Here is a 72089-nt window from a genome sequence, read left to right as displayed (position 1 = left end):
GTTGATTGAGATGAGCTTCTTTCTTGTGCCGAATCCACTACCTGACCTTATCACGAGCGTGATTATAGAACATGGGTGGGACACGTTCTGCCAGTGCCCATCCATCATTGTGCCTCAGGTGGTGCAGGACTTCTATCACGGGCGTCTTCATGGAAACATGAATGCGGTGATCTTTAAAGGAGAAACAGTATCCTTCAGTGTAAGGGACATCAACAAAATTTATCAAATGAAAGACAACCCTGATGCACCAGGGAATAAAATTATTGATGATCCCATGGAGCAACATATGGAAGACGTGCTAAGGATATTAACGCAACCGAGCACGAAGTGGTCGGTTTCTCTCAAAGGCATCCACACTCTGGAGGCCAAGACCTTGCTTCCAGAGGGAAGGCTCTGGGTTTACCTAGTCAAGAAGCGGCTGATCCCAACAATGCATGACAGAACTGTATCAAGGGATCGGGTCATGGCCGCATACTGCGTTGCTCGCGGCATTCCTATTGACGTAGGGCAGTTGATCGCAAGGCAGATCAGAGCATTGGTGGGGGATATCCAGGGGCAGTACTTCTTCCCGTGGATCGTTTCAAGTCTATACCTTCCTATAGGCGTAGGCATTGATGAGGAGCCCATGCTAGAAGTCCACGGCCTCATCAACATAAAAATCTTGAGGCTGCTCCTCAAAGACTCACCATATTGCCCCGAGATGCCAGCAAAAAGGCCCGCGATCGATTTGAATGCGCCGTAAGAACCAAGACCAAAATGATGACGAAGAGAAAACAAGGGAAAAGAGAAGGTCCTGGAGTCACCAACGCAAGATCCAGTACCTATGGACCCTCTTCCCTTAGTCATTGGCCCTTCAAGCCCTCCGAGTCCATCAACGTAACCCTTTTCCCCTCTTCACGAGCATTTTACCAATCTCCTCCTTGTCCCAACGTCCTCACCTATTTACTTAGCAGCCTAACCTTCACCATCAGCATCATCACCGCAACCAACCATTCCACCACCATAAATTGATGACCCACATGGTTTGGGTGAAGGTACCTCTGCCCAACCCCAAAATGATGTTGGCGAGACATCGAAGGCACAACCCTCTATCACCTCTATGGCTGCTGAGTTAGCAAAAATGAGAACCCTCTTCTCCTAACAACAAAAATTCTTCTCTCAATAACAACACTTCTTCAACCAGCGATTTGAGGTAGTAATGGAGCGCATCGATAATATTCAACCCAGTGTTGCGACATCAAGAGAGGCACTGATCAACATGCAACGCAACATTTATAAAGTCCATATGCACCAGAGAATGATTGCGGAGCGTAATCAAGAGTACTTCAACTTTCTCATCGCATATCTTCACAGTCCAATGGTGCCCCTACATCTCCGGCAGCACTTAAATTTTGAAGATTGCTTCCTGCACCACCTAAAAATCTGCCAGATTCCCCTGCTCCTCAACCTTAATATTTACACTTTCTTCCAATACGATTTTTTTATGCAGCCATTCTTAATTTGTATTCAATTCATTTATTCTTTATAAGTTAATCAAATTCTTTGACTCCTGTACAGGCAACAGAAATTTTTGTAATGCGTTCAATTATACTTATTTGTACACTTTGTTAATATTCAATACAATTAGAGTACATGATTCACTCTACTTTTTGCCTATGCCTTTTTCTTTATCTTCCTTTGTCAATTTTTGTGATGTTCTCAATCTTTTACTTTTGTGTTCTTCATTGTGTTGCTATGATGTAATATATGTTTATCCTTAGAAACATTTCCCATACTTAGTAAGTTATGACTAACACTTAGTTAATTCTTAGTTTAGTAGTACTTTACCTTTTATCTTTCAAAGTTCTGTTCAAACCTTCTTTTTGAAATTTTCTTCTAAGTATTTTTCTAATCTCTCCAAACAACGCAATGAGCACCTTGCTCATCTTTAAATTTGGGGTTGGGGAAGGTTTGAGCAGATGAGATCAAGAATATGCAGTATTTAAGAAAATGCGTTCACATTCATAAAAAAAAAAAAATTCATACAAAGCTCCAATGTCAGCGCAAGGGAACTCCTTAAAAATATTCCCAACCATAAGAGTTTAGTTGTGAAAGGAGTCTGCTCGTAGTTGGATGTTCATATGACACCTGTAGAAGCAAGCCAAAACGAAGGTGGGTTTCCAAGAACAACGCAATATGAAATAAAAAAAAATAGAAAAAAATAAATGCAAGAGACAACTCCTCTGAAATTCATGAGTTAAAGTTGAAATTGGCACACAACCGTAGTTGGATGTTCGCATGACACCTGTGGGGATAAGCCAAAACGAAGAGTGCAACCATGATCACCAGTCTCTAAGTGAATAAATTGCATAAAGTTGTGACCACCGCATATAGATACATTGATTTGTTTTGACAAGAAGAGAAAAACATTCTATTTTGAAAAATTAAAAAAATATTTTTTAGCAGAAATTTTTTATATAGAAGAATAAAATAGAGCTTTGTTAAGAATTAGCAAGGATAGAAGGAAATTACGATGTCAAGTAATGTGCCTAAGTGTAACATTCGGAGCAACCAATCGAACGCAAAAATATAGGATAGGAATTAAGCATGATTGCCTAAGTGGAAGATATGCTTGAAGACAAGCATATATCTAAATTTGGGGGTGTTATAACTTGTAGAAATACAAGTTATTTATGCCGCCTTATCTAGATATTGCGGCCAAAAGTTATTAAATATGCACCGATTGTATGAAGATTAGCTTAGAATTACAATAATTATAAATGATTGCAATTACACCCACTAACGCCATAAAGATGGAAGACAAGCCGAGTTTTACTCTGTTTTGCAGGAAACCAAGTCACCGCTTGCGTTTAAGGCTCATGAGAAACTGATCAACGCATCTCTGTCACATTGCGCCCGTCAATCAACAATGAAGAGACGATCACCATAATGACGGCGTAATGCGACAGTCAATCCAGAGCTAACTTTCAACCGCATACGGTAATAAAAACAACACCGCATGCAAATCCACGATCGAAAGATGCAGCTGAGCAAGGCAAAAGTGGAGGATTGAGACACGTGTACAACTAACGGTTGTGCAGAATTGATGGTCTGATTGCATAACAGAAGGAATACTATCCCTCCATCTTCGGAATTACCATAACCATCAGTGGGGACCACAAGGCCGGAGTCAAAGACCTGCACCTATAAATACCCTATAGATTTCAGAGAAAACTTATGCTACTTGATACAGGGCGAATTGCTGCTAAAGTGTTGAGAGAAAAGGCTGAGCTGAGTGTTTAATTGAAGATATCCAAGAAGAAGACGAGATAAGTCCGAGAGATGAATCTCAGATCTATTCTGCCAAATACCTGACCAGAAACTCTGTGTAAAAATCTCTGCTACCGGTGGAGCAAGCCTGAGAGGGAAGCTCTTCTTACCATCAGATCCATCCTATCTGGCAAGCAGATCTTCATCGAATCAGTGCCAAGACATTGGCACTTGTTTGTATCTGTTCTATCTCTTTCATCATTGTATTTCACTTTCTTTTATCTTTTCATTCACACACCATGTATCAAACGCTTAGTAGGTATATTAAATGTTTCGATGGCTTTCATATACCATTCTCTGTCTATTTCCGTTCCTCCATTAATAATTTTCTCCATGATGTCTTCTTAATCCCCTGATAGTTAATATGAATCAAACAAGTACTTAATATGTGTTAAAGGTATAAAATGCGTTTAGCTAAGGCATGCTAGACGACATCTTCACCTGTGAGAGCAGAAGTGAAGATGCCATTCTGATCTATCGAGAGAAGGTTAGAAGAATGCGTTAACTAAAGCGAGTAGTACTTCCAGACATGGAAACAACCTTGCGTTCATTACATTATTCTCTATTTCAACACAGACATATGGGAGCGTGGCCGATCATAAAAGGTGTATGCCAAGAGAAGAGCGGAACAGTATTTCTAGCTTCAACGCAATTGAGAACTTGCGTTGTTTATATTATTTATCTTTCTCTTTCTATTCTATTCATAAGACTTGTCGCTGCATTCCACGTCTTTGCATAACTTTCATAGCCAACCTTGACCCTAGCATCTTATAACATGAAGCCTGTATCTTGTATCATCTAGCTTAGGTTTATTGTATTTTATTTTATTATCGCATCTTTACTGCTTTACTTTATTTTATCGCAATTTATATACCTGTACAAACATATTTTTAAAGATTGAAAACCTGGTCGCATATATCATGAACATATCACAATAACCTAAAACAGTTCCTGAGTTCGACCTCGGATCACACCGAGAAACTTGCGGTGGAATTACACTTGGTTCCATCATAAGGAAACTTGTGACAATGCATGGCATACTACGTGAACTTCCATAATTAACGCATATCTAGCAGTAGTATCGCATCATTTCGAGCATAGAACATTATCAATCATACCTATCAGCGATGAACCAACAGAATGAATGAATTCCATCATGTGTAATGAGTTCTCAGCTCTCATATGAGTCAAGTCCTCAAAAAGGTAAGCATGTGGAGTTGGCAATTTGGCCACTCTCACCCATACTAGTCAAAGGACCGCCCTCAAAGGCAAGAGTTCCCAAAACACTTAGGAACTTGAGCTCGGAAAAGGAAGAGATAAGAGGGCCCTATGGAAAATGTGGTCAGAAATCCATAATAGAGTTCGACCACAAGAAGGCTGACGCCTGCCCAGTGCCGGAAGGTCAAGGAAGTTGGTGACCTGATAACAGGGGAGCCGGCGACGTGAGCAAAACTCAGATTGGCGAAGAATATGGTCCATGGGTTCCCTTTATTGGATAAAAAATCCTTCAATTCTCCAATAAAAAGAGAATAGAAGAAATCTTACTTTCATACAATATCTTAATGGAATGTCTGTAGGTGGCTTTTTAAGTCCGCCATCAAATCCCAGGGCTCAACCCTGGACAGGCGGTGGAAACGGCTGGAAGACTTTGGTGGTCCCTACCTAAGAAGCCCACCCTCCTTACTAAGCTGGAGTACGATGATGGAAGTCAGAGTTCACGTATTGCTTGACGTAAAATAGATAGTGGATTTGTTTCTGTCTTTTGTTGAATCTTTTTCATGGCTCGATAGATAATTCTCCTTTCAGGGCCTACCCGAAAGAGAATCCAGTGTTTCTTGGTCGTGAATATCTGAATAGGACGAACCGCCCCATGGTTTGCTTTAAGGTCATGTCACCTATGGTCGTTTAGGTGAGATGTAAGTCTCTAGTATCAACGGTGTTATATAATGAGTCTAGTCATCTCGTGGTCCGGTCTTCTATAAACTCTTTGTATAGGACACCTGCGCTCACACGTCTCTACATAAATAGTCAGGATCTACCATCTGTAGTAGTTTACAACACTTGTAAACCTCTACAAGCGGATCGTATCTGTAGTGCACCAGGATCAGGTATCCCACCTTAATCCTTATACTACCGACCTATTTAGGTTATCACTTAAGTCATGATCCATTTGTATATCACATATACATGCTTAAGTTTACATAAAATAACCATGAAGCTTTGTTTATTGGATTTAAGTAAATGCCAGAATGAAATAACAATTATTTTATTCATAAAACAATGTGTATCATTACAAACAATAAGACTCCGGGAGAATTAGGACACCATTCCTAACAATCTCCCACTTTTTTTAATGCCTCGGAAGACTAATGTACATACAATATAAAATATGTATAATATACAATAAACTAAGGCATACCCCAGTATCATCTCCCACTTGTCCTAGACAAGGTGCTACATGTCTTGCAGACCCGGACTCTCTAGGTGACCCTCGAACACTTTAACCGTGAGAGTCTTTGTAAAGGGATCAATAACGTTGTGCTCTGACACGATCTACGTGACTATCACATCATCGCGATGCATAATATCCCTGATCATATGGTATTTCCGCTCTATGTTCTTACCCCGACGATGACTCCGAGGCTCCTTCGAATTTGCCACAACTCATTTGCTATCACAATATAGAGTGATGGGCAAATCCATATTTGGAACAAAATTTGAAAGGAATTTCCTCAGCCAAGCAGCCTTCTTAGCTGCTTCACTAGCAGCTATGTATTTGGCTTCCATAGTGGAGTTCGCGATGCACCCTTGCTTCATGCTTCTCCAGACTACAGCCCTTTCATTCAGAGTGAAAACTGACCAGATGTTGATTTGCGAGAATCTCTATCGGTCTAAAAGTCAGAGTCCGTGTATCCTCTAAGGATTAGATCCTTATCTCTATACACGAGCATGTAATCCCTTGTTCTCCGAAGATACTTGAGGATCATCTTGACTGTCGTCCAGTGATAAAATCCTGGATTGGACTGATACCAACTGACAAATCCTACTGCATAGCAAATGTCGGGTCTGGGACACAACATGGCATACATTAAGCTTCCTACAGCTGAAGCATAGGGAATCCGCCTCATTTCTAAACCTCTTGAGGTGTCTTGGGACATTGATCCTTAAACAAAACGATTCCATGCCTGAAGGGTAATAAACCGCTCTTGGAATCTTGCATCATGTACCTGATCAACATTTGATCGATGTACGATGCCTGAGACAGGGCTAACTGTTTGTTCTTACGATCCCGAATGATCTGGATCCCTAGAACATACCGTGCTTTACCCAAATCTTTCATTTGGAACTGTGCAGCTAGCCATTCCTTAATGTAAGTCAGATACCCTACATCATTCCCAATGAGTAGGATATCATCCACATATAGTACCGGAAAAGTGATGATCTTATTGTATACACAAGGCTCATCAACGTTCTAATTAAAGCCAAACGATTTGACCGTAGTGTCAAATTTGATGTTCCACGATCGAGATGCCTTTTTCAACCCATAAATGGACCTATTAAGCTTGCAAACTCTTTGCTCTTGATCTGGAACTATGAACCCCTCTGGTTGAGTTATATAGATGGCCTCCTCAAGATTACCATTAAGAAAGGCAGTCTTGATGTCAATTTTTCATATTTCATAATCATAAAATGTGGCTGTGGATAGGAGAATCTGGATAGACTTGAGCATGACAATAGGTGAGAAAGTTTCCTCATAGTCAACTCCCTTAATCTGGGTATAACTCTTTGCCACGAGTCTAGCCTTAAAGTTTTGCACCTTTCCATCTACACCTCTCTTTCGCTTATAGATCCACTTACACCCAATAGATCTTACCCCATCAGGTGGATCAACAAGCTCCCAGACATTATTGAAGTACATAGACTCTATTTCCTTGTTCATGGCTTTAACCCATTCATCTTTGTCAACATCGTCCATTGCTTTCTTAAAAGACAACAGATCCTCGACCCCATCATTCATAATGACATTTTGAGCTTCAGTCAAACCCATGTAGCGTTTCGGTGGGTTTATAACCCTCCCACTATGTTGAGGCAGTCTTAACTCTTGAGCTGGTTGACTAGACTTCCGACCTCAATCACTTTTGTTGATCTGTCAGCCTGTTCAACAACTCTTGTTGAACCCTCAACAATCTCAATCTCACTAGAGATCTCATGCAAATTGAGCTTACTTTGTGGCTTATGATCCCTCATGTGGTCTTCTTCTAAGAATATAGCATTTGTAGAAACAAACACTTTGTTTTCACTCGGATCATAGAAGTATCCACTCCTCGTTTCCTTGGGGTAGTCTATGAAGAGGCAAACCTTTGAACACGGTTCCAACTTCTTTTGGGTTAGTCACTAGCACATGTGTCGGACAGCCCCAAATCCTAAAGTGGCGTAAACTATCTTTATAGCCTTTCCATAACTCAAAAGGTGTTTCAGAAACACTTTTCGAGGGAATGTTGTTCAGGATATAACATGCAGTCTCTACTACAAAACCCCAAAACGAGTTTGGAAGATGAACATAATTCATCATAGGCCGAACCATGTCCAACAAGGTTTTGTTTCTCCTTTCTGATACACCATTCTGTTGAGGTGTACCAAGGGCCGAGAGTTGGGACGCAATCCCATGTTCTATCATATAGTTCTGGAATTGGTGGTCCATATACTCTCCACCACGATCAGATCGTAGTGTTTTTATCTTCATACCTAATAAGTTTTCAACTTTAGCCTTATACTCCTTAAACTTGTCAAGGGCTTCAGACTTACGTTGCATTAGGTAGAGATACCTGAACCTTGAATAATCATCTATGAAAGAGATGAAATATTCATACCCACCCCGAGCTCTAACATTCATCGGACCACAGAGGTCTGAATGTATAAGCTCTAAGGCTTCCTTGGCTCTGTAACCTTTTCCAGTAAAAGGTCGTTTGGTCATCTTGCCTTCGAGGCATGATTCACATACTGGCAAGGAGTTTTCTTCTAAACTCTTTAGAAGTCCACTTTTCACCAACTTCTCAATCCTATTAAGATTGATGTGACCTAACCTTAGATGCCAAAATGGGCATTTTCTTTAGGAGAAATCTTTGGTCTTTTAGTTGTTGTTGCCGTAATGAACATTTCAGTGTTAAACAAGGCTTTTATGACTAACGACCTTAGTAAATATAAGTTACTTTCCATTGAACCATAACCAATCTCTGTTCCATTCTTGAAAATAAACACTTTATTCTCAGAAAGGAGACGGTATATGATGACATGCAGAAATGCATTTTTACTTAGAATTATGAAGGTTGTTGGCAGAATATGCGACAATCATGTTAGGAATTCACGAGAAAAAGAGTTTCCATCGATTAGTATGATGAATCTTAGCTAATCTGTTACTTTGCGTTAATTATGCGTTCAATGTTATATTTTTGTAGCAAATGCAGGAAATGAATGTAAACGCAGAAATCGGACCACCGCATAAACGACCGCATATGAAAAAATACTCCAGCGCAAAGTTGAACACGTCGATCAATGCATGAATGTTGCGGTAATCATCCGTATGCATCCATCGCATGGGAGTTGCGCTCGTCAAACGATTGCAGTCATCATGTGGAGTTGTATTATTAAGTGAATGCGACCATTGAATGATTGCAGCTACGCGACAATGCAAACTAATGGGATCAACGTAAGGTAGGTGGAATGAACGCATCAACGCATCTACCTAGAGAAAATCCAAAAGATGATGTTGACGTTTCACTTACCACACCGTTAATGGCAGTGGTTCAGAAAGGACTAACGTGCCGAATGTCAGATTCAGAGCAGTCCAATTAATGTTATCGACGACTCAAGCTCTATAAATAGAAGCCGATGAGCAGAAATTCAAGTTATCCAAGGTTTTCGCCTGAGGTTCGCCTAGGGTGGATCCTTGTGGTCTAGACAAAATGTGTGAGAAGACGCTGAGAGTTCTTCACCTCCTTCACCCATTTCGAGTGACGACTGGAGCCTTCGATCGGAGCTAGATCTCGAGAGAGTCAGCTTCTCTGCCCATCTATGGAACCACCGGCAGCCTTGACACACATTCGTTGGGAGCAAATCTTTGCTTCCAGCTGGTCATTTCTTTTTCCTTTCTTTTCTCATATTGTATTGTATGAAATTTTGGAATTAAAGAATTAATACAATCTGTTTTCAATGCATTTCTCTGTTCCTTCGACTCCATCTCCATCTTCTTTACTTAGCATCTTTACTTTCATTGCAACACTTAGTGAGACTGCTTGGATATTGCATACTTAGTCATGTGGATTAAGGATATGATGCATGTAGCAACCTACCGAGAGGTGTGCGTTGTGTGAGTATGTGAGTAACCTTATTTGCTTAGTATGAAGTTGCGGCAACGCCTGTCTATAGGTTAACACATTGCTTATCTATGAGTAAAGTCAACAACAACCAACTGCCTGAGAGGGTAAGTGGTTGGTCGCATTAAACAATGTATGCATTGTTCACTAGAGATAGGAATAATCTTGCGTCAACCAAGTTCATGCAGTTACCTTGTCCTATGAGCGCATCATTCATCTTTTAGGCATACTTGGGAGAGTAGTCTAAAACCCAAATCTAAGACTCGAAAGAGTGGATTGGAACACATAGACAAGAATGGGGAACTTAGAGATAAGCTCTGTTTGTTAGCCTGCATCGCATGTATCCTAGGAATAGGAATGATATTATGTGGTCGCATATTTGTGTGGATGTCATTTTGTCATCGCATAAATAGGAATAGAGGCTTACGTGAAGACCCTGTAGACTTAGCGCATATATCGCATGCGTTCTAGCATTAGAAGCCGTAGCATTTGCATCGAGAGGTGGTTTACTATTGTATGTGGGTTGCATGATCGCATGGCTTGCGTTGACTAAGGTTGCCCTTGCGATCACTCTTAAGTATTGCAATAAAAACATCTCCACATTTTATCTATTTTTCCCATTCATTTATTTTATGTCAAGAGTTGTCGAGTCTCTACCTCTCATGCATATTCTCATTGCGTTGTCTGTTAGATAGAAGTAGGAGTAGGGTTACCTTAGCAACCTCCCTTCCATTCTTTTATTTAAACCGCCGCATGCACATTACCGTATACATATAGCTACAAGTCCTGTGTTCGACCTCGGATTACCCAAGAAACTTGCGTTGGAATTATACTTGGTTTCAGTGCAAGAAAACTTGTAGCAGGACACATGGTCATCGCATACATTCATTAACGTAATATCATTCCAATGCATGACCATCGACACATGACTATCAATGCATATCTTAGGAACATGCATCGCATACCGCGTCCATGGGATTTTGGTTGTGGAGTAAAATTGACTTCCAATTTCCTGCCATCAGTATACCCTTGTTCAATGAAACAAGAAACCGAGATTAAGTTTCTCTTAATATGAGGAACTACAAAAACATTATCTAGCAACAAATAATGTTTCTTGTCAACAAATAACTTCAGCGTGCCTACAACAACAGCTGAAAGAACCTCACCAGTACCGACTCGTAGAGTCATCTCTCCTTGTGGCAACGTTTGCCAGGAACTGAATCCTTGGTAAGAGAAACTGACATGATTGATAGCACCCAAATCAAGGATCCAGGTAGAATCATCATTCTCTACCAAACACGTTTCTAAAACCAATAAATCAGATTTACTGTCTTGTCTTTTCTTTTTTAGAGTAGTGGGATCAGCGTTAGAACAACTGACGCTACTGGTTTCGTCATCCATCCCTTTATGCTCGACAAGTAAGAATTGACATTCAAACAAATCTAGCAACGAGTCCAAGCTCTTGCATGCAATGATTATGTTCTCAACCCTTTTGCCCAAAACATCAGGTATGTTAGCCAAATGTGAAGTCAGGCCAACGAATTAGCCTTCATCCACACCTTATATGCATTAACACTTTGTGGTGCATCAAGGGTCAGGACTTGAAGACACTCCTCAACCATGACAAATATGAGGTCGTTTGCCACGAAATATGTTTCACACGATTCTTTTTTATGTATGTAGTTGGTCATATTAAAAGCACAAAACGGAAATACTAATGAGTTGTTGAAAAGAAAAACACATTGACCTACATTAGGTTTTTAAGCAAATACCCGTTGTAAAACAAACAACATCCAATAAGGTTTTAGCAAAACTAATATGAACTCCGTCTGATATCTGGTTTTGCAATGATGCTTCAAAGGTTTAGAATAAAAGCCACCGAAGGGAGGTCAATTATCCTTCCTCTGAATTGAGAAGTTCTCAACCAATCATTAATACCAAAACAACTCTTGCTCCTATAACGACTAGCCATCATTGATTTGGCCAAGAGATCATTAACTTACTTAACAATCTCCCGTAAGTGTGACCCATAATTTTAGGCCCTAGAGATCCGCCCCAAAAAGCCAATTTGAAGGGAAAAAATCCGATTGGGGCAAAACCTAAAGCGACCGTATCCATTTCTGGAGTTCACCTTGATCTTGACCAACTGCACAAAACCCATCCAAATGGGGACGTTCCAGGGTGCCACGAGGGAGTACAGAATGATCTCACGGTGTGAACCAATGACAGAGACCATAGGACGTGTTGACACACACTATTCACCCGTTTACTATAAACACTCTCTTCGTCCACCTTGATATTGACTCATTCAAACACCATTCGAAGGGGATGCTCCCAGGGCACCACGAGGCCAAGCATGAATCTCACGGTATGAACATACAGGGAGAAACGTGAATGGAATCATAGACATATCAAATACATCTCTTCGTCCCACTGAGTATTTTATAACCTAGGGTTTAGCTTACTTTGAAAAAAAAACACGACTAAGGATTTTAACTAAGTGATTTTTAGGTTTGCCTAAGAGTAACTTTTACCTTGGATAGTTAAACAATTTTTTATCACCATCCATTAAACTCTTTAACGGATTCTTTGACCAAATTGTCGCATGCTTGTTGAAAATCTATCTAATTCACCTTTTCAGGTAGGTTCCTAAGTAGGGGTGTTACATTTCCGTCAACTTAAGAACCCCAGCCTAGCCAGAACCCGCCTTAGACAAAAGGTCCTTTATAGATAGATTTAAAACAAATTTAATCTTTTAAGCCAACAATTTAATCTTATTAAACCGATTTTAAAAGATTAATCTAGGTTACTAAACGTTTTAGAACCATTTGAACTTAGATCTATCTCAAGCCAATTTTAAAACCCTTTTAAAAAAAAAAAAAAAACTTGAGTTCACTCTAAGTCCGCATGCAACTCTTTCTTATTGATTTTAGTTCTAATTTCCTTTATAACACTTATAAATGGAAACAACCAAAATCACAATGCTAAGCTAACACATGCAAGACATTCATAACGATTATAAACAGCCTAAGTGTCATACTCAATGCATTGTTCATTCATTGCTACTTCTTTTATATAACATTTATACAAAAAAGCAATGAAACCAAGCATAGAATGCTTCCATTCGCCCTTAGACTATAACACTTATAATAAAAGGATGATGCATGATAATGCTCACTGCATGCAAAATATAATTCTTATATTTTCTGATGCATGCACATGCTTTCAAGTAATTTCTTCATGCTAGATTATAATATTTATAATACATGATGCATGAATAATTACACAACCTAAGGTGGGTTTTTAAACTATATGTCAAACACTTTGCCATATAAGTACCATACATCACATGTATAATAAACAAATATTGATTAACCGAGTAAAATTGCCTTAAATCCACAAAGTTAAAGCTAACTATTACAAAAATAAGGAGTCTTCGATTCAAACAGGCGAATCAGGTCTTGAATGGTTCAGGCGAAGCAACGCGTCTCCAACAATCGTGTACCAAACTCCCTGCGATCATCTACATGATAAAACAAACACTTTGCTTTATCGCTTAACAACGCTCCTAGAGCTACACGATCGTGTACCTTTTACTAAGCGATGAAGCCCGAGGTATGTGATCGCCTAGCGCGCTCCGCACAATGCACACCTTACGCAATCGTCTAAACGATTACGATGTGACAAAGCACCATCGTCTACACGATCGCTTAGCGAGTGCCTCCGTATCGTATACCGCACGATCGTGTAGGTAATAACAAGCGATGAGGCTTGCTAGCTGTACGATCGTCTAGCACACGCCTTTTACTAAATGATGAGCATCACATGCTCCCATTACGATCATCTACCTCCAGCACCTACATGATCGGGCAACCAATGCTACGTGATAGAGTAAACGATTTACCCCATCGCTTAGCATTAGCTAAATGATCGTTTAGTAAATACTATACGATCGTATAGAAAAATCTACACGACCGCTTAGATAAATCCCAACGATCGTTTACCTTAGGCTACACAATACGACCAACTCTTGGTCTTCTTCCTCATTGAGAACCGCATCTCCATGCTTTGAAACTTCATCACGAACGACTCGACTAACTCAAACTCTTTGAATTACATACTTGATTGCAAGTTAATTATGCCCAAAAAACATAGGGGCCCTTACAAATTGACACTTTGTAATTGAATAAAGCTTTAAACAAAAGCAATTAAACCCGAAAACATTCATCAACGCAATCCACAAATGCACTTAACAATTAAATACAAATGTAGAAAACCCACCGAGACTGTAAAATAAGTTCAAAACAGACTTGTAATTTGGAATATCAGAACAACCTAACTCCGATACCAATTGAAGGAAATGAAACACGAGGATTTCCATAAGCAGCGAAAAGATCATTCCAAATTACAATCATATATAAACTCAATTATAGTCATAAACAGAAACACACCGTTATGCATTAATTACAGAAATTACAGCATGATACTACAAATGATCAAGGAGAAACGCTATGCACATTTGTAGACTCATTGTCAAGCTCCTTGATCACGAACGCTTGAACATAGTAACACAGCAACCTCGAATGCTCGTCCAACACGACTACTACACAGCACGAACACCATGCACTCAAACTCAGTGATCGCCTCGGTCACGAACACCCCGAACAACATAAACGGCCTCCACAGAACCTCGATAGTGTCAAGTTGATATGCCACCACCAAGAAGGCTACCTTGGTATTCTCGGTGTGAGAATCCAGAGTGTGGACTCTGTGTGGACTTGGTTTGAGGTAGAAGACGGAGTAAACAACAATTGTGTAATCAATTGAGCAAGTGGGAGATGGAAGAACCTATCGTATCGGTCGATGGCCAATCATTTATGAAAATCTAAGCGATCGTCTAGCAAAAGCTATGCAATCGTTTAGCTCATCGTTTAGCTAAGTGTCTGTCGCCTACAAACACTCCACGGTCGTTTACCTTATCCAAGCTATCGCTTAGTAAATCCCATTTACTTGACAACTTCTGTGAGATTATTTCTGAGATTGGAAATCTCAAATTCACAAAAAACAACATTCAACATTTTCCTTTTCTTACTAAAAATAGAAAAACATTTTTCCTTTTATCTCACGGTTAACATGAAACCACCAATAACCTCTCACTCAATTGGTTATTAGAGAAAAAGAGTTAATCATCCAATAATTAATATTATTATAAATATAAATGATAACTAACTTACCATATTATATTTATAACCTATAGTTTTAATATTTCATCTCATGAAACATATAAACCATAACTCTTTTTCTATTCCATGGTACTTAATGTAAATCTTATTTACATTAATCCTCCATTAGATGTATCTCATACATCATACCGATCATATCATATATAATCAAATTATCTGTCATCAATTTGAAAATTTCAAATCAACACCAAGAACTGATCCTCAATTGAATCCATTAAGCTATCAAGGGGACCTTATGGACCTAGCTCGAAGCTCCAACGGTACGTGAATAACTGACTAAACTCTTTAGTCACGAGATCCACCATCTGTTAACTGCCAAACACTCCATTAAAGACCAACAGCTAAACTCTCCTTACTATAGATATATTATGTGTCCATCTTAACCAATCAACAGTGCGACAACCCTTCACATATTGCTCGTAAGTACAGCTCGATCAATAACCATTATGCCCCTGTAGTTACATCTAGCTCCTTAAGTACCACTAATCCCTATAATGAACATAAGTCATAGTTCTACTATGACTGAGTCCTCTCTTCCAAAGAGAAGTTGTGGCACTACGTTCAAGCCTCAAAATTAGCCCTTAAGGGAGTAATCTCTCTACTTACACCTGCTTCGGGGAAGGAGTGAATTCCATCTTGTGTAATGAGTTCCCAGCTCCCAGATCAGACAAGTCCCCAAAAAGGTAGGCATGTTGAGTTGGCAATCTGGCCACTCTCACCTATACTAATCAAAGGACTGCCCTCAAAGATAGGAGTTCCCAAAACACTCAGGATTAAGGTCGTATCACCTATGGTCGTTTAGGTGAGATGTAAGTCTCTAGTATCAACTGTAAACCCCCGAACTCTAAGTTTCTTATAAAAGCATGTTTAACCAAAGGAATGTTATATTAATTATTTGATAAGTGGAGATCCATGGTTACTTACAGGGGTTATAAAGGAACGGAAGGAAAAAAAATTAATTAAAGGAGCTCACTAATTGGAATTGGCCGGAAGCACTAAGTATGGGATGAGGTGGCAGTTTGACCATTGAACATGGGAGGCTGCATGAAGAATAAAAGGAAGCGAAACTTCAGAAGCTCGGTTTTGGCAAATGACATGAGCAAATTAAGTGATATCGATGTCATTTGAAAGCTGGGAGAATCTAGTTTTTGAGGTTGTTTTTGCCAGAGAAAAATATCAGAAGGAGAAGCACAAAAAAGTGAAGAATTTGCAGAAGGGGTAGATTCTAGAATTAATTAGGGCCTGGGGCGAAGATTTAAAGCTCTAGGCCAAAATAAAAGGAATTTTTGGCTAATATTTTAAGGTTCTAAAGTTAACTCAATTCTAAAAAAGTTTGTAGAAGGAAGTTTCTTAAACAAATTTCAGGATTTTGAGTTATGAATTTTTTAATTTGAAACAGGAAATTAGTGCGTAAACAAGCAGCTGCTTAGGAAGATTAAGCAGGTAGCTCACCATAGTGCGCGAGAGCGAGAGTGAGATAAGGAAGAGGTAGATCTCGCTAGGGATGAAAATCTCACTGGTCTTGCATTAAATCTCACTGGAAAGTGCCAAATCTCGCTGGAAAGTCACAAATCTCGCTGGGAAGTCACAAAATCTCGTTAGAAAGTGATAGATCTTTGCTAGAAATGGTAAATCTCGCTCATGAGGATGATCTCGCTCATGAGGGTGATCTCGCTTATGATGATCATCTTACTAGTAATGCTGATTTTGTTGATGAAAGTTTCATTAGTAAGTGAACTATCTGAGGCATTTTGCTGAGAATTCTAAGGAATCTAATCGGAAATTATGTCCTTTCAGGCCAAGAAGAGCTAGGAGAGGCATATAAACTGTTAAGAGCCCCGACAAGCTGTGAGTGACTAAAATGAACTTAATACTTTCAATACTTATGCATAAAGGACCATGTAAGTTACAGTGATGTTGATGATGAATTTATACTTCCTCAAGCAACAAATGTTTAATGAATAGCATAACGTATCTTCTCCAGCTTGTATATGTTTTAACACATGCCAAGGTATGTTGTGAATTCATTATAAAAGTTAAGTTCCTATGTTGAAGCATGCGTTCTAGAGGAAGGCTATGATAGAATGAGTCTTTGTGTAAATGGCATGCAATGAAACTTAATTTGATGCTAGGAAATAACCCGATATTGAAGGACACGAAGAAGGTATCTGGGTAATAGTACCTATGGTGTTGACAGTACTTAGAAAACTCCACGTGCACGTAGGTAGTTCTGAATGAGAGGCCGAAGTATCGGTCTCCTAGGCCATATACCAGCAAAGGGAGGTCGAAGTATGGGTCTCTTAGCCGGTAATAGACGTTGGGAGCTGGAGTGATTTATGCTCGTTCTCAACTAAGGAATAATGATGTTTAATGATGTTTAAGAGTAGTTATCAATGTTTATGTTTAGAGGAAGTTGCTTGAGATTCTCATCGATATATTTACATGTTTATAGTGATATAATGCATGGTGTAATATAATTCTATAGTCACTCACTGGGCTACTAACTCACAGATTTTCTATGTTTTCCTTTTCCAGGTAGCGGTCAGATTCCTCAAGGTTGATCCTGCTGCTGCTTGCCACTGAAAGGCCTGGCTTGTTAAGAAGAACTTAGGTTGATGGTCTATCTATGTACACATGTTTTGAGAGGGACTAGGTCTTTGTTAGTGATGTTTGGGCCCAACTGTAAATATTTTACTTGTAGATGTTGTGTCATGACTGTTTGCATGTGATTATATAAACTTATATAGAACCTTATGGAGGCATACTGTATGCGTACATTAATAATGTTTAACAGATTGGTGTTTAGTTTAGAAGGCTTAGGTGGTAAGTGCTGGCAGTAGGGCTAGTAACTGCTACCGTCACATCTCTTTCCAGATTAAGAGGGTAATCTGGGAAGGGGTGTGACATCAACGACATTATATATAGAGTCTAGTCATCTCGTGGTCCGGTCTTATACAAACTCTTTGTATAGGACACCCCTGCTCGCACGTCTCCACATGAATGGTTAGGATCTACCATCTGTAGTAATTTACAACACTTACAAATCTCTACAAAGCGGGTCGTATCTGTAGTGTCAACAGGATCAGGTATCCCACTTTAATCCTTATACTATAGACCTATTTAGGTTATCACTTAAGTCATGATCCATTTGTATATCACATATACATGTTTAATTTTACATAAGATAACCATTGAGCTTTGTTTATTGGATTTGAGTAAATGCCAGAATGAAATAACAATTTTTTTTTCATAAAACAATGTGTATCATTACAAACAATGAGACTCTAGGAGAATTAGGACACCAATCCCAATAGATCATACCTTAAGTAATAACCTAAATGGTCTGTAGTATAAGGATAAAAGAGGGATACCTTATCCTGGTGACACTATGGATACAACCCGCTTTATAGATGTTACAAGTATTATAAAGTACTACAAATGATCTGATCCTGACCATTCATGTGGAGACATGCGAGCGGGGGTATCCTATACAAAGAATTTGTATAAGATCGGACCACGAAATGATTAGTCTCTTTATATAACGTCGTTCATAATTGAGACTTACATTTCACTAGGATGACCATAGATGACATGACCTTAATCTTAAATGAGTTGGGAACTCCTACTCATGAAGGCGGTCCGTTGATTTGTATGGGTGAGAGTGGCCAGATTGCCAACTCAACATGCCTACCTTTTTAGGGACTTGTCTAATATGGGAGCTGGGAACTCATTACAGAAGATGGAATTCACTCCTTCCTCGAAGTAGGGGTAAGTAGAGAGATTGCTCCATTAAGGGCTGATTTCGGGGCTTGAACATAGTGGCCACAACTTCTCTTTGGAAGAGAGGATTCAGTCATAGTAGGATTATGACTTATGTTCATTAGAGGGATCAGTGGTACTTAAGAAGTTAGATGTAACTACAGGGGCATAACGGTAAATTGGCCCAGCTGTACTTACGAGTGATTTGTGAAGAGTCATCGCACTGTTGATTGGTTATATCTAATGGACACAGAAATATATCTGTAGTGCGAAGAGTGCAACTATCGGTCTTTAGTGGAGTGACCATGATGGTGAATCTCGTAATTAAAGAGTTTAGTCAGTTATTCACGTACCATTAGAGCTTCAAGCTACAGGTCCATAAGGTCCCCTTGATAGCTCAATGGAGTCAAGTTGAGAATCAAATTTTGGGTTAGTTTGAAGTGTTCAAATTAACAAGAGGAAATTTGATTATATATGATATAATTAAATTGATTCAATTATATGTGATATAATTGATATGATGTATTTGATACATTATTAATTGGAGGAGTTAATATAAATATGATTTTATCTTAAATACCATAAAATAGAAAAAGAACCATGGTTTATATGTTTCATATGATGAAATATTAAACTATAGGTTATAAATATAATATGATAAGTTGGTTATTGTATTTATTTATAATATATTAATTATATGATAATTAATTATTCTTTTTCTTTAATAACTGACTTGATTGGGAGGTTATGCACGATTATGGTAATCGTGAGATAAAAAAAAAAGAAAATGATTTTCCAAAATCAGAGTTGATTATTCATTGAATCGGTCTCATAAAAAGAAAGACTATCGAATAATAGAGTTTTACTAAAAGATAGCATCTCACAGACTAAACAATTGAGTACCGAGTTTACTATACGATAGTTACTCGTTACTACACGATCGAGTAGCAAGTCTATACGATAGGCTTCTTCTTCTACACGATCGAGTATCGAGTCTAAACGATAGACTTCCTTCCTCTGTCTCATACTCGATCATCTACTCAATCGTTTACCTCCTTCATTCCTCTATCTAAAGTCACACAAAGTCCACAACTTCTGGATTATCACACCGGGAATACCAAGGTAACTCTTGTGGTGGTGTTCTTGTTTCGTTCGAGGTTCGAGGATTGAATTGCACTCGATAGTAATCGAGGATTCTTCAGTTCGTGCTCTTGGTTGTTCTGATCGTTGTGCTCGAGCTCGTGCTGTTGAACGAGTTGCTAAACGATCGAGGGATACTTGAAGAAAGAGTTCTTCAAAGGTTTGCATACTCTATCCCTTGTTCAATTAAAAAAGCATGCTTGTAATTTATTGTTTATGCATAATCTGTTCTTTTATACTGTAATTGTTTGTGTTCTTTCTCAATGAAATTTGGAACGATCCGCTTCCGCTCACTGGTTCTCTATTTACAGTTCTTTTAGGGGTAAGTAGATAAATTGCTCTCTTAAGGGCTAGTTTCGGTGTTTGAACAATGTGGCATCACACCCTCTCTTGGCTCGAGAGGGGTTTAGTCATAGTTGGACTATGATTTATTGTTCATTAAAGGGATCAGTGGTACTTATGAAGTTAGATGTAACTACAAGGGCAAAACGGTAATTTTGGCCTAGCTGTACATACGAGCAATTTGTGAAGGGTCATCACGCTATTGACTGGTTATATCCAATGGACACATAAATACATCTGTAGTGCAAAGAGTGCAGCTGTCGGTCTTTAGTGGAGTGTCCGACAATTAATGGATGTCGAATAAATTAATTAAAGAGTTTAATTAATTATTCAAGTATCATTGGAGCTTCAATCTACAGGTCCATGAGGTCCCATTTGTAGCTCAACAGGGATTAAATGAGAATCAATTTTGGATTAATTTGAATTGTTCAAATTAATTGAGGAAATTAATTATATGTGATATAATCAATTTAATTTAACTATATATGATATAATTGCTATAACATATACGATACATTATAATATAAAGTTTATTTGAGAGGAAATAAATATTTGAATATAATTCAAATATTAATTATGTGAATTGGATTCATATAATTAAACTTAATATAAATGGAATTTATATTAAATATTATTGTTAAGAGAATTAAAACTATAAGTTATATTGTATGTGATATAATATTAAACCATAGATTATGTGTTATATATGATATAACATATAGTTATATATAATATATATGTATATATATATATATTAAATTTAAATTTATTTAATTTTTAATTTTGAAATTAAAGGAGAAAATTAACTTCTGTCACCTATTCTCTCTCAACCCATGTACTATATGGGTGGTTACATCATTTTTTAGATCTCTTCTTCTTTGTTTGATAGAGAAATAGACAATGAAGTGTATTGAACAATTCATAGTTTCCAAAATTTTCTTCTCCTCTCTAATTTAATTTTTCCCGCCCCAAAATCACAGAGCTCAGAAAATTCATGGATTCTCATCCTATAGAATATAGAGGAAATCAAGTGATGTTGACCATTTAGGGTTTTGAGTTCTTGCAATTCTAGAGAAAAGGAATTACGTAAAGATGGTTGATCTTCAAGGGTTAGTATTCTCTTTTCTCTTATTTTTCAGCATGCTTTAATTTTTATATAATGCACAAAATTTTATTTGATCCTGTAAAATTGAATGATATGTAATTTTGGCATTTGAGTCCGATCCCCATTTCTGCTCAAGAACTTTCATCGATTCTTTCAATTCTCACATACTTTTAATGAATTATAAAACATATGTTATTTTACAAAATGGATGAGATTTCATACAAAACTCACATCACGTTTTTTTGTGGTTAAAATTTGTATGTTTTGATAATGTTACTCCACAAATTTTTTTTGCATTATTCAAACTTAATTTTGTGTAAATCTTGATATAACTAAAATGAGTGATTTTCTTGTTAAAATGTGGAAGTTACAACTTTTTAAATAAATTCAAGGTCCAGTTTGATTGAAACTATAAGTTCATAGTAAAAATTGATACAACACATGACACGTTGGGAGGCTAAAAATTTAATTGTTTTTCATTAAATATCGTTGGTTTGAAGATTCTAAATTTTCAGTCAATATGTCAACATCCACATGTTTATGAATTTAACACCAACAAGAGAAGTGAATCAATATTTTCATTATATATATTAGAAAAATCAACAAAACATTATTAAAAAAAATTGATGCACGTATTTGGAAGAGAGCCTTAGAGGCAAAAGAGTTAATTGTCTCCTAAATGGTGCGAATGCTTGGAGGGAAGAATTTATATCTCAGATAATTCATTCCTTAAGATGTCAAAGGATGTATTTGAAATACATTTTAGAGTGTTTAATTTAAACAATAAATCTTTTTGGAAGAATTTGGAATGTTTGACAACTACTCAAAACAATTTTTCAAGTGTATTTTAATAAGTTTTTATAAAAACATGTTTAATTAAAAATGAAATTTTTGAAAAACACTTTTTTCTTAGATAATCCAAACAGACCCAAAGACATTCTTAACACTCCTTTAGGAAACAACGGATCTAAAGATGAAAACATTTAAAACCTCGACAAGAAGGGAATTTTTCCGTCAAGAGTGCTTGCCATTAAAATAAATAAGGATGAATCACAATGATGTCATAAGCCAAAAAAGATACCACAGACAAAAACAATGATAACTGGGAGAGATAAGAGAGAGATAGAAAACACATAAATTTGTTAACTCAGTTTGGTGTAATCACTCCTACGTCTGAGAGGCTCTATGCCTAGATGAAAAGAAATTCACAAGTATGTAATTTAGTTCTACAGCAAACACTTCAACTAAAATTACATAAAATTAGTTTACACATAACTGAATTACCAGTGAGCAAGTTAGGCACCTCTTAACGGCAATACACTCATTAATGAGTCTACAAAATTAGGTTCCCCTAAAACTATTGTTGCTGCAATGATCTCACCTTCTCTTCACCTTCAGATGAATAACCACTCACCTGATGTCTTTAACAATTCTACAAACAATTGCTTTTTCAGAACCTACTTTTGAAAACGTCTACTCAATTTCAGGAATGTAATTCACGTACAATCCCACGTTTCTTCACCAAAACTTTTTGAACAAGAAAGCTCTAATCAATGGCTATAGACGACTAACCTAAAACGCCTCGAAAAGTCAAATAAATATATTTCCCATTCATAAAATCAATAGACCATAACTAACATCAACAAAGAAATAAAAAATCTTCCCAGATCACCATCTGGGAAAGAAAATATCTTATTAAAATTAGAGGTAAAGAATCAAACTCCCCACTTAATTTGGGAATGTAAAGATGTAAAAGAAGCTTGGTTAAATTTATTTTAAACTAGTTTAATCTATTTAATATATAGGATGCACATGCCCTATTGGAGCTGGATAACTACCAACCTTAATTTGGAGGAGATCGGTAAAACTATAATTCTAATGTGGAATGTGTGGTCATTTAGGAACAAAATTGCTGCAAAGTTTATTATTCCATCAGCAAATCAACTTCTTAAACAGCTGGAGCTTAGTATGAAAAGCTTGTATGATGCTAAAGAGTTGCATTCCAAATTCTTGGAAGATGACCATTGATGCACCTTGGTGGATCAGTTGAGTCATCCGTGACTTTGATGGATCATCGAGCTTCTTTTGATACGTAGCAAACTCAATTGCAAATTACCCATGAAGGTGCTTGAGTTAGATGTATTCATTCAAATTTTAAGGAGGGATGTTTTCATGTTATTGTTGAGTTAGATGCCTTGGAAGAGTTATCAATATTCTCACTAGTTTTTCGACGATGGCTGACGTGAGTTTTTGTCATTGTTCTAAGTCTGAAAGTATAGCATCCCATTGGGTAGCTCTTGAAGCTTGTACGAATTCTTTTGTATCAAATAAGGGGACTTCTTCCTCTATGGAATATCGTCTTTTTTTTTTTTATTTTTACCTCTGATTTTTCTCTCTTGTTTTATTCCCTTCTTAAGGAGGGTGTGCTTGTATTCGTGTTGTGTGATTAATGAATTGCTCTTTTTAAAATTTGGAAAAATTCAAGATCAAAATATCACTAATATGACCTTCATATCAAGAAATGAATTAAACTTATTTGAAGAAAAAATGTTAATATATATAAAATGAATTTTTATATTTAAATTTTGTCAACAAATCGAATGTTACTATTAATTTAAAAATCTCAACAATTCCATCAACATCGAAACTTAAAATAGAAAGGAAAGTAGTAGAAACAATGGCTCATAATAGTCTAAACCAAATATTTTGTAAAGGAAAGAAAGGAAGGATCTGTTGACAATGCCACCCTAAAAGGTGTGATGTGCAATTGCAAAAGACAGTGCAACCAATTTTTAAGGCACAGCATCCCAATTAGTTGACATTTATGACCAATTCATTTCTCCCTTAGCCCCCAACTTTCCAGTCTGTCACCTCATCTCTCCTCTTCTTAAATATTTACTTTATTTCCACTCATTATTTTCCTTTCTTTTTATTATTTATTATTTTTTTTCTTTTTACAAATTTATAATACTACACTAATATTATCCTTGTGTTTTCATACTATTTCAATTCATTACATATTATTAATAATCAATACTATGTAAGTAGTATGATGTTATTACAATGATATTGGCTATACTTTTCTTATTATCAAGATGTTGACTAGCATGTTTTACATATCGTTCTCCGTTACATAATGCATGATGTTTAAACTTTTATAGAATTTGTTTGAAAACTTTTTCCTTATTTATCAAAATATGCGTTTATTTGTAGTCTAAATATTTTCCTTTATGGGAGGAGAATATTTGAAAGTTTTCCTAAAGAAAATAACATATATATTGAAAGGTTGTTATTTTGTTTTGATAAGATGTGCTAACATGTTTGATAGATGAATTGCTAGAAACCGTGTGTTTTTCTAACCGAGGGTGTTGCAAGTATTCAATTAGATTGAGTTGTTGTATTTATGAGTCATAGACGACTCTTGTGAGTTTTAAAGAGGACTCTAAAACATTTGTATCGAGAGTTTTTTCTTCTTAGTTTGTATGAATCACACTTAGGAGAAGTTTAAGTAAGTCTAATTGTGGTAGTCATCATACAAGACAAGGAAATATTGCTACATGAGAGAGTCCCAATAGAAGGTATTTAACAGATAAATACTGTAGCCATTATAATTGCATAACTTTTTACTAGTGACGTTTCTTTCCTCTAGGCATACCGCATCCCAAATGGAGATGATTTTACACCGAACTGGATTATAATTTTTTGTCTCTCTATCTTTGGTTATTATTTATTTTGCACGATTGTTATTCATCTTGTTACAAAATTGTGTGTGACTTGTACCATTCTGTGTTAGATTCACTTATTTTCAATGATAACATGTGAGGGTGGAGATTTAAATTTTCTAATAATTTAATCGATGATATATACATTGATTAGCAACTATACTCGAGTTGTGAATTAATAATCAATATTCAATATATTAAATTAGTTGTTGCTTTGTAACTATCCATAAAGTACTCGATAGACCCATAAATTTGGTTGGTGTGAGATTTATTGTATATATCCTCTACCATTGCCAGCGTTGTTAATAAATACACATAACACAATTATATAATTTCTTCCCCTATTTAAATATACCCCTTACACTCTCTTTCCTCTCCTCCACTACCATACTATAACCTAAGAACCAACCAAAACTTGCCCCTTTTTATATTTCAACCAAAAGGATGACAAATTTTATTTTTATTGAGTTCACTTTTTTTTCTTTTTGAATTATAATTATCATCATTATTATTGTTTTTCTTTTTTGAATGAGTCAATCAGAATGAGTGATGTTTCTTTACTTGGTGAGGAGGGGCAATATGGTATGGATATATATATATATATATATATATATATATTGGCTTTTATGGCGCTGTTTATAAACCGTGGGAGTTGGCAGAGATATAAATGAATACACACATTCATATTGCCAGCCAAAATTATGCTCTTTGGCGAATCCCAACTGTTATTAGATTCTGCCATCCTCAGTTTTTGTCTCGTCGTGACTTTCTGTCGTCATGTTAATTGAGTTATATTTATGTTGGCCATTTAATTTTTTTTTAATACAATAAAGGTAGAGGATTTGATTCACGGACCTCATGATCACTAACACAGTTCGAATGTTAGTTGAATTATGTTCACTTTGACATATTAACTACCTAATTGTGTTGCCAATGCAATTTATTATCTATATATGGAAAAAAAATATTAGTATATTTTGCAAAAAAATTATACTTTTGGTTATAAATTTTAGTTTAGGTTGCATTTGAGTATATGAGTTTTCAAATTCAATTTACAATAAAATGTAATTTTGATATTTACTACATCTTTAAACTAACGATTTTGTATCTAATGGAATTTTGAAATTTATAAATGTTCATTTAATACTAAATTTTTATGTTTAATGAGACATTGACTTCTATTTATTTTTAAATTCACATACTGTGTGACACATAACATAGTGTTCATTTTTTTAAATTCACATATTGTGTATCGCGCATAACATAGAGTTCATTTTTTAAATTCACATGTTATGTGACACATAACATAGAGTTCATTTTTTTTAAAAAAAAAATCACATATTGTGTGACACATAATTGAAAGACATGTATACAATTTTTTTTAGTTTAATTTTATAGGTGTTTGGGACACTAAGTTGTTAATTATAGTTAGCGGTTATAGTAGTATGAAGGTTATAAGAAATAGTAACTGCGGTAACAAATAACAAATGGTTCTTTTCTTCTACCAACTTTAGTATAGTTCAATTGATCAAGATATTGATAGATACAACATTCCTCAAACTATATTCTCTTGGCTTTACTTTTGGTTGTCTCACATCATTGAAGATACTTATCTTATTTATAAACTCATGATCATATTCCTTTATTTAACCAATATATAATTTTGTGGATAAATATGTCAATTCAAACATAACTTAGTGTATAAAACATTCATTACTATTTTAAAAATTAATGATTCAATCTCCCACTTTAACGTCGTTAAATTAAACTGTTGCTATTGCTAAGAGGTCGGTGATTCACATTCTCGTTCACATCATGTTCAACTAAAAAAATCAATTTTTTTTAAGATAAATGTTACATAAATGGTCCCAAAAATAAACTATCAAAATCGAAGAAAAATATAACATAAAAGCAACGACATTTTCTGTATACATATTGGAAAAGAACAATATACATTAAACGATTTATATGACGATTAATCTATGACCATCTTGGCAGCCGAAACTTATTTTTTTCCCTAATAATTGACTTTTTATGGAAAATCAAACCAATAGAGAATAATGGGATTTTTTCTTTTTCTTTTTCTTTTTTTTTTCTGTTTTTTTTATTAAGTAGTCTTCTTCTTAACTAATTCTCCATTTTCTTTTTCAGGAGAAACTCGGCCATCAGTTCCGGCGAGAATGCCATATTTCCCCTTTCTGGTCAAATTAGTACACTCAAACCCTAGGGTTCCGCCGAGTACCTTCTGAATGTAATTTGCCACCTCAATCGCCGATTTCCCGCTGCTGCAAGTCATTTCCGCCGGCAATTGATTCAGAAACGTGATCTCGTAAGTCGGTCTCGGATTCATAAATACAAAATACGGATCCAGCAATTTGTGTCCATTAACTGTCGTCCCGTAAAACACACTCTGTTTCGTGTTAATGGCGACGGGGACGATTCTGTCAGTTAGCTCGGCGAACAGAGCACTGAATCGCAACAGAAATGGTTCTCTGCAAGTGGTCCCTTCGGGGCAAATCACGAGGTCGCCATCTTCAAGAAGGCGTTTAATGTGGGCCGCATCTTTCTCTCTCTCTCTTGACAGAGCGACGGCCTTGATCGGAGAAATTATCTCTGTAAATTTGCTTATACTGTAAGTAACGCAGCTGATTTTTCTGCCTAAGGCGACGGCGATGATTACTGGATCTAGGACGGTGCGGTGGTTGCAGACGAAGAGGACGCCGCTCTGGCCTTTCTTTGGGGCCGGTGGCGGAGTGCCTTTAACGATGAGCTTGATTCCAAGGAATTTGTAGTTGTACCAAGCGATTCTTTCCGGTAAGGGGATGTTGGTGTAGACTCTGAAAATTGAAAGAATCACGCCGATCGGCAGCCATAAGAAGGTCAATAGCGCCGCCAGTGGCGTCGGCCGTTGCACGAATCGGCCGTCGTGGAAAATAATTGGGCTTAAAAGTTCGTTTCTCGGTAGTGGCTCACACTTGGATCTTGGTACCATATAACCTTCCTGAAAAATCAATTTATAACCCATTAAACCCCCCCCCCCCCCCGAAAATTATTTCTTAAAAGAAAAAAAATATATATAAAAAATGTGAAATTATTTATAGAAATAGTAAAAAAAAAAACACTCATAGGCATTGATGGATAGGATTTTATCCGTCTTTATTTAAAATAATTAAATTTAAATAGTTTTTCTTACTTTTTTTATTTTTTAAAATTAAGAAAAAATACATAGAATCTTTTAATTTTAAATTTATACCAAGATTAACTTTTTTTTTAGTGATGATTATTAAAATGGGGTTAGACAGACTTTTTTTTTGTAAGAAGGAGGGCCAACGTCGTACTCCTATGTGTTATTTTTTTTTTTTTAAAAAAAATCACCATTACCTTGTGAAGGGTATTTATTTTTAAATAAAAAGATTCTTTTTAATCTAAATTCGAGTATTAAATAGCATGATAACTAATATTCATTCGTGATGCATGAAATTGAGGTTATATTTTGTGTGCGGAAGATGTGGGTGTGACATGAAGATCTTGTGGCATATGAGATTCGTATGATGAGTTGCCATCATAATGTGAAAATAATTTCTTTTCTTATTTTTATTTTTATTCTAAATCTTACGTAAACGTTTTTTCTTTTATGAAAAATTTATATGAAGTTACTAATGCTTAACCTCTAATCGATATTAATATAGAAATTTTATAATATACGATACACGTAGGTTAAATAAAATAAATGTATAGGGTAATAAAATAAAACAATATTAATTGAAGGCACGTGCTAGGGAAAGGGAAATGGAAAATGAAGAGAGAGGAAGGAAAAAGAAAAAAAGGAAAAAAAAACAGCTGGAGGATTTTAAATATGCTGAAATGAAATTTATTAAGGTTTGGTTGGAATTGAGCCACATAATATGTAACTAGACCCACTAGATGCTAATAAAACTGATTTAATGATCATTAAATTAAAGTTAAGTTCATTAATTAAATCCAGTTTCAAAAGAAAAAAAAAGTATCAATTCAATCCTCTCAACTTTTAAATTTGCAAAGTCAAAAAAAAAAAAAATTAACTTTTAATTGTTTGGCAACCATTTTATTTTTAATTCTTTGTTTTTAAAAATTAAATCTATAAACACTACTTTCACCTCCAATTTTCTTCGTTCGTTATTTATTTTTTTATTCATAGTTTGAAAAACCAAGTCAAATTTTGAAAACTAAAAAATAATCTTTAAAAACTTGTTTTTGTTTTTTAGAATCTGTCTAAGACTTCAAGCATTGTATTTAAATAAAGATGCAAATTACGGTAGAGAAAATAAGTTTAATTTTCAAAAACCAAAAACAAAAAGTAAAGTAGTTATACCTAAAAATTTCAAATTTGTATAAAATAAATTGGTGGTTCAAATCCTCTTGTCCTATTGTATTAAAAAATATAAAATAAAATAAATCTCTTATAAATTAGTTCAATATACTATTTTGTTATAAGTTTTTGTTGGTACTTGACTTTTCTAAACATGATTCATTTATGTTTTTGAAGGCAAATGGAATGAACTAATAACTAATAAGCATATGAATTAGAACTCAGAAAAGCATCTACTACTCACCAATGCACAGTCAAGTATATTACTAATTAATCTTGCTAATATCAATACTTATTTACACACCTTGACACTACGCTTTTAGTTATAGATCTGTTTCTATTGCATAAACACCTTAAGAATGAAATAATTTTTTTAAAAAAGAGTGAAATTTATAGTTAAATTGCAACCATTTTTTAAAAACGCCACAGTAAAAAGAGAAAAAGAACTGTAGAAATCTAAAGAAAAGAATTAATTGGTCACATGACATCATATGATTTGACCACTCCAAAAAAACAGACAAACTTAGATACAACTTAACGATAATTAAGATCTCCATAACTCTTATTTACTATAAAAGGTATTACTTGTTAAAGAAATACTATTGTACATAGCTTCTATGCTAATATGTTTTAGAAGGAAAAAAAAGAGCTTAGTTTATAACAAAATCTTCTCATTTGTTATCATCTGATTTATTAATTTATTTTGTGAACTCTACTTAATTCATTACTAGAATTTTCTCTCTAGTTCAACGAAGCAAGTGTCATATTGATTATTTTATAAATTTAGATTATCACCCCAACAAAATGGATTTAGCAAAAATTAAAATAATAATATAAAATATAGAGAAATTGGGAGTAGATCACCTTGCAAATTGACATGAAATCATGATCAGTTTCTCTATCACCGAGTCCCAAATCAGGCAAATCAGCCCCAACTTCTTTAATAAGGGCCGTCTTCTTCAGATCGCGAACAAGAACGCCAGGTTTCTTAACAAAACCAGTAGCCCTACCGGATTTCGTCACTCCAAGCTCCGTTCCGATCACCTTATCGGCGCCCAAAAACGTCTTCACAAACGGCTCCACCATAATCCTCGGATTCGCCGTCACAATAATCTTCTTCCCAAACGAATTAAACACCTTCCAAGTTTGTGGATGAACATCCTCAGAGTAAAATTTAGGCAAAACAGAGCGAGCCACCATTTCGATATCCGCAACTTTCAATCCGGCAAATGCAACGAAAATGAACGTCTGAATGGCGAGAGATTCAGAAAAGAACAAGTAAATTAAGTAAACTAAGGGGGAGGAAGCCAGAAGGAGGAGTCCTCGGAAAATGCTTCCGGCTTCGACGGCGACGAGCATGAAGTAAGGGAAAGCGTTGTGGGAAATTAGAAGAGTTCCGTCTAAATCGGCGGCGACGGTCTGGTTGGAGCGGCCGTGGGTGGTGCATTTTGAGATGGGAGGGAATTGACGGTAAGCTCCCATGGGGAATTTTCTTGGGAGAAAGGGGAAAAACAGAGAGATGGAGAGAAAAAAAAAGGGGGTGTGAGTTGAGAAGAGAAAAGGGGAGAAGATGGGGTTTATAAAGGGAAGGTAGGCAAATGCTATAATGACAAAAATAATGCATGGAAAAGGATCCATGTGGTGGAGAGAGATTTGCACCTGAATTGGGAAATTTTACACATACTCTTTTTGTCTGTTTTTGGTTAAAAATCCATGTATAAATTCCCAAGTATTATCTATGATTTAATTCCTAAACTCTTACTATATTATATTTAATACATCTCTAGCTGCATCTATCTTTATGCAACTCATTAAGAGATGTTTGACTTAGATTTTATTTGGAATTGCTGTAGCTTTTAAAATAATCGTAACTATAGATAGAAGTAAAAGAGTGTTTGGTAAATTTTAATTTTAAATTAGAAAAAATTAGTTAAGATGTTTGATAAATTAATATTATATTAGTGAAATTTATTTATATAATTAATTGAAATATATATATATATATATATATATATAATTTGAATGGCAACTCTTTTTATTTGATTAAAAAAATTATGAAATAATTTTGTTAAAAAAATAATTGTTATAAAAATTTGAACCGATGAAAATTTGAAATAAATGTGAGAAAATTAATTAATGAAATGAAATTTTGAGATGGTTCTTTTAATAATGGATAAGTTTGGTCTTCAATGTTTCAAAATATATTTTTTATAGTTGAATGTGTTTAAAAGGGTACATAAGTAATTTTTATTATTATTTTAAATGTCGAGTTAAAAATAATAATTTAGAATTTCACATTTTCTCTTTCATCCATTTTCCTTCTTAAATTATTATCTTTATTTAAAATGTCATATCAACATTTAAAAACTACATAAAAATCTTTAAAATTTAATAGCCCAAAAACAAATTGTGCTAAAAAAGTCAAGGAAAAAAAAAGGGGAAATTTCTCTAAAGATTATAAAGTAAAGTTTAATATAGACTTAAAATGATGATAGAAATAGAATTATAATTACATAGTAAAGTTAGAGAGAGTAGTAAAGTATTAAATGGGTTTGGTTAATATTTGTTTTTATTATTATTTATGTTAAGAAATAAATAAAAAGAAGAAAAGTTGAGGTCTTTCGCAAGGGGGGAGGTGGGGAGTGTTGGATTTGAGTGGTTGAAGGTGGATAACATTGAATTAGCCAACTTTTTTAGTTTATAGGCGCCGCCGCCCCGTCACTGCCGCATTTAACCACCTTCGCCTGCACTGCCCTCATCCCACAATTTTCTCAACACTTTCTAGTACTAATTTAGTATATAAAATTTTTCATATTCGTTGTTTGTCATAATAATATCATTTAATGATTAAATATGATTTATAAAATAAATTAATAAATTATTTAATAATGTGTCAAATAATAAACGGAAGAAGTTGGCACTATGGTAGTACTAGATTTACTTTTTTTCTTTATTTCCTCAAACACTTGTAACATTTTTCTTTCATACAAACTTTAAATAGTAAATATCTAGGTTTGGAATTAATGCATATACGTGTGATCTTCACAAGTTTATTAAGGATATGTTTGGATTATTGACTAGAAAAAACAACATTTTTCCAAAAGACATTTTCATTTTAAAACTTTTGATAAATATGACTTAAAATAAAAACACTAATGTATTTGGTTACACTTTATCGTGAAAGTATTTTTATATACAAGTTTGTTTGATTTGCTATATACAATTTTTTCTATCAATGTCAAATTATTGCAAAACCGACTATTAAATACTATGAATTGATAATTTAAAAATACTTTCATTAATCAAGTTTTTTTCTTTTTCTTTTTTTAGCATAGGATCAATCTAATTTGACACTAGAGTTAGTCCTTAGGAGTTGTTTGTTTGGAGATAATCAATGCAATTGGTGGTGGTCTCGGAGGTGGTCGTTGGAGTTTGAGGTAGAGGATTAGTGCGGGTATTTATATAATTTGATGTATTATACAAATTAAAAAAAGATTATCCATTAAACACTCAAAAATTATTTTTCTAAAAGTTGATTTCACACTACAAGAAAAATGAGTTCTCTCAACGCCTAAATAGAGCGTCGGGAGTTAGGTCGTCGGGAGAGACCGTCTCTCCCGACGACGTAAAGGCCCCTCGGGAGTTCCCGGGGCTTGATCAAGTGTTTCTCTCAAACCAACTTATTTCATTAGTTTATAATAATTATTATTTTTTCAAAAACTATTTTGAGTGATGGTCAAATACTCCAATTATTTCAACTCAACTTATCTTTAAAATTAAATACCTAAAATGTTAAATCAAACACATTGTAAATTTTTAAACTTATAGATCAAATAAACACAATCGATGGAATTTAGTCTTTATTACTAGGTTGTTTTTTTTTTCCATGAGTTCTTAAAAAAATGTACTCGTGTCTAATGAGTTTAAACAATATGTATAAATGATCTTTCAAGTTCTAATAAAATTGTAATCAAACCCCATAACGAAGAGTTGACTAGACTTTAAATGGGATCAAGGTTGGTAAGCTTATTTAGATGGGAAAAAATTTGATGTTGGATTCAAAAATAAAAATAATTTTTTTTTTTAGGTTCATCGTTCCCTCCTCTCAATCAAGTGATCGAGGGAGAGGGAAATCGACATTTTTTTTTCTTTGAGAAAATAAAACGACTTTTCTATACCTAAAACAAAAGTTACATCATATTATTATTTATTTTCAATTAAACGTGCCACATTAGCCATATTAAGTCTACTCATTTATACAATAAATATATAAAATGGGTTATGAGGAATAAATCTTTATGTCTCCATTTTACCCTTCCATCTTTTACCATTCATATTTCGTTCATTACAACTATTCAAGTCAAAGTAGCACATCCTTTTGTGTATGAGTGTGATATAAACCATAGATGTGAAATATCACGATTTTATGTTAGAGATATATATAATAAAAGGTAAAAACGGACAATTGCATCTTCTATCTCGTTACAACTATGCAGGTCGAAGTGGTGTGCTATAGATTGAAGTACCTATCAGACACAAAATAAAAGTTTAGAGACCAATTAGAAATTTTAAAAGCTCATTGAACTCTTAAAAAAAAAAATCGAAAGTTCATGGACTAAATTTATATTAACCAACACATTGGAGAAAATTAATATCTCTTGTGGAAATGTACACACCACATGATTAACATTTTTTTGTACGAACGACTAATTTTTTAAAATTAAAATACCGTTTTAGTTTGTACTTTTAAATGTCTAATTTTAATTCTTGTACTTTCGATAAAAATCTTAAATTTAGTTTTTCAATTTTTATTTATTAAATTTGATTAAATAATAATAATAACTTTCATACAAGAAAAGATACCCTGTGAATATATTTTCACAAATTGTAAAGAAATGCTAATAAAGAAGAAATATTTTTTAAAAAATCAACAACAAACCTAACTGCATTGACTAATTTTAAGATGTATTGATATTCATAGTACATGTATTAAAAGCCAATATTTTCACAAGACCAAAAATGAAACAAAATTTAAAGTAAAAAAACCAAAATTGTATTTTAATTTTTTTTTTTTTTACCTAAACAAAAAATAAACTTGAATACCCAATTTGGAATATAATATTATCTACTAAATTACTAAAAACCTAAGCATAATTAAACTGGTTAATACATTATATATGATTAATAAAGAATAGAGAGAAATGGTGTTGAAAAGAAGAACCAATGGCATGATATATATATTCATAGTTTCTCAACAACCATCTTTATTAGGTTTCTTTTGTCTCTCCACCTGAAATTTTTCTTACTGTTTTTTAACCTTTTTGTGGTGTATCCTTCTCATTTGCCCTTTACACTCCATTCTCATGTCAACAACAGCCAACCAAATTATCTCTCTATCTCTCTTTCTCTCTACATAAAACAAGAAAAAGAAAAAGGACCAATATTTAGGCTGCTTTGTGTACACTCAATTTATTTGCCCAAAGTCAAACTTAACTATATATATATATATATACACAAAAAAAGTTGCTTGTGATATTTAGCCACCAAAGACAACAATTAATTAGGGGTGGTAACCCTATTAAGAAGGGTTTTTGGTTGGAATTAAATGCATTTTTCATCCTACCCAATTCTCTGATTTGATAAGAAAATGATTTTGGGTGTGTTTGGAATACATTTCCAAATGTTTAATTTAAAAAATAAGTCATTTTTAGAAAAAATTAAAATGTTTGATAGCCTCTTAAAATAGTTTTTAAGTGTATTTTATCTTAAATATTTAAATAAAAATGTATTTATTGAAAAGTCAATCCAAACGGAGCATTTGTTTCACACATAAATGATTATGTATAGTTATTATTTGTTTGGTTTATAGTTAAACCATATATTAATAACTATGTTGAAAATGTAACCTTTCAAAATTAAAATTTAAAATAAATTTATATTGTAAATTATTTACTATTTTACTTAGTAATTACCTTATTATTAATAATAATAATAATAATCTCATTTTAGTCGTGGAAAGTTTTTATTTTATGGTTATGAACTTTTCAAAAGATCTAGAATTTGAATTTTCAGGTTTGTTTTGTTTTATGATTAGTTCGTGAAATTAAAAAATACAACTACTTTTGTTTACATTTTTTTTTAACAAATAGATAAAATGCGTGGTTTTAAGTAGAAAATTTTACAGTAGTGTGATCAACCATAATAACTTTGACAATATACATATTCTGCAACTAAAGATTAGGTGACAAAATAATGAAACTATTATTGTATGTAGGCATGAGTGCATACCATGTGTTGGTAGAGATATCTACGAGACGGCTTTCCATTTCATTTCTCATCTCCGTAAAATTTTAACATATATGAATTAATATTGAAAAGTTTTAATTAAATGGTTAAATTTTTTACTAATATTTTTAATATAATTAACTTCACAAAGACAATTTGAATTTAAAGATAAATTACTCAAATTTTTTCTAATAGAAGAAAACAATTACCTATCAAGTTATATATGTGTGCGCGCACACAATTCAAATATAATCATTATCTTAGCTATTAAACAATAAAACATGAATTTTAAATATAATATTTATATAACACTAATAATATAACAACAATGATTATAATAAATTAGTCCCGTTTCCATTTCACTTGTAGAGAATTTTTTTCCTACTTCCTTTCCATTCTCTACCACTTTTGACATTTTTTTTTAATAGAAATAACTCTTTTAAAAGAGATGTGTATTAACAAAATTGGAAGTTAGAATCCAAAATCAATTTAATTGATTTGAGGTTTATTAGACCTTAAAATTTTCTCTGTTTCTTGAGTATTTAGGTTTTATTAGAAGTCACACAGCTTGTCAAACCAAAACTCTTTCTTAGAAGCATATGGAAATAGCCAATAGGTCAATTAAATAAAAGCAGTAAAAAAAGTGGGATTAATTAAATAAAAAAAAATGTTGGATTTAAATGTGAAACTGTGGATTTTATTGTTGAGAGTAGGAGGAGCCTTCTCTCAATTCTTCTACATTTATTCATACAACTACCTGCAACAACTGTCTTTTTATTTTTAATAATATAATTTAATTTACTTATTATCGCCATCAATCAAAGATTCAAAGATGGAAATAATATTTTTTTATAATGGGATTTTTAAATCAGAGAAGGGTTGTTTCGGGGTCATATATCTTGTATATTGTTTTGAGAAGAGATTAGATAATTAAAAGAAAAAAAATGATGCTTTGAGATTTAAGTTGAATTTTTCCAAACATAGTCTTTGGTGGATAATATTTAGTAATTTTAATATAGGTATTGAAAGGATGGATTGTAGTTCGTTGCCAGATCTAAAGGTTATTCGTTATGCCATGGAAACTACTGTTTTGAAAGCAAATTCGGTATGAATCGTTGTTGTCGGTTATTCCCTAAGATTAACACAACTCCCCCTACAGACATGCACTCGTCGGACGAGAGAATTGGAATTAGAAGAGAGAAAAGAGTTTGATCATAATCAAAATTAAGAAAGCAAATGAAGAGCATGTGTAATTTTCAAATCTAGACCACTGGTTTTTTTTAAGAGACTGAAGAAGATGAAGGAAGAACGTTGGAAAAAATAAATAAATTCCAAATCTGGAAATAATGACTCAATTAAAACCCACAAATTTTTTTAATTTTAAAACGGTTTAAAGGTTTAAAAAGGAAATAAAACAAAAAGAAATAAAATATGGAAAATTCTTATTAAAAAAATCCCAAATATATTTACACTTTATAGCAAAAAGTTCCAAAAGTGCACTTTTGGAACTTTTTGCTATAATGTATAAATATTTTTAAAATATTTTTTATATTTAAAAAGGTCCCATAAAATATTTCTTTTTTTTTTTTTCGAACAAGTTTGGTTGCCCGAGCCCGCCCGAGCGAACAGCAGCAGCGCGCACGTGTGGAAAAATGCCCTCTACTACCCCTCTACCCACATTTGCAAGTCATTAGAGGTGCTCTTCTCAGGTGACCACTCTCATCCATATAAAGATTTTATTTATCCTGTGGTATTGTAGCTTATAATTGTATTGTACAAACAATTTATTTATCTAATAAAGTAAGAGGTATTTATTTGATATTTAGTTACATTAACCCACAAAAGCTAATAAACTAAGATCCAAGGTCATCTTCTGTAAGTTAAACATGTATGTGAAGACATACAGGTGGATTATGTTTAAGTGATAACCTAAATGGTCTGTAGTAGATAGATAAGGTTGGATACCTTATCCCCGTGACATACGAATACGACCCACTTTGTAGTTGTTACAATTGTTGTAAAGTATTGTTGTAAAGTGCTACAAATAATATAATCCTGATTATTCATGTGGAGACATATGAGTGGGGGTATTATATACAAAGAGTTTATATAAAACTAGACCATGAAATGAATAGTTTATAACACCGTTACTAAAAGAGACTTACATTTCACCAAGATGACCATAGGTGATTTGACCTCAATCTTTAGTGAGTTGTGAACTCCTACCTATGAAGGTGGTTCTTTGATCTACATGGGTGAGAGTGACCAGTTTTGCTGACTCAATATGCCTATCATTTTGGAGATTCGTTTGATTGAGGAGTTGGAAATACAGCTACTCAAGAAAGATTTCACTCTTTCTCTATTGTTAGGGCAAGTAGATAAATTGCTTTCTTAAAGGCTGATTCCGGGACTTGAATAATGTGGCGCCATACCCTCTTCTGACCTGAGAGGGGTTCGGTTATAGTTGGACTATGACTAATTATTCATTAGATGGATTAGTGACACTTATGAAGTTAGATATAACTATAGGGACAAAACGGTAATTTTGGCCCAACTGTATTTACGAGCAATTTATGGAGGGAATACACTGTTGATTGGTTATATTCAATGGATACAAAAATATATCTGTAATGCGAAGTATGCAGCTGTTGGTCTTTAGTGGAGTGACCGACAGTTAATGGAAGTTGATTAATTTAATTAAAGAGTTTAATTAATTGATCAAGTACCATTTAAGCTTCAAGGTTCATAAGGTGTCCTTGTTAGCTCAATAAGGTTTAATGAGAATCAAATTAATTTTGGATTAATTTAAATTGTTCAAATTAATAAAGGGAATTAATTATATAAAATATAATGTATATAATATATATATTGTACATTATAATATAAAGTTTTATTTGAGAGAAATAATATTTGAATACGATTCAAATAGTAAGTATATGAATATGATTCATATAAAAGCTATAGGTTAAAATTAATGAGAATATGATTCATATTAATTCTAGAGGTTATTTGAGAGATTAATAAACTATAGATTATATTATATGCAATATAAGAAGTTATACGTTATATGAGATATAACATATAGTATATTTTAATATATTAAAGTTAGTTTAATATAATTGTATATATTAAGGTGGTTAGTTTTTATTTAATTTAAATTTTGAATTTCAAAATTAAATTCAAAATTAGTTTTTTCCTTTTGAATTTTTTAATTAAAAAAATTAATTGAAAGGGAGTTATTTTAACTTGCCCTCTCTTTCCCCTTTAATCTCTCAACATTTTACGTGAAATTTATTCACATTATTCCATAGAGAAGTTACTCTCATCTTCCTTCTTGAGTTGCTCTCTAGATCTCAAAAGAACGATTTGTGAATTATTTTTTCTCTCAAACTAATCCCTCTCCCTACCAAAATTCTTCTACTGAAGCTCACACCTCTCAATATTCTCTACCTTGAGAATAACAAAGATACGTTTGTGGTGGTTTTTGGATTTTGGAATTTCATTTGCTGTGCTCATGTGTTAAAGTGAGGCTGATTAAGTTGTTCATGCAATACACTGGGAGAGAAATCGTGAAAAACTAAGTCTTTACGGGCAAGTGACCTTTTGATCCCTTATTCTTCTCAAATTATTGAGAACTGCATGCTTAATTAGAATGTTATATTTGACTTTCTGTCCTCTGTGTAATTAAAAGTTCTGTAAAATTAAAATTGGGGCACGATCATTTCGCTGTGGGTAGTCACGTACTCTTCTAAAGGTTCCCTCAATGGTTAAGGTGGATGTGACTGACTAGATGAACCGATATCAACAACTCTTGTTGATGTACTAGGCTCTTCAACAACTCTTACTGAAGGTTCAGTAGTTTCATTGGAACGATAGTTTAACACTACTTTACTGTGCGGTTTATGCTCTCTGATGTGATCCTTTTCAAAAAATGTAGTGTTTGTCGATACAAACACTTTATTATCTTCAGGATTATAAAAGTAACCACCTCTCGTTTCTTTTGGATAGCTTACAAATAGGCATAATTTTGAACGAGATTCTAATTTCCTAGGATTAGCCTCAAGCACATGTGTCTGGCAATCCCAAATCCTGAAATGACATAAAAACTACCTTTACGGTCATTCCTTAATTCCAAAAGTGCTTTAAAAACACTATTGGATGGAACACAGTTCAAAATATAGGTTGCAGTATGTGCTTTATAACCCCAAAATAAATCAAGTAAATGAGTGCAACTCATCATAGACCGAACCATGTACAACAAGGTTTGACTTCTCCTTTCTAATACATCATTCTGCTAAGGTGTACCAGATGCTGAGAGTTGGGATACAATTCTGTTGGAGTATACTAGCATGCAGCGGAAGCAACAAGAATCAATAAACATTATAATCCATTAATTTTGACTATAAATATAGCATGTTCAAAACTAATAAGAGGGTTTTGAAGACATACCTTTGTAGAATCACTTGAATCTCAAATTCAGCTGCAAGTCTTCTCCAAATCTACTTGTGAACCACCTGAAGGCCTTCTCTACTATTGTCTTGGAGCCTTAGATTGAGTTGTGGGACTCCAAATAAGCTTGAATAAAAGAAATTTGGAGAAGAAGCTCACTGATGCACCATTGAAGAACACCTTCTTCAACCTCAAGTTTCTTTAGTAAAAAACTTTCAAGTGCTTCAGTTTGCATGCTTGATTCTTAGCCCAATCTCCTCTATTTATTGCAAGACCATCATGCAAAATAGGTTGTTGAATCAGGAGCAACTCATGCTTGGAGATTGACTCAATATGAAGGTGGGAAATGAGTGAGCTACTACAAAGAAGAAAGTGGAGTTCTCCCACTTTTTCCATTTTCAAGTTTTCCAATTTTTTTATTTTTAAATTGATTTCCAAAATCTTTTTTTTTTCAAAATTGAAAATTTTATTAATTTTACAAAATTAATTCATTAATAAATTTTCTTATAAAATTAATAATACTTAATCAAATAATTTAATTAATTCTAATTTATTCAATATCAAATATTAAATTAATTTTAACACAAACTTCACCATCATGAATCCATACTCATGAATTTAATATTTAAAGCATATTTAAATATTAATTGATTCTCCAATTCCGTTTAATTCTAGAATTATCCGCGTAATTATATCACATATAATTACTAATTCTCTTAATTCTAATTTGAATGTTTCAAATTAACTTATCACGCTACTCTAAGACTAATCCATTTACGAGCTAGTAAGGGGACCTCGTGAACCTACAGATCATGGGCTCTAACGATCCGAGATTAATTGGTTAAACTTTTTACATAAAATTAACCCTTTTTCATTAGCTGCTAGGTCACTCCACTAAAGTCCAGAGTTGAACTCCCCTTACTGTAGATATATTATATCCACTCGATATAACAATGATTAGTAAGTTAACCTAGGGGCGTTCATGGGTTGTGTTGGGTTGGGTTGAAAGATTTTTTAGGCCCAATCCAATTGTTCGGGTTGTAAATTTCTTCAACCCAAATAATCCTTATTAAAAAATGAACCCAACCCAACCCACGAAATATTTAGGTTGGGTTGGTTGGGGTTAATCGGGTCATTTGTCTAAAATTTTGTTCTAAAAAGAAGCACAACGTAAATATATAATAATCTTATTTAGTTATTTTCATATATTGAATTAAGATTAACAACTCGATTTCAATTTATATAGTGAAAATTTTCTTTCTAAGGTGCAAAGAAACTACATTTAAGAGTTATTAAAAAAATATTGAAATTAAATAAAATTAAAATTAATATATGTATAAATAATCGTGTTATATTTTAAAGTTAATAATAAATTCGGGATGGTTCGAGTTGGTTTGGGTTATATTAGATAAACCTATGAACCAACCCAACCCATAAAATTTTCATTTATTTGAACCCAACTCAACCCAAACCGCACGGGTTGGGTTGGGTTGATAGATTTTTTTGGGTCATCGAGTTTTTTGAACTCCCCTAAGTTAATCCTTTACAGGTTGTTTATAATAACGATTGGGTCAAATGTCTGTTTTACCTCCGAGATTACCTATTGTTCCTTAAGTCCCACCGATCCTCTAGTGAACAATTGGTTTGTGATTCGATCAAAAAATTGAGTCCCTCTCGAGCCAATGAGAGGGTGGGGTCCCTTGTTCAAGACCCGAAGTCAGCACTTAAGGGAACAACCTCTCTAATATCCCTGAAAGTGGGTAGGAGTGAACTCCATCTTGCACCCTATGTCCCAAAATCATATCTTTGTATAACCTTTTGAATCACGAATTCAGTTACAAATCTTCTCCAAATCTTATCGTGAACACCTCAAGGTCTTCCCTACTATTCTCTTGGAGTCTTAGATTGAGTTGTAGGACTCAAAATAATCTTGTATGAAGGGAATTTGGAGAATAAGCTCACTGATGCAACTTGGAGAACACTTCTTCAACCTTACAAGTTTTCAACAAAACTTCAGCAAGTTCATCAGCTATTGCATGCCCAATTTCCACTTCCATCTTCTCTATTTATTGCAGGATAATCATGCATAGAAGAAGGTTGCATGATGTGCAACTCATGCTTGGAAGATTGAAGGAAAATCAAGTGGACTTTGAGTGAGCTAGTTGTTTGTGAGTGGAGAAATCCAACATTTCAATTTTTGTGTTTTTCCAATTTTAATTTTTGTTTTATAAATTGATTTCTAAAACCAGTTTTCAAAATTAAAAACTTTATTAATTTTTTAATAAAATACATAATTATTAATTAATTAAATAATTTAATTAATTCTAATTAATTTAATATCAAATATTAAATTATTTTTACACAAATTCCACCTTCATGAATATAATATTTAAATCATATTTAAATATTAATCAATTCTCTAATTTCGTTTAATTCCAAAATTAAACGCGTAATTATATCTCATATATTACTAATTCCCTTAATTCTAATTTGAACGTTTCAAATTAACTTATCATGCTACTCTAAAGCTAATCCATTTATGAGCTAGTAGGGGATCTTGTGAACCTACAGATCATGGGCTCTAACGATCCGAGATTAATTGGCTAAACTTTTTACACCAAATTAACCCCCATTCGTTAACTAATGGGTCACTCCACTAAAGCTCATAGTTGTACTCCTTTCACTGTAGATATATTATATCCACTCGATATAACCATGATTAGTAAGTTAACCCTTTAAAGGTTGTTCGTAATAATGGTGGGCCAAATGTCTGTTTTACCCCCCGAGATTACCTCTTATTTCTTAAGTCCCACTGATCCTCTAATGAACAATTTGTTTGAGATCCAATCAACAAACCGAGTCTCTCTCGAGCCAATGAGAGGGTGGGGCCCCTTGTTCAAGACCCGAAGTCAGCACTTAAGGGAACAACCTCTCTACTATCCCTAAAAGCGGGTAGGAGTGAATTCCATCTTGCAACCTATGTCCCCAACTATCTACTCGGTATTACCCTTAAAACGGAGGTTTATGAGCCGGTGCTATTAAGACAACTCTCACCTATGCAAATATAAGGATAGTCCCAAACAAACAGGAGTTCATAGTTAGCTCAGGATTAAGGTCAAGTTACCTAGGTCATTGTTTTGAAATAGTCAGTCTTAAACAATAAACAACGTTATAAAGTAAGAGTGACTAATTCTGTAGTCCGATCTTGTACAAACTCATTGCACAGGACGCTCCCACTCCTCATATCATAACATGTACGAATTAAGATCACATCGACTATAGCACTTTACAACTCTTTGTAACAACTATAGAGTGGGCCGCATCCAATAGTGTTACCTGAAGAAAATCTAAACCGAGATCTCCATCTTTCCAAGCCCATTATGCAAGAATACAAAGCATTCACAAATATACAGAATAGTTATGCATCTTATAACAAATTACAACATGCTATCTTAAACAAATACAAAAAGAGAGAGACATAACCTTGAAGAACTATTCTTCTGGAAATCTTTCGCTGTCATTGTTCAGCCAAACCTTTGGCTCTCGTGAGCAATGGAACAATGATCTCTCGCTGTCGCTCCAATCGTCTAGCCAACAATTTCTCACTGTCGCTTGCAATCACGAAAAAACTTCTCCACAAACAAACACCCTTCAACGCTACCACTAAAACCTTGGTATTCTCGGAGTGAGAATCCAGGAGGTGTAGGCTCTGTGTGGATTTGGTAGAGGGAAGGAGGAATCCAACAACCGAACTACACGACCAAGCAAGTGAGAGAAGGAATCTATCTATCGCATAGATTGAGAATGTTTGATCGTTTAGTAAAGCTCGCTTACACGATCATTTAGCAAAACTCACTTGATCGCTTAGAATGTCGCTTACACGATCGTTTAGTAAATATCTCGCCATCGTTTAGTCTCTCGTGAGGGCTGTCGTGTAGGCTCTAGTGAGTAAACGATTAGTGAATTACTTAATAAAGTGATCCTTTACAAAAATGAAAACTCCTTTTATTTTATCCTTCGGTTATTAAAAAAAAAAAAAAAACTGAAATTAACCTCCCACTTGTAAGGTTAATGGAGAAAAGAATAACCAATTCAACAATTATCTAATAATTGTTTAATTATAAATAAATATAATAATTAACTTATCATATTATATTTATAACTTATAGTTTTAATATCACATCATATGTAATATTTAAACCATAGTCTTTTTCTCCTTTATTTAATATAAATCATATTTATATCAACTTCCTCCAATTAATGTATCTCATACATCAAATCAATTATATGACATATAATTGAACCAGTTTAATTATATCATATATAATCAAACTCCCTTTTTGTCAATTTGAACACTTCAAACTGACCCAAAAGCTGATTATCAACTCGAATCCATTGAGCTATCAAGGGGACCTTATGGACCTGTAGTTTGAAGCTCCAACGGTACGTGAAGAACTGACTAAACTATTTAGTCCCGAGATCCACCATCCGTTAACTGCCAGACACTCCACTAAAGACCAACAGATGCACTCTCCGCACTACAGAATATTTCTATCTCCATATAACCAATCAACAGTGCAATAACCCTTCACAAATCGCTCGTAAGTACAGTTGGGCCAATTTACCGTTTTTCCTTTGTAGTTACATCTAACTCCTTAAGTACCACTGATTTCTCTAGTGAACAATAAGTCATAGTCCTACTATGACTGGGTCCTCTCTTCCAAAGAGGGGGTGTGGTCACTATGTTCAAAACTCGGAATCAACCCTTAAGAGAGCAATTTATCTACTTACCCCTGCTTTGGGGAAGGAGTAAATTTCGTCTTGTGTAATTGAGTTCCCAACTCCCCAATCAGATAAATTCCTAAAAAGGTAGGCTTGTTGAGTTGGCAATCTCACCAGTCTTACCCATACTAATCAAAGGACCACCCTCAAAGGCAGGATTAAGGTCATGTCACCTATAATTATTTTAGTGAAATGTAAGTCTCAATTATCAACGACGTTATATAAAAAGATTAATTATCTCGTGGTTCGGTCTTATACAAACTCTTTGTATAAGACACCCTCGCTCACATGTCTCCACATGAATGGTCAAGATCAGACCATTTGTAGCAGTTTACAACACTTGTAAACATCTACAAAGCGGGCAGTATCCGTAGTATCACCAGGATAAGGTATCCCTTCTTTATCCTTATACTACAGACCATTTAGATTATTACTTAGGGCATGATCTACTTGTATGTCTCAAATACATGTTAAGTTTACATAAAATAACCACGGATCTTAGTTTATTGGATATGAGTAAATGTAAATAAAATAACTCTTATTTTATTAATAACAATGTGTACAAACTATTTACAAACTACGAGATTCCGGGAGAATTAGGACACTAATCCCAACAATCTCCCACTTATCCTAATCCCTTGGGGGACTAATGTACAATACATGAAAACAGTACAATATACAATAAACTAGGGCATACTCTATACCCCAGTATCATCTCCCACTTGCCTTAGACAAGATGTCGCATGTCTCATAGACTCAGACTCTCCAGATGACCCTTGAACACTTTAGCCATGAAAGCCTTTGTAAACAGATCAACAACGTTGTGCTCCGACGCGATCTTCGTGACTATCATATCACCGTGATGCACAATCACCCTGATCATTCTGTTTGATATGTTTGCCTCTACGATGACTCCGAGGTTCCTTTGAATTTTCCACAGCCCTGCTGTTATCACAATAGAGTGTGATCGACAGACATATTGGAACAACTTTCAAACCTGTAAGGAACTTCCTAAGCCAAACAACCCATTTAGCAGCTTCACAAACGGCTACATATTTGGCTTCGATAGTGGAGTCCGCGATGTATGCTTGCTTTATGCTTCGCCAAACTACGACCCCTCCATTCAGAGTGAACACTGACCCTGATGTTTATTTCCGAGAATCTCTATCAGTCTGAAAGTCAGAGTCTGTATATCCTATAAGGATCAAATCCTTATCTCCATACATGAGCATATATATCTCTCGTTCTCCGAAGATACTTGAGAATCGTTTTGACTGTCGTCCACTCATCTAAACCTGGATTGGATTGATAACGATTGACAATCCCTACTGCATAGCAAATGTCAGGTCTAGTACATTACATTGCATACATAAGGCTTCCAATAGCCGAAGCATAAGAAATCCGTCTCATTTCCTCAACTTCTTGAGGTGTCTTAGAACATTATTCCTTAGACAAAACAATTCCATACCTGAAAGGTAACAAACTCCTCTTGGAATTCTACATCCTGTACCTGATCAATATTTGATCAATGTACGATGTCTGAGACAAGGCCAACCTCTTGTTCTTACAATCCTGAATGATCTGGATCCCTAGAACATACTATGTCTCTCCCAAATCTTTCATTTGTAATTGGGCGGCTAACCACTTATTAATGTCAGTCAGAAAAGCTACTGAGCTGTTGATGATTTTCTTGTAAACACAAGGCTCATCAACAATCCGATCAAAGCCAAACGATTTGACCGCACTATCAAATCTAATGTTCCATGATCTAGATGCTTGTTTTAGCCTATAAATGGACCTATTAAGCTTGCAAATTCTTTGCTCTTGATCTAGAACAACGAATCCCTCTAGTTGATCCATGTAGATGGTCTCTTCAAGATTATTATTCAGAAAGGCAGTCTTAACGTTCACTTGTCGTATCTCATAATCATAAAATGTGGCTATGGACGGATTATCCTGATAGACTTCAACATGGCAACAGGTGAGAAAGTTTCCTCATAGTCCACTCCCTCGACCTAGGTATAACCCTTTGCCACGAGTCTAGCCTTAAAGGTCTGCACCTTTCCATCTACACCTCGTTTTCTCTAGTAGATCCACTTACACCCTATAGGTTTTACCCCATCAGGCAGATCCACAAGTTTCCAAATAGAATTGAAGTACATAGACTCCATTTCCTGATTCATGGCTTTAATCTGCTCATCTTTGTCAACATCCTCCATTGCCTGCTTATAAGACAATGGATCCTCAACTCCATCATCAAACATGATGTTTTGGGCTTCAGCCAAACCCATGTATGATCCAATGAGTTCATAACCCTCCTACTACATCGAGGCAGTCTTAACTTTTGAGATGGTTGACTAGATGAACCAACATCAACAACTCTTGTTGATCCATCAGTTTGTTCAACAACTCTTGTCGAACTCTCAGTAGCCTCACTAGAAATCTCATATAAAACAAGCTTGCTTCGTGGTTTATGATCCCTAATGTGGTCTTCTTCCAAGAAGATAGCATTTTTCGACACAAACACTTTGTTTTCACTCAGATCATAGAAGTATCCACCCCTCGTTTCCTTGGGGTATCTTACAAACAGGAAAACTTTCGAACGCGGTTCCAACTTTATAAGGTTAGCCACTAGCACGTGGGCTGGACATCCCCAAATCTTGAAGTGGCGTAAACTACCTTTATGACCTCTCCATAGCTTAAAAGGTGTTTCAGAAACACTTTTCGAGGGAACGTTGTTCAAAATGTAACATGGAATCTCCACTGTAAATCCCCAAAATGAATCTGGAAGATGAACATAACTCATCATAGACTAAACCATGTCCAATAGGGTTATGTTTCTTCTTTCTGATACACCATTCTGTTGAGGTGTACCTCGGGTCGAGAGTTGGGACGTGATTTCATGTTCTATCATATAGTTATGGAATTCGAGGTCCGTATACTCTTCACCACGATCAGATCTAGTGTTTTTATCTTATTACCTAACAAGTTTTCAACTTCAGTCTTATACTCCTTGAATTTGTTAAGGGATTCAAACTTACGTTGCATTAGGTATAGATACACGTATCTTGAATAATCATTTATGAAAGAGAAGAAATATTCATATCCACCTCGAGCTCGAACATTCATCGGACAAAAGAGGTTTGAATGTATAAGCTCCAAGGTTTCCTCGGCTTTATAACCTTTTTCAGTAAAAGGTTGTTTGGTCATCTTGCCATCAATGCATGATTCACATACTGGTAAGGAGTTTTCTTCTAAACTCTCTAGAAGTCCACATTTCACCAACTTCTCAATCTTATTGAGGTTGATGTGACCTAACCTTAGAAACCAAAGATAGGCGTTTTCCTTAGGAGAAACCTTTGGTCTTTTTGCAGTTGTCGCGGTCCTGAACATTTCAGTATTAAGCAAGGCTTTATGACTAATGGCCTTAGTACATATAAGTTATTTTCCATTGAACCAAAACCAATCTCCATACCATTCTTGAAAATAAACACTTTACTCTAAAAAAAGGAGACAGTATAACCTTGTTCAATAAGACAAGAAATTGAGATTAAGTTCCTCTTGATATGAGGAACTACAAAAACATTATCCAATAATAGATAAAGTTACTTGTCCAAAAATAACTTCAGCCTGCCTACAGCAACAGCTGAAACAACCTCACCAGTACAAACTCAAAGAGTCAACTCTTCTTCTTCCAATGTTTTCCAGGAACTAAGTCCTTGGTAGGAAGAACTTACGTGATTGGTACCACCTGAATCAAGTATCCATACAGAATCATCATTCTCTACCAAACACGTCTCAGAGACAAATAAATTGCATTTACTGTCTTTAGATTTCTTCCTCTTCTAGAGAATAGTGGGATCAGTATCAGAACCTAAATAATCTTCAAGTTCCATTTCAGAGAACAATTCTCGTCGATGAACTTCTCCAAAGCCAGCAACAATTGCTTTCTCTTTTAGTCCCTTGACATTCAAGAAAAATCGGAGGTTATCTTGGGAACTGACACTACTAGTTTCTTTGTCATCCATCCCTTTATGCACAAAAAGTGAGAACTGACGTTCAAAAAATTTTTGCAAAGAGTCCATGATCTTACGTGCAATGACCATGTTCTCAACCCTTTTAGCCAATGCATCAGGTATGCTAGCCAAAATATGAAGCCGAGCCAATGAGTTAGCCTTCATCCGCACCCCATATGCATTACGAACATTTCGCGGTGCATCAAGGGCCAGGACTTGAGGATACTCCACAACTGTGACAAATTCGAGGTTGTTTACCACGAAATATGTTTTAAGAGACTTTTTCCAATGTATGTAATTGGTCAAAGTAAAAGAGGCAACTACCGAAAAGTCATACACGTTGCTGGAAAAAAAACACATTGATCTACATTAGATTTTAGCAAATACTTGTGAAAAAAACATCCAACATAGTTTAGCAAAACTTAAATAAACCCCGTGTGACATCTAGTTTCGCAATGACGCTTCAGTGGTTTAGGACAAAAGCCACCGAAAGGTAGTCAATTTATCCCTCCTCTTAATTAAGAGACTCTCAAACACTCATTAATACTAGAACAACCCTTGTTCCTATAACGACTAGCCATCATGGATTTGGTCAAGAAATTATTAACTTGCTTAACAATTTCCCGTAAGTTTGACCCTTCATTTTAGATCCTAGAGTTCCGCCTCAAGTAAACAATCCGAAGGGAAAAAATCCAATTGGGGCAAAAACTAAAACGATCCTATCCATTTCTAGAGTTCACCTTGATATTGACCAACCACACAAAACCATCCGAAGGGTGACGCTCCCAGGGCACCACGAGGCAGCGCAAGAAGATCTCATGGTGCAAACCAATGAAAGAAACCACAAGACATATTGACACACATCCTTCACCCACTTACTATAAACACTCTCTCCATCCACCTTGATATTGACTCATGCAAACACCATCTGAAGAGGGATGCTCCCAGGGCACCACGAGACCAAGCATGAATCTCACGGCGTGAACATTAAGGGAGAAACATGAGTGGAATTGACATATCATATATATCTTTTCCTTCCACTGAGTATTTTATAACCTAGGGTTTAGTTTACTTAGAAAAAACACGGCTAATGATTTTAACTGAGTGACTTTTTAGGTTTGCCCAAAAGTAACTCTTACTTTGAAAAGTTGAACAACTTTTGATCATCATTCATTAAACTCTATAACGAGGTCTTTGACCAACTATTGCATGCTTGTGATAACTTGTAGAAATACAAGTTATTTATTTCACCTTATCTAGATATTGTGGCCAAAAGTTAGTAAATATACGCTGATTGTATAAAGATTAGCTTAGAATTACAAAAATTATAAATGATCGCAATTACACCCACTAACGCCACAAAGATGGAGGACAAGCCGAGTTTTACTCTGTTTTGCAGGAAACCAAGTCACCGTTTGCGCTCAAGGCTCTCGAGAAACTGATCAACGCATCTCTGTCACATTGCGTCGGCCAATCAACAATGAAGAAACGATTACCGCAATGACGACATAATACGACAGTCGATCCAGGGCTGACTTTCAACTGCATGCGGTAATAAAAACAACACCGTATGCGAACTCACGATCAAAAGATGCAGCTGAGCAATGCAAAAGCGGAGGATTGAGACATGCGTACAACTAACAGTTGTGAAGAATTGACGATCTGATTGTATAACAGAAGGAATAATATCCCTCCATCTACGAAATTACCATAACCATCAGTGAGGACCACAAGGCCAGAGTCAAAGATCTGCACCTATAAATACCCCATAGATTTCAGATAAAACTTATGCTACTTGATATGGGGCGAATTGCTGCTAAAGTGTTGAGAGAAAAGGCTGAGCTGAGTGCTTAATTGAAGATATCCGGGAAGAAGACGAGATAAGGCCAAGGGATGAATCTCAGATCTAATCTGGCAAATACCCAATCGAAAGCTGTGTGCATAGATCTCTGCTACCGGTGGAGCAAGCCTGAGAGGGAAGCTCTTCCTACCATCAAATTCATCCTATCCGACATGCAGATCTCCATCGAATTAGTGCCAAGACATTGGCACTTGTTTGTATCTGTTCTATCTCTTTCATCGTTGTATTTCACTTTCTCTTTATCTTTTCATTCACACACCATGTATCAAACGCTTAATGGATATATTAAATGTTTGGATAGCTTTCATATACCATTCCCTGCCTATTTTCGTTCCTCCATTAATCATTTTTTCCATGATGTCTTTTCAATCCCCTGATAGCTAATATGAATCAAACAAGTACTTAATCTGTATTAAAGGTATAAAATGCATTTTGCTAAGTCATGCTAGACGGCATCTTCACCTGTGAGAGCAGAAGTGAATATGTCATTCTGATCTATTGAGAGAGGAATGCGTTAACTAAAGCGAGTAGTACTTCTAGACATGGAAGCAACCTTGTGTTCATTACATTATTCTCTGTTTCACCACAGACATGTGGAAGCGTGGCCGATCACTGAAAAGTATACGCCAAGAGAAGAGCGGAATAGTATTTCTAGCTTCAACACAATTGAGAACTTGCGCTATTTATATTATTTATCTTTCTCTTTCTATTCTGTTCATAAGACTTGTTGTCACATTCCACGTCTTTGTATAACTTTCACAGCCAGCCTTAACCCAGTGTCTTGTAACATGAAGCCTGTATCTCTATTATCTAGCTTAGGTTTATTGTATTTTATTTTATTAACGCATCTTTACTACTTTACTTGATTTTGTCGCAAATTATATACCTATACAAACACATTTTTAAAGATTGAAAACCTGGTCGCATATACATGAACATACCACAATAACCTAAAATAGTCCCTGAGTTCGACCTCGGACCACACCGAAAAACTTGCGGTGGAATTACACTTGGTTCCATCGTAAGAAAACTTGTGACAATGCATGGCATACTACGTGAACATCCATAATTAACGCATATCTAGCAGTAGTATCGCATCATTTCGAGCATATAACATCTTCAATCACACCTATCAGCAATTCGTCAACAGCTTGCAGTAAATCTAACTAATTCACCTTTCCAGGTAAGTTCCCAGGTAGGGGTGTTTTGTTTCCGTCAGCTTCAATACCCCAGCCTAGATAGAACCCGCCTTAGACAAAAAGTCCTTTATAGATAAATTTAATACAAATTTAATCTTTTATTCCAATCAATTTAATCCTATTAAATCGATTCAAAAGATTAAACTTAGCTATCTAATCTCATTAGAACCATGAACTTAGGTCTATCTCAATCCAATTTTAAAACCCTTTATCTTATCGATTTTAGTTCTAACTTTCATTATAACCCTTATAAACGGAAACAACCAAAATCATCCATAATGCAAAGCAACATATACAAGGCATTCATTACTCTTATAAATAAGCCTAAGTATCATGCTCCACGCATTGTTCATTCATTGCTACTTTTATATAACCCTTATATAACAAAGCAACGAACCAAGCATACATGCTTCCATACACCCTTATATTATAACTCTTATAATATAAAAATGATGCATGAATATGCTTAATTCATGCATAAATATAACTTTTATATTTCATGATGCATGAGCATGCTCTTATGTAATTTAATCATGCAAACTACTATATCATAACTCTTACAATATAGAGATGATGCATGACCAATGCATAACCTCTGGTGGGATTTAAAACTATATGGCATACTATATGACATATAATTTAAACATACATCTCATGTACATTTCCCAAAATTAATGGACAGGGATGATTAACCTCAAAAAAGGGAAATAAAACTATCTATTACATTAAACCATCGAACAAACCGGTTCAACAAGCGAACCGGGTCTTGAACCGCCCAGGCGAAGCTTGTCTTTGTGATCGTTTAGCAAAGATGGTGGAGTAACCGCAATCGTGTAGCAACAATCAAGTACCTTGGACTATGCGATGAAGCATGAAGGCCATTTGATCGTGCAACACACCAAGTTTAAACGCAAGTTTAAACGATCCTGTAGACGACTACTATGCTATGAAGCATGATCATCTAGACGATCGAAGAACAAGTGCTAAGTAACATTTACCCCGCGATCGTGTAGCCAGTGACTATGCGATGAAGCATGTTGGCCTACACAATTGTTTAGTGCGCGCACGTTTACCTTGCAATGAGTATCCCATACTCAACGATCGTTTACCCCATCATTTATATGATCTAACCAATGCTTAGTCTTCTTCTCCATGCCTTGAAGCTTCATCATGAGCGACTCGAACAAACTCAAACACTTGAATTACAGACTCGATAGCAAGTTAATATGCTAAAAAACACAGGGCCCCTTAAAATTAACTTTGAAAATGTAAAAGAAAGAAATAATAAGAGTCAATCATCCTAGAAACTCCATTAATCCATATCTACAAACGCATTTAATACTTAATTAGAATGTAGACATGCTTAACACCCACCATAAAAGTAAATGCAATTTTTTACAGTAATGGATTTGGAATATCAGAACCCGACTCTGATACTAATTGAAGGAAATCTAAACCAGGATCTCCATGAGTGGAAGCATGATCTTTCCAAGCCCATTGTACAAGAATACAAAGCATTCACAAGTATACAGAATAGCTATGCATCTTATAACAAATTACAACATTCTATCTTAAACAAATACAAAAGGAGAGAGACATACCCATGAAGAACTCTTCTTCTGGAAATCTCTCGCTGTCACTGTTCAGCCAAACCTCTGGCTTTTATGAGTAATGGAACAATGATTTTTCGCTATCGCTCCAATCTTCTGGCCAGGAATCTCTCGCTATCGCTTGCAATCACAAACAGACTTCTCCATGAACACTTCTCCACGAACAAACACCCTTCGACACTACCACTCGGCAACCTTGGTATTCTCAGACTGAGAATCTATGAGGTGTGGGCTCTATGTGAATTTGGTAGAGGGAAAGAGGAATCTAACAATCGAACTACATGACCAAGCAAGTGGGAGAAGGAATCTATTTATCGCATAGACTGAGAATGCTTGATCATTTGGTAAATCTCGCTTACGTGAGAATCGTCTAGTCGATCGTTTAGTCTCTCGCTCAATCGTTTACACGATCACTTAGACTCTTGCCTGATTGCTTAGTATCTTGCTTACACGGTCATTTAGAAAAACTCACTTAATCGCTTAGAATCTCACTTACACGATCGTTTAGCAAATCGCGCTTACATGATCGTTTAGCAAATATCTCGCTATCGTTTAGTCTTTCATAAGGGCTATTGTGTAGGCTCTCGTGAGTAAATGTAATTAATAAAGCAATTTGTTACAAAAATGAAAACTCTTTTCATTTTATCCTTCAGTTATAAAAAAAATTGAAATTAACCTCCTACTTGTACAGTTAATGGAGAAAAGACAATTCAACAATTATCTCATAATTGTTTAATTATAAATAAATAAAATAACTAACTTATCATATTATATTTATAACCTATAGTTTTAATATCATATCATATGTAATATTTAAACTATAGTCTTTTCTCGTTTATTTAATATAAATCATATTTATATCAACTTCCTCCAATTAATGTATCTCATACATCAAATCAATTATATCACATATAATTGAACCAATTTAATTATATCATATATAATCAATCTCCCTCTTATCAATTTTAAACACTTCAAACTAACCCAAAAACTGATTCTCAACTTAAATCCATTGAGCTACTAAGGGAACCTTATGGACCTGTAATTTGAAGCTCCAACGGTACGTGAATAATTGACTAAACTCTTTAATCAAGAGATCCACCATCCGTTAACTGTCGAGCACTCTATTAAAGACCAACAATTGCACTCTCCACACTACAGATATATTTTTGTGTCCATATAACTAATCAACACTGCGATAACCCTTCATAAATCGCTCGTAAGTACAGTTGCCACCATTTGTTCGGTCCAGAACTGTTAACCCTTAACAATTCCGCGTAAGTGTAACCTCTCGTTTTCGACCCTAGAGTCCCACCCTAATGCGCCCACCATAGGAAAAAAGCATATTAGGACAAGAGACTAAGTAATCTTATCCTCTTACAAGAGATCAAATAAAGAAACGGGTAAAACAACCATCCTATAGGTGGACACTCCCAGGGTGCCTCGAGGCGATGCACAAGAATTTTATTTAATCTAACGAGAGAGACTATGGGATAAGCTGTTGCACTTCCCACTCCCACTTATTATGAACATTCTCTTCATCCACCTTGAAATTGACCTATTCAAACACCATCCTTCAGGGGGACACTCCTAGGGTGTCATGAGGCCGAGGATAGATCGCACGGTGTGGACTATGAGGGAGAAAGGCGAGAGGTTTAAATGAAGCGTCAAATGCCCCAAGTACCTCCCACTGAATGTTCTACCTAGGGGTTCATTAACCTAGACAATCTGGCTACTGATTATAATCTAAGCCATTTATTAAGTTTGGACAAAAACAACTTTTGTCTTTGAAATAAAATAAGTTCAAGTTGTCATATTAAACTCTTTAATGGACTGTCCTTAACTTGCATGCATGCATCAAATCTATCTAATTCACCTTTCCAGGTAGGTTCCCAGGTAGGGGCTTTTCGTTCCCGTCACCATAAATACCCCAGCCTAGACAGAACCTGCCTAAGACAAAAGGTCCCATATAGATAGATTGCTACACTTTAACCTTTTATTAATGATTTTAGTTCTAATTTCATTTTATAACCATTATAAAATAAACAATTAAAACACACATGCCACATAAAGAAGTATTTATAATGCTTATAAATATTATGCTAAATAGATAATGCATACATAAATATATACTTTATATTATATGATGCATGAGCATGCACTTACCTAATTTAAATCATGCTTCACTAAATCGTAACACTTATAATAAAGAGAATATGCATGACTAATGCATAACCTAAGGTAGGATTTATCTATATGTGCATACCATATGACATAATAGAAATGTACATTGCATGTATAAAACCATGGATTGATGGACCGAGATGAACCAACACAAAATCAGAATAAAAAAACTATCTATTACATTATTCCACCAAGCAAACCGGTTCACAAGCGAATCTGGTCTTGAACCATCGGGCGAAGCTCCCATCGTTTAGTAAATGCCTCCAGGTAAACGATCGTGTAGTGCACACTAGACGATTGCGCAAAAGCTAAACGATCGCATAGACAACAACGAGGATGCAAAGCTTAATCGTTTAGACAATCGCTTAGCAAGCAAAAGGTAAACAATTTACCACACATTTACTCTGCGATCGTATAGCCAGTAAGTAAGCGATGAGGCTTACTGAGCTATACGATCATCTAGTGCGTGCGTGCATTAAACGACAGCCAAGCATCCGATACTCAGCGATCGTCTACCTCATCCTCTACACGACACGACCAACGCTTGATCATCTTCTTCCTCGAAGAACAACAACCCTTGCTCCGAGCTTCTTCACGAACAACTCAAGACTCAAACTAACTTTGAAATTACAGACTCGATAACAATTAATTGTGCCCAAAAATGCTGGGGCCTTTACAATTAACTAGAGAATTCAACAAACCGAGGTTACATCCCTGTAAACTTCATTAATCCACACATCCACAAATGAATTAATAATTAAAAAAGAGAGTAGACATGTTGCACCCACCGAGAATGTAAATGCAATTCTTTTGCAATAATGAATTGGAATATCAAAAAACTGGCTCAGATACCAATTAAAAGAACTCTTATTCAGAAGTACCTATGAGTGGAAGTGGGTCTTTCTAATTCATTGTGACAGAATTTCCACATATACATTCAAACATACAGATATGCATCCACAACGCTAAATTACTCGCATGCTTAAAGGTACAATAAGCTAGAGACCGAGAGATCATACCGGTTGAAGACCTTTTCTTCATAGTTGGAACAACAAGCTATCATTCAGCAAATCCCAATCGTCTACCTCGAATAGTCTCCACATGAATAGAAGGAAACGGGGACGACACCACCACTCAGAGCCCTCAATATTCTCGGAGTGAGAATCCAAAGGGTGGTCTTTGTTCGGATTTAGTATAGGGGAGGAGGTAAAGAAATCGTATACCACGATCAAGCAAGTGGGAGAAAGACTAGTCTATCGTATAGACAAAATGCTTGATCGTTTAGGTGAAATATACGATCGTGTAGGAAAAGGTTAGCGATCGCCTAAATGATCGTGTAGGAAAAGCTAAGCAATCGTTTATCGATCATTTAGTAAATATTAGGCACTAAACGATCACTTAGAAAAAGGTAAGCGATCGTTTAGTAAATAGCGTGCGCAGGTGTAAGCGTTAAGCGATCGCTCAGCACTATCGTATAGGTAAACGATCGTTCAGCACTATCGTATAGGCTCTGATTTTTACTAAGCGATGACACACTTCAACACTATGTCACACATCCAATATTTAGCACACCGTGAGCTATTTAAGCATTTCAAAATGATTCTTCAACTTATTCATTCGTTATGAAAATAGAAGAGACTGCCGACCTATTATCCCTTAACCGTCCAATTAATAGACAATGAATATAATCACATTATATTCATAATCTATGGATTAATATCATATATCAACCATAGTATTTTTCCTCCATTAGATATAAATCATAGTTATATCTCATACATAAAGTTAATTATATCATATATAATTAATTAGTTTAATTATATCATATATAATTAACGAGTTTAATTATATCATATCATATATAATTGAACTCCCTCTTATCAATTTGAACATTTCAAATTGTCCCAAAAACTGATTCTCAACTTGTATCCAAGCTACCAAGGGGACGTTATAGACCTATGGCTCGAAGCTCCAACGGTACGTAGATAACTAACTAAACTCTTTAGCCATGATATCCACCATCCGTTAACTGCCACACATTCCACTAAAGACCGACAGTTGAACTCTTCTTACCATAGATATATTTCTATGTCCATTGGATATAACCAATCATCAATATGATGACCCTTCACAGATGCTCGTAAATACAACTGGGCCAATTTACCCTTTTTCCTCTGTAGTTACATCTTACTCCTTAAGTACCACTGATCCCTTTAATGAACAATACAACATAGTTCTACTATGTGTAAACACCTCTCGAGCCATGAGAAGGTGTGTGGTGCCACATCGTTCAAGCCCCAGGATCAGCCCTTAAGAGAGAAATATATCTACTTACCCCTGCTTCGGGGAAAGAATGAACTTCATCTTGTGAAGCTGAGTTCCTAGCTCCCAAATCAGACGAATCCCCAAAGTGGTAGGTTTGAGTCGGCGCTCTGGCCAATCGCACCAGTGCAAATCAAAAGGCCGCTTTCAATGGCAAGAGTTCTCAACTCACTCAAGATTGAGGTCATGTTACCTATAGTCATCCTAGTGAAGTGAAGTCTCTATCATGAACGGAGTTATATAACGAGATGGTAACACTTCATGGTCAGGTCTAATACAAACTCTTTGTATAGGACGCCCCTGCTCGCATGTCCCCTACACGAAAGATCAGGATCGAACCATCTGTAATAAGTCACAACACTTGTTCCACAAAGCGAGCCGCGTCCATAGCATTACCAAGATAAGGTTTTCCTCCTATATCTATATACTGCAGACCATATTGGTTGTTACTTAAGACATGATCCACTTGTATGTCACTACATACATACTTACATAAAGACAACCAGGGATATTAAGTTTATTGGTTTGTGCTAAAAGAAAAACATCTAAATGTACAAAGTCAAGAAGTGAAGTAAATATCATATATATTATATCACAAGCGTTCGTGCAAAATTGTTTACAAACTATAAGACACGAGACTTTAGAGCACAAACCCCAAGAATCTCCCACTTGTCCTAAAGCGAAATGGGAAGTACAAAAACAAGTACAAAATAATAAACTAGGGCATAAAAATCCAATACAATAGAATCTCCCACTTGTTTTAGTCCAGCCGCGGATGGTCCCTTAGACCCATGCTCTGAAGGTGACCCTCAAACACTGTAATCGTGAAAGCCTTTGTAAATGGATTAGCAATGTTTTGCTTCGAGGCAATCAAGTCTCCTCGATGCACTATCTCGTAGATCAGATGATACTTCTGTCAATTTGTTTGTCGCACCTGTGACTCCTGGGCTCCTTGGAGTTCTCCACAACACCACTATTGTCACAATAGAGGGTGATGGGCCTAGATATATCTGGAACAACTTCTAGCTTTATCAAGAACTTCCTACGCCAAACGGCCTATTTAGCAGCTTCATAAGCCGCTACGTACTCGAACTCCATCGTGGAGTCGGCAATGCACCCCTGCTTAGTACTCCACCACACTACAACTCCTCTGTTATGAGTAAAAACCGACCCTGAACTGGACTTCTAAGAGTCTTTATTAATCTGAAAGTCAAAATCTGTGTATCCAGTAACGATCAAATTCTGAGACCGATACACGAGCATGTAGTAGCTCGTTCTCCGAAGATACTTGAGGATGTTCTTAACTGCGGTCCAGTGACCCTGGCCTGGGTTAGACTAATACCTACTAACTATTCCTACAACATAGCAGATTTCTGGCCTAGGTTGAGCATTGCATACATCCAAATGCCAACGGCAGATGCATATGGGACCCGTCTCATCTCCTCAACCTCTTGAGGCGTCTTAGAACACATGTCCTTAGATAATGTGACTCCATGCCTGAATGGTAGTAGGCCCCTTTTGGAGTCCTGCATCAAGTACTTGAGCAAGATCTTGTCAATATACAATGCCTGAGACAGCGCTAGCACTTTGTTCTTACGATCTCGAAATATCTGTATACCCAGAACAAACTGAGCCCCTCCCAAATCTTTCATTTGTAATTGGGTTGCTAGCCAATTCTTAACTGCAGTCAGTAGATCTACATCATTCCCAATGAGTAGTATATCGTTTACATACAACACTAAGAAAGCTACTGAACTGTTGACTATCTTCTTGTAAACACAAGGTTCATCAACATTTTGGTCAAAGCCATACGATTTGATTGCAGCATCAAACCGAATGTTCCAAGATCGAGACGCCTGCTTCAACCCATAAATGGACCGATTCAGTTTGCAAACTTTTTGCTCTTGACCTTGTGCAATGAATCCTTCGGGTTACACCATGTAAATGGTCTCCTCAAGATTGCCATTCAGAAAAGCCATCTTGACATCCATTTTCCAGATCTCATAATTATAATAAGTGGCAATGGACAGGAGGATGCAGATTGACTTTAACATAGCAACAGGTGAGAAAATCTCCTCATAGTCGACTCCCTCCACCTGGATATAACCCTTTACCACAAGTCGAGCCTTGAAGGTTTGTACCTTCCCATCAGCACCCCGTTTGCGCTTGTAGATCCATTTATAACCTATAGGTCTTACCCCATTAGGCTGATCTACAAGATCCCATACTGAGTTAAAGTACATCGACTTCATCTCGAGATTCATGGCTTTGACCCATTCATCCCGATCAACATCCTCCATTTCATTTTGATAAGACAATGGATCCTCAATGTCGCCATATGTATCTGTCGCTGACAGGTTGAAGTATGTGATGCTTTGTACTAGGCCAGACATCTGCTTTGCCATGGGAATAGTCAGTAGGTATCATTCTAACCCAAGCAAGGGTCACTGAACCGCAATTAAAAACATCCTCAAGTATCTTCGGAGAACCAGGGACTACATGCTTGTGTATGGAACTGGGGATTTGATCTTTATTGGATACACAGGTTCTGACTTTTAGACTGATAAGGACTCTCGGAAGTTCACTTCAGGGCCATTTTTTACTCTTAACAGAGGAGCTGTAGTGTGGCGAAACACTAAGCAAGGGTGCATCGCCGACTCCACGATGGAGGTCGAGTACGTAGCAGCTTGTGAAGTTGCTAAGGAGGCCGTTTGGCTCAAGAAGTTCCTGACAGAGCTGAAAGTTGTTCCAGAGATGTCTAGGCCCATCACCCTCTATTGTGACAATAGTGGTGTTATGGCAAACTCCAAGGAGCCCAGAAGTCAAAACGCGACAAACACATAGAGCGAAAGTATCATCTGATCCACGAGATAGTGTATCAAGAAGACGTGATCGTCACGAAGATTGCCTCAAATTGAGTGTCTTAAATTGATTTGAACAATTCAAACCATTCCTTTTTAATATCCTTTAGTGAGCTAATAAAGGGACTATTAGGGATGATGCCCTAAACTCTCATGTCCTGTAGTTTGTAAACACAGTTTTGTATGAATGCTTGTGATGTAGAATATATGATATTTTCTTCACTACTTGTCTTTGAACATTGGATATTTTATTTGCTTTATCACAAACCAATAAACTAAAATCCCTGGTTTTCATTATGTAACTTAAGCATGTATATGGAGACATACGAGTGGATCATGTCTTAAGTGATAACCAAAATGGTCTGTAGTATATGGATATATAAGGGAAACCTTATCTTGGTAATGGTGCGGATGCAGCCCGCTTTGTAGAATAGTTACAAGTGTTGTAACTTGCTACAGATGGTCTGATCCTGATTATTCATGTGGAGACATACGAGCGAGGGCACCTTATACAAAGAGTTTGTACAAGACTTGACCACGAAGTGTTAATGTCTCGTTATATAACGTCGTTCATGGCAAAGACTTCACTTCACTAAGATGACCATAGGTAACATGACTTTAATCCTGAGTGAGTTAGGAACTCTTGCATTTGAGGGTGGTTCTTTGATTTAAATGGATGTGAATGGCCAATTCGCCGACTCAAACCTACCACTTTGGGGATTTGTCTTATTTGGGAGCTGGGAACTCAGCTATACAAGATGGAATTCACTCCTTCCCCAAAGTAGGTGTAAGTAGATAGATTGTTCCCTTAAGGGCTGATCCTAAGGCTTGTACGATGTGGCGCCACACACCTTCTCATGGCTTGAGAGGTGTCCATACATAGTAGGACTATGTTGTATTATTCATCTAAGGGATCAGTGGTACTTAAGGAGTTAGATGTAACTACAAGGGCAAAATGTTAAATTGGCCCAGTTGTACTTACGAGTATATGTGAAGGGTTATCGTACTGTTGATTGGTTATATCTGATGGACACAGAAATATATCTGTGGTAAGAAGAGTTCAGCTATCGGTCTTTAGTGAAATATCTAACAGTTAATGGATGATGGATCTCGTGGCTAAGGAGTTTAGTCAACTATTCACGTACCGTTGGAGCTTCGAGCCATAGGTTCATAAGGTTCTCTTGGTAGCTCAATGGATTCAAGTTGAGAATTAGCTTTTGAGTCAGTTTGAAATGTTCAAATTGACAAGAGGGAGTTCGATTATATATGATATGATTGAACTGGTTAATTATATATGATATGATTGACTTTATGTATGAGATACATTAATTGGAGGAAAGTTGAATATAAATACGATTTATATCTAGTGGAGGAGAAAACACTATGGTTTATATGTGATATTAAACTATAGTTTAATGAATATAATATGATTATATTTATCATTTTAATTGGACAATTATGGGATAATTGGCCATCGTTTTCTTCGTAACCGTGTGTTAGTGGGAGGTTTGATTCAGTTTTCGTAACTAAAGAATAAAATGGAAATTGTTTTCATTTTGGATGAGATCACATAATTCGCTCAAGAAAAAAGTATACTGCCAATCATTTAGCTAACCAAGAGACTATACGATAGCTCGAAGTTACTATATGATCGTAGTACGCCTCTTGTAAACGATTGTCTACGTTTTACTAAACAACCGTCTAATGCTGAGCATTTACTAAACGACCATCTATACGATCGTAGCCTATTTACTAATTGTGTACCTTCTTTTAAACGATCAAGCATTGTCTATATGATAGATCTTGTCCTTTTACCACTTGCTTGGTCGTTGTATAAGATCTTCATATCGTCCTCCCCTCTACCAAATTCCAACACAGCCCACTCTTTGGATTCTCACACCGAGAATATCTAGGATTATAAGTGGTGATGTTATCCCTATTATTGCGGTGTTCATGTGAAGGTCGTTCGTGAGTAAACGACGGGGTGTTGGTGAACGATTGCTTGACGTTCCAGCGAGAGCGAGAGCACAAGTTTTCTTGGAGAGAACGAGATTTTCTGTGGAGAAAAATTCATCAATTGGTAAGTTTTCTGTTCTCTTGTTAATTTTGTTTGAAAGCTTGCTGGTAATTTGTAGTATATCGCATAACTTGTCTACTAGATTGTAAATGTGAAAATTCTATCACAACGTATTTGGAACGATCCACTTCCTCTCAGAGGTACTCTTGTATAAGAGTTCCTTCAGTGGCCACTATGTTCAAGACTTGGAATCAACCATTAAGGAAGAAATTTATCTACTTACCCCTGTTTGGGAGATGGAGTGAATTCCGTCTTGTGTAACTGAGTTCCCAGCTCCCCAATCAGATAAATCCCCAAAAAGGTAGGCTTGTTGTGTTGGTAATCAGACCACTCTCACCCATACTAATCAAAGAACCACCCTCAAAGGCAGGAGTTCCCAAAACAATCAGGATTAAGGTCATGTCACCTATGGTCATTTTAGTGAAATGTAAGTCTCAATTATCAACAACGTTATATAAAGAGACCAATCATCTCGTGGTCTGATCTTATACAAACACTTTGTATAGGACGCCCCCGCTCGTATGTCTCCACATGAATGGTCAGGATCAGACCATCTGTAGTAGTCTACAAAGCGGGTCGTATCCGTAGTGTCACCAGGATAAGGTATCCCTCCTTTATCCTTATACTACAGACCATTTAGGTTATTACTTAAGTCATGATCCACTTGTATGTCTCACATACATGCTTAAGTTTACATAAAATAACCATGGATCTTATTTTATTGGATATAAGTAAATGCACATAAAATAACTCTTATTTTATTAATAACAATGTGTACAAACTATTTACAAACTACGAGACTCTGGGAGAATTAGGACACCAATTCCAATGTTGCTAGAATAAGGCACCCAACCTCATTCATATACTATACATCATTTTGATTATTTACTCGAACCTAATTCACTTTTCTGTCTCCACATAAAGTCTAAGTACTCATGTAATAGTCATGGATCTTTTAGTTTATTGGATTTCTAAAACGAAATAAGAAATTCATATTTTCAATAACAACTTATTGAATTTTCAGAATAACTTTTATTGTTTACAAACCATGAGTTTTAGGACATAAAACCCAACAAACTCCCACTTGGACTAAAACTCCAGTGGTAACTTATATATTCGAATATATAAAACTGAGTTTCTGAGTTTTATAGAGAAATACAATAAACTAGGGCATCTCATACCCATGGTTTACCATTCGGTATCCCATACTCGATATTTCTCCCACTTGCCCTAGGTTATTAACCTGGTATTCCTAGTCTTACTAGAAGATTCTTAAACACTTTAGCCGAGAGAATCTTTGTAAATATGTTAATGTACAATAGACATCTTATTAAACTATATGAGGAATACATCTTATTCTCAATAATGACCAGGAAGTCATACTTTCCTCCCACTACATTGAGAAACTCTCAACTCTTTGAGTAAGATGCATCTGACCTGTCTAGACAACTCTTGTTTACAGTGTTATTTCAATAATTCTTTATTGATTCATGCAAGTTGTATGGAACTAAATAATACAAGGTGATCTTAGTCAAGTTTCTAGCCATTTTAAATATCTAAATATTTGTAAATGGCTTTTAACTAGGTTGATTCTTAATAGAAGTTGCTACGCGATAGAACAAACATAATTTTCGAAAATGAACATTTTATTTACAACAAAAATATATGCAATTTGTTCTTTACAAGATAACAAAGTAGATAAGTTTATCTTCAAACAACAACATCTCCCGCTGGTCAAGCTGAGTAAGTAGTCCTCAGGAACTAATTTGCCTGTTTTGCTTTCTCTGCTCTCTTCTCAGCAAGGTACTGAGGGCAATTCCTTTTCCAGTGCCCCCTTCCTCGTTGCAGAGGAAACATTTTCCTTTATCTGCAGCGTTATTCTTGCCTTTTCTCCCGTTTCTTCTTCCCTTTCCTTTTGCTCTTCTTAACAGGAATACTCTTACACTGTAAAGAGGAAGCAACATTAGGCTTTTTAGAGGATATTCCTCTCTTCTCAGCGGTAGTAACATATACATCTGATTCTAGACCTTTAGCTCTCATCATTGTCTAGTAAGCCTGTAGCTCATTCAGGAGAGTAGTCAAGCTGTATTCAATTTTATTCATAAGCGCGTTCGCACAGAACTGTAGAAAACTCTTCGGAAGAGATTCTAGAATAAAACCAACTTGACTTCTTTCGTCAACAACAACTCCATTTACTTCCACCACATTGAAGTGGACCATCATGTCCAAGACATGTTCACGAATAAAGATCCCCTCTTTCATGCGACAATTGTAAATGTACTTAATAGCATCATGCCATAGGGAGAAGGACAGTTGTCTGAACATCCCTCGTAGAGATTTCATAATCTCTTTCATAGTACCTATATCCTCATGTTTCTTCGCCAAAACATGATATATGCTAGCAAGTATAGAGGCACGGGCTTTGTCATTCACCCTGATCCATCTATCATACGCATCCCGAACAGTTCAGTTTACGTTAAAGCTTAGAATGGGAGGAAAATCCTCTGTTAAGACAAATCGTAAATCTTCTATCACCAGTATAGTATTCAGATTTAATTTCCAAGTTACATAATTATCCTCAATCAGTTTATCAGATGCCAACAATTGTACTAGTGAACTTGTCATTCTGAAAAATATAAACAAATTTTATAAGTGAATTTGTTTTTAAACCCAATCAAGTTTTAGTAAAGTAATAGTATACCCAAGATTATTTTTTGCAACGATACTACAGCAAGACATTCTTGACTAAATACTATCTCCAGAATAACTCATATTTCGATAGTCATTTAACTACCGTTTTTGGTCATAAATTACTCACTTTGTAATAATTCTGTAAGTTTAACCCTCTGTTTTCAAACCTTAGAAGTCTGATCCCAACGATGCTCCCGAAGTTAGAAAGTCAAAGTTGAAACCGACTTTAGAAATCTTATCCATTTTTGGAGTTTAAGTTGTTCCGAATCCTATGTTAAAACCCTCAGAGGGGATAGCCATTGTTAAACGACTATCGAGGCCGACTTAAAGACGACAAGTAGGCGCAACATAGGAATCTCACGGTTCAAACCTACAAAAAAGACCGTAGGATATATTGACACATATCCTTCACCCACTTACTATGAACTACCTCTCCCATTCACTTTGGTCTTGATCTATGACGAACACTTTCCGAATGGAAGTCACTTCCAAGGTGACACGAAGTGTTGCATGGATCTCACGATGAGAATTATATAGGGATGTGAGAATTGAAATCAGTATATCATATATTTTATTTTCCAGTGAACAACTTCCCCTCATTCACTATGATCAATTCACGCAAATATTTTCTGAATGGAGGTCACTTCCAGGGTAACACAAAGTGCCACATGAACCTTTCGATGTGAACATCTTAAGAACGTGAAAATTTTAACATCACATTTGATTTTAAAGTGAACAACTTCCCCATTCACAAAAATCTCGATTCATGTAAATACTTTCTGAATGGAGGTCACTTCCAGGGTGACATAAAATGCCACATGAATTTTGATTGTAAACTCTTAGGAACGTGAGAGCTAGAAATAATCATATCATATATGTTTATTAATCTCCCACTGAAGCGTTCTAAAATATCATATACGTTATTTGATTTTCACTGAAGTGTTCTAATAGCATATCGTATATGTTATTAAACTCTCACTGGAGTGTTCTAACAATTAACCGGGGTATTCATTTCTTTAGGCTTGTTTCGGCTAATTAAACAACCTAAGTTTAGGTGTTTATCCAAGTATAACATTTATAATTGGATTTAACTTACGATGTATAGGTGATAAACCAGTTTTAAAACCTCACATCTCTCACGTACTCATAAAATCGGTTAACGCTCAATAATTTGGCCATAATCCCCAGATAGAAGGTGTTTCGTAGACCGTCAACTTAAATACCTCCAGCCTTCGACATGATTATATACCCGTTGAGTTTGTAACCCGAGTTTTACAACTTTTTACGACCTATTTTAACTATTAAAACGGTAGTTAACCTACGTGAGCATGTGGTTGTTCTTTGTTATGGATTTTAAATGTCTAACCCAATTTTATAACAACTTACAAAATTTTAGACATACTAAACATACAACATACATCAAAGGCATTCAATATTTAATATAACATTTATATTAAATAAAATAAGCCCTAAACATGCATACTATATATTATAACATTTTATAACATACTTTCAATGTATGTAACATGCTTCCTATGGTGGGATTTTAAATATACATGGCATACTGTATGCACATACAAGATTTTAATTATAACATACATCACATACATAAATAATTAAACACATACTGATACGGTTTTAGTTTTGGCATAAACAAGCAAACAAAGGCCTAAGAGTTACAAAAACAGTAAGAAACAACTCCAAACCACTTCCAGGCTGCTCGAATCACTCCAAACTGAACCCAAAAAGCTTGAACCAGACCAAAAATGCCTGAATTGGACCAGCCAAAAACAATTTGAGGCCGAACTGGACAGAAACTGAAGAAAACCGATTCAAGAATCTCGCTCAAACTCGATCTCTCGCTCGAAATTCCATTAAAATCTCGCTCGAACTAGAAATCTCACTCAGACTCTATTCAAAATCTCGCATGAACTCGAAATCTCACTCGAGAATTCCATCAAAATCTCGCTTGATCACCAAATCTCGCTGGAATGAATATCTCACTCTCGCTGGAATTATAGGCAGAAGCTCACGATCTGAAAATCTGCAGCTCGACCTTCTTCACTTCTTTCTTCAATTACAATTTAATTTCAATTCTAATGATTCCAAATAAATTAAAGACTCTTGAGCACACATATAAGCTCATCAAACAAGAGCCAATTACAAATTTAATCAAGGAATCAAAGAGAATTTAAATGCCAAAACTCAGAAAACTATATCGGTGCACCATTTTCTTATATCTCGTGAAAAACACCCACCAAACCAAAATTAAACCAAATTGAATGCTTAAATGATGCTCTGATACCAATTATAGGAGTATATCAGCATACAGCGAAAGCAACAAGGATCAATAAACATTCTAATTCATTAATTTTTGCTATAAATAAAGCATGTTCATACAATAATAAGAGGGTTTCAAGTCATATCTTTATAGAACCTTTTGAGATGAGATCGAATCTCAAGATAAATAAAAAGACAAGATGAAGATTGCATAAGAAAAGAAACAGAAAGAAAAGATTAAGGTGGAGGAGATTAAGTCACAAAAGAAACGAATAGACAAGATAAAGGTGAATGTAAATTGCAATACAAAAGATTTGAAAATATCTAAGGTAAGTGGTACTAATAAAATCAATTAAGTTCATCAAATGTCTATTTTTTCTACTTTATATACTTTTGTTGCTATGATTTTTCCATATTAGGAGAAATCTTATGGAAATGACTAAGAAAAATGAAGTTAGTGACTCAACATCGGTTCTTCTGGTATCTTTGAAATCCGTTCTTAGATATACTGAGAAGGTGATGGCCAAAGAGTCTAGTATTTCTTTACAACTTCCATTTGGACTTTTTGGCATCAATCGAAAGAGTTGTGTCCTGCGAGAGGACATAATTAACTTTTGTAACATGTATGGAGTCAAGACAATGACTTTGGTGGCTTACATGGGCGTAAGTAATGTTATTAATTTTGTAGACTTCAGTTCTCACGTTTCTTTCCAATTTTGGTCGTCTATGTTTATGTTATAAATCTTTTGTAGGTATTTGCACTCATCCTTTATTGATTCAAAGGAAAGTTTGCAATACACTTTTGTAGATCCATCTCTCATTTTCTCTGGACATAACTCTCAGGAAGTTAAAACTCGAAACCTGTATAGTAGATCGATGGTCTCAGAAGCAAACCAAATAGTTCTTGCTCCTTTTAATTCTGGGTGAGTTAAAACATGTTTTGTTTTTATCAATTTTCATTAGCAATAAAAATACTAATTATATTTTATTAACTAGTGGTCATTGGGCACTACTTGCTATGAATGCATACGATAATATTGTGTACTACCTAGACTCAATAAGGACAACATCATGGATAGCTATAAGATATATAACTGACACGTAAGTTAACCCTTTTCATTTGTAGTGTTTGTTTTAAAGTATACTTTATTTTAGAATTTGTTGTTATTTCTTGACAAATAGGCCAATTGCAATGTTTCAATCTCAAAAGAATATTAAAAAAAAGTCAGAAGCAAACCTTATGGAGAACAGTAAAGGCAAGTATAAATTAACAATGATTACTTATTCATCATATTAAGTAGATATCTAGTGTGTAAGGATTGCTTCATTCTTATTTACTGGTTTTTTCTCTATAGTGTCCTCTACAAGTTGGGAGCACCTAATGTGGATACTATGTCATGAGGTATATGAGGGATATTGTGACCAAAAGAAGCATTGTCATATCAGATTTGGTATGTTTTTGTTATTTCAACATTTCAAATATTAGAATCTACTATAATATTTGGCTTTTATGTTTATAGATTGATACAAGAAAATCGCACTCACAAATCGAGTTAGATGAGGTGCAGATAGAGTTGGCTAAATTTTTAGGTTGCTACATGTGATCGTGGTTGGTCATTTTGGATGTGTTTGTTTGGCTGATCAATTTCTGGATTTACTTCATATTCATATAGGTGTAAATATCTTTTGGTATTGTTCAAATATGCACAAGGGAGGGAGGAGGGGGGATAGTTTTGGATTGATACATGTGTGGGTAGATGGATAGTTTTGATAGAAGTTTTGGAAATGCATTTTTTGAAACTGTTCATATTGGATTGACTGTTAGAATTATATTCCTTATATTGTTTTGGAAGTGTCCATATGGGTTGACTGTTAGAATTACGTTCCTTAGGTTGTACTATTGACAATGTTAAAGAAGTTAAGTTTTAATAAAGAGATATTGATTTTTTTTTTGTTGATATATAAGTTTGTTAATGCGTGTATATTGTTTATTTGATTGATGAATGTATGTCATATATATACCAAATGTGATTGTTGGATCAAAATACATGAGCAATTATACGTAAAAACGTCAACATTATAGATTTTTCTAAAAAAATCACAAGTAAATTTCTTGACATTTTTTAAATATCAAGTTCACAAAATTTCTTGACGTTTTTTCCTTGTCAAGAATGCCCATATTCTTGACATTTCAAAAATGTCAAGTGTCTGTGTTTCTTGACGTTTTTTAAATATCAAGTTCACAAAATTTCTTGACGTTTTTTCCTTGTCAAGAATGCTCATATTCTTGACATTTCAAACATGTTAAGTGTATGTGTTTCTTGACGTTTTTTAAATGTCAGTGTCACTTTTCTTGACATTTTTAAAACGTCAAGAAAAGTCATTATTGACATTTAAAAAACATTAAGAAATACTGTTATTGTAGTAGTATTAAAGTTTCTTGATGTCTATTAAGTACATGCAAGCAAATTGATTGTCTATTTTATCTGAATTTTCAATTAGAAAGGTAGTTAGAAAATCAGGTCCAAAATCTTTTACTTCTTCTAGGATCTAACTCAAGCATGTTATTAAGGTTAGAAAGAGGGAGTTGGTGGGTAACATTAATATGATACAAATTTTTAAGCATTTTAACTAATGCAACATTAACATATCTGACCTTGCTGCTAGTTTTAAACACAATCCTAAGCCTTGCTTTTTTTTTCTTTGTGCGCTTGCCCGAGCCCCCACCTACACATCCAAATGGATGACAACACTCATTGTGGAAAAAGACCCTCTACTATCCCTACCTACTTTTGCAAGTCACTAGAGGTGTTCTCCTATTTATACCTTCTAATCACTCCTTAACTCTCCAATGTAGAACAAGAGAAGGTGGAATTCACCATGTGGCCATGGACCTTGGTAAGCGTAGGTCATTCCCAACATGGATGACCTTCTTTTCTTTCTTTCTTCACGATATGTGAGAGGAAAAAAAACAAACATTTGACTTCAAAGTTAATATTACATGTATTATACCGATGTTTTTCAAAAAAAAATATTTTCATAAAATTAACTTTTATGGAAATAGAAATGGGAGGGCGTGGCTTCTGAAGTAGACTTCTCCTTATATAGGAAGGTTAAAGTTAAACGTTGACACTGTTTTGCATCCAAACAAAAATGGAGTGGAGTTAGAGGTGATGATCCGAAATGAAAAGGGGGATTTGGTGGTTGCTCAGTCAAATTTTCGTTCAAGGTTTTAATGTTGTTGAAGAGGCAGAAGTTAAGGTCCTCCACGAGGATTTGAAATTAGATGTAATTATTTAAGGTCGTACTTATATTTGGGTGGAATCAAATGTAACAATTATTGGGAAGAAAATACCTTCATTCAGTTTTGTTTTTTCTTAGGAAAAATATAGTTTATAGTTAGAATGAGGATTGTGAGCTTTAGCCACTCTCCTAGGTTATGTAACAGGATAACACATAATTAATTTTAAAATTAATTGATTGATTAGATACAAAATAATAATAATAAAAAAAGTTAGAAATTTATGTGACACTTTTTAAAATTTTAAAACCATGTAAACAAAAACTTCATATGAAATTACTTCCGGCGCTTATTTTTATTATTGTTTCTCTTTTTCTTTTTAATAAGTAGTTGACATTTTTTAAAAATCTTCGTTGGTGTTGATATTCTATTATTATTGATTGATGTGATTCTGACTATAATTTAAAAACGTTACGAGTGTTTTCTGTATTTCAAATTCCAATTTCAAACTATTTGAATAAAAGTTTTAAAAATTGTATTCTCAATCTCTCTTTCATTTTCATTTTAAATCTCTCTCAATCAAAATCTTGTATTAAATACTTGGCGTAAAAGAGTTCTCACCTACTTAATATGAATACCAACCTAATTTAAGTTAGAATTTTATCTTTCTAGTTTATGACAATTAAATATATGTATGTTAATATATCTATATTGAGTATATTACGTATAATAATTGTCACCTACTCTATGAATATAGATACAAATTTGAGTTTAACTTAAATTTTTAATTATTGTACGTGAATTGTTTATGAGTGCCAATGTAAGTTAAACGTGAAATAAACTTACAAATATTGTTATATGCTAAAATTTACATGACAAATTAATAAAT

General features: G+C 35.1%; 1 protein-coding gene across 1 annotated transcript; it reads right to left on the bottom strand.

The window, feature by feature from the left end:
- Positions 1 to 26812: 26812 nt before the first annotated feature.
- On the bottom strand, positions 26813 to 30900 carry GPAT6 (glycerol-3-phosphate acyltransferase 6). Its single transcript, XM_039048208.2, has 2 exons — positions 30207 to 30900; positions 26813 to 27995 (listed from the first exon to the last, which is right to left on the bottom strand). Exons 1-2 carry the CDS (start codon positions 30822 to 30824, stop codon positions 27102 to 27104), a joined length of 1512 nt encoding a protein of 503 aa, XP_038904136.1. The 5' UTR covers positions 30825 to 30900; the 3' UTR covers positions 26813 to 27101.
- Between the last annotated feature and the right edge of the window lie 41189 nt (positions 30901 to 72089).

Source organism: Benincasa hispida, chromosome 11, assembly GCF_027475165.1.
Source record: "Benincasa hispida cultivar pf3 chromosome 11, pf3_genome.v1.1, whole genome shotgun sequence".
Lineage (NCBI taxonomy): Eukaryota > Viridiplantae > Streptophyta > Magnoliopsida > Cucurbitales > Cucurbitaceae > Benincasa > Benincasa hispida.
The sequence above is the reverse complement of the archived record's forward strand: the minus strand, read 5'-3'. Positions and strand labels throughout refer to the sequence as shown.

Coding starts and splice junctions, on each gene's coding strand:
- GPAT6 (XM_039048208.2), bottom strand. CDS start 30,824: ATGGGAGCTTACCGTCAATTCCCTCCCATCTCAAAATGCACCACCCAC. Junction 27,996..30,206: donor ATTTCATGTCAATTTGCAAG/GTGATCTACTCC, acceptor TTGATTTTTCAG/GAAGGTTATATGGTACCAAG.